The sequence below is a fragment of the Enoplosus armatus genome, chromosome 17 (genome assembly GCF_043641665.1).
Source record: "Enoplosus armatus isolate fEnoArm2 chromosome 17, fEnoArm2.hap1, whole genome shotgun sequence".
Lineage (NCBI taxonomy): Eukaryota > Metazoa > Chordata > Actinopteri > Centrarchiformes > Enoplosidae > Enoplosus > Enoplosus armatus.
Genome location: NC_092196.1, coordinates 11672995 through 11733942, shown reverse-complemented (window position 1 = coordinate 11733942; position 60948 = coordinate 11672995). Strand labels below are relative to the sequence as shown.

At 42.6% G+C, this 60948-nt stretch overlaps 1 protein-coding gene across 1 annotated transcript; it reads left to right on the top strand.

Moving 5' to 3' along the window:
- Window positions 1–339: 339 nt before the first annotated feature.
- Window positions 340–59328, top strand: prkar1b (protein kinase, cAMP-dependent, regulatory, type I, beta). Its single transcript, XM_070923639.1, has 10 exons — window positions 340–513; window positions 13494–13664; window positions 17228–17319; window positions 35187–35248; window positions 39140–39186; window positions 42736–42894; window positions 47483–47543; window positions 49959–50080; window positions 57832–57913; window positions 59156–59328. The coding sequence occupies exons 1-10, from the start codon at window positions 340–342 to the stop codon at window positions 59326–59328; spliced, it is 1143 nt and encodes a 380-aa protein (XP_070779740.1).
- Window positions 59329–60948: the final 1620 nt, after the last annotated feature.

The window sequence follows — 60948 nt, the reverse complement described above, 5'->3', positions numbered from 1 at the left end:
TGATCTAAGAAAGGTATCATACACTTGCAACACTCACCTCACCTCATCATACACTGTCATGTCTCGCTAAAGGCATCACCACCTGGCAACAGTTCAGCAACAGGGTGTGCAATGTTCACTCACCTCCTTCCCACGATCCATTGCTCCTCCATTCTTGATCTTTTGTTCCTCTTATCATACAGTATGCACTGCATTTTGCCTCTCCTTCTATTTTGTGTTCTCCTCAACCCTCCTCAACCCCTGCTATCCCTATTCTACCCCCTTCTCTATTCTGCTTTCCCTCCCCTCCTCTCATGGCCCACCCTGTTTTCTCCCACTGCCACAGAGATAAAAGATAAGATGGCCACCTCCTCCTCCACTCTGGAAGAAGACGAGAGTTTGAAGGGCTGTGAAATTTTTGTGCAGAAGCACAACATCCAGCAGATCCTCAAAGAGTGCATTGTGAACCTCTGCATCGCTAAGCCTGAGCGTCCTATGAAGTTCCTGCGGGAGCATTTTGAAAAGCTGGAGAAGGTTGGTGATAACAAAGTTTTGTGTTCGCATGACTTAGGTTTCTCAGTCTGAGTCTCTCTGTTTGTAATGTGGGGCTCTGTGTTGCCTGAAATCTTTTGTGGTTGTTGTTGTTGATTATAATGTACTTTTAACCTGAATACAATATGTGACATGAATGTTCATTGCGGTGTGTGCCAGTTAGAAGGGATTTCTTGTCATATTTGTCTGATATTAATATTTTCTCACCATGTATCATAATACAGCCAATGCAAATGAAATTGTCTATAAATCATATGAGTGGTTATTACAGGCTCAGTTACAAGGTGGAATGCCATTTTAATGTTGTTTGTACTTGTGTGTGTAAAAATACACATCTCATCGAATGTGCCGGTATTTCATGTGTACTGTGCACAAACGCTGTTTTATTTGTTTGTTACATTCTATCTGCTCAACTGACTACGACTACAACTACGAGCAGGCTTAAAAAAACATCCCGGCTAGCTGCTATAACAGAGCTTTCATTTTTCATCCTATAATAGGAGAATCCATTAGGGAATGTGAGAGGAGCACCCATAAAAGGCCAGTGTCCTGTGTGCAGGCTCGGGGGAACAGACTGTGTGTATCTGTCTGTCTGTCTGTCTGTCTGTCTGTCTGTAAGCAGAGAGAGGAAAGAGGTGACATATCACTCATTAAAAGATAACAGCTACAGAGAGGACAGCAGAGGGAAAAGAAAAAGAAAGATCATAACTAGAAAACAGGTTAAAACAGGGGCAACCTCTGTAGCACATTCCCGGTGGCCCACAAACAACGTGACTGCTCAAAGTGTGTGTGTCTCCTTTCAGCTAATGTGTTGGCTCCGGCTGGCACCCCTAGTGTGGCAAGATGCTTTTTACATGAAAGTTGCTTTGCTGACTCCAGCTGTATTTATCAGGTGCTTTTTGAGTTAAATAACTTGGAATCTACTAGGAGGCACGCCATATGTATAAGAAAAAACTCAGCTAAGATTGTCAGGTTTTTTTTCAGCCTTTTTAAGTATCACAGGATATACAGGGAAATTGTTATTGTGCCTAATATGTGAATTAAGTTAACAGAGTGTCCCAGAATTTAGCCTAAATGGATGTTCTCTCCCAACGTTTGGCTTTGATCAAGCAGAGACGCAGATAGTTTGCTCATGAGTGGATCATAAGATGTGTTTGTTTAAACAATGGGCTCTACTCTTATACTGCTGTTGCAAATAGGTCATGAAGGTGTATGAGGTGGAGCTGTAGGCTGTCGATGTTGGCATGAGGAGAGTTCAGGCCTTGGTTAGAAGTCTCCAACAAGAGAAGTGATTGTGGAGAGACATCAGATATAGCAGGGCTGAAGTTCACCATCCTGATGCCTGCAGGAGGGTCTCCATCCTTGCTGCAGTGATGTACGTGTGTGTGTGTGTGTGTGTGTGTGTGTTAGCATGTGAGAGTCATCTGATTTGATCCATTTCTTAACATGACAAGTGATATTTTCCTCAATTTTTGTTTTCCTCAAAAATCAAAGGCTTCACTAGTTACTAGTTTATTTAGCTTTATGTTCAAGTAAATTATACTTCATTTATTTATTTATTACCCTGGTATCATTTATCCAGACAGACCAATCAAACTCTCGTTGACAACAACAGTCTGCACCTACAACATTGCAGGTTTTAGGACAGAACATTCAATAAATTTAAGGTCAAGGCCAGGCTGTTCTCTTTGTGCTAGTATGTCTTACAAACTTGTTTATGTGTTTGCATCGTTTTACTATCAGAATCTGGAGCACAGAGCTCTGTGGTCAAGGAGACAGAGCGTTGAAATTGATAGTGATAGTGGAGTGACTGCTGCTGTTAGTGGGGACTGTAATGCTGCATAGTCAGAGAGGCAGCATGAATACTAATGGATGTGATAGATCTCAGCAGAAGCACACAATAACACGTTGCGAGTAATTCATCATCATTCTTTAAAATGACATACTGCACGCTTGCCCTTTGTTTATCTCATCTCAATAACAAATGAGCCTCAAATATCTTCTGTTGTGATCAAAACCCTTTATGTTAAGAAAATGCAGTGTCTTTTATGAAAGCTAGATTGTGTGTGCGATGTTCATGTGCTCCTGTTCTGTTGTTTACGAGTGACCTAATGTGCTAATGTTCTTATTGAGAAAGGAATATGAAAGGAATATGAAAGAAAATTCATATAGGAGGATTCATTGCCTAAATATTTATTATCCAAAAAGTTAGCGTGGATCAATAGGTTATAGTACACATGGGCCTCTATTTTCCTGAAACTGTGCTCTGGTGTCCAGAGGCACAAGTGGAACAAGTGGTTATTGGTGGAACACAAGTATCACACTGTCGTCACTGCTCCTGCTTACATATAGCATTAAATCAGCCCCATTTCCACCCATGAATCCTCCTGTAGGCTCTGATTAAAGTGTCCTCTGATGGGGGAGAAATAAAATGTTGACACTTGATTCACACCATGAGGCTGCTGTCTCACACTTACACTATGAATGTGTGTGCGCACATGCACATAATGCCAATATAATAATATGTCATCACTGATGCTTGTGTCACTGTGCGTAGGTCAAAGCTCAGGATCAAAACAGCATCTTCAGGTAGTAAAGAACTAATGTATTGCTTGAATAGCTTTGTTGTTGAGTGGGGGTCAGTGAAATCACCTGGTGTTTAGGCAGTTAGAAATAAAAAAAAACCCAGCAGGCTTTCAGCCCTCTAAGGTCTGTTGCTCAACACTATTCCAGTCAAGCCTCCCAAATCTGTGCTTGTGTTGTGAGGTCAGCCATTCGTGGAATTGAAACAGGCCGTGTATGTTTTTGTGGTGTCCCAGTTATTTAAGAGGCTTATTGTGCTCCTTCCCCCCTGCGCAGGGCAAGTTTGAGGACAATATTTGGTTCAACAAGCCATGTCCATTTAATCTGGATTTCATTTCCTATCTTATTTTCTCATTTTTGCATTGTTATTCTTAAGCTTTATCTGTATTCTATTGCTCAAAAAATAAAGCTTAATGCCTTTAAATCTTTTGTTTCTCAATGCAAAAAACTGCCAGTAGAGGAAGACAATTTTTAAATGCAAAACAACGCACTGAATTGTAAGAATTTGTTGAATCAAGGTGTCATGTCTTTCAGAGCTTTCTTTCTTGTTATGAACACAAAGAGATAACAGAAAATACACTTTTTGTCATCACATTTTCTCCCGTACTTCACCCTCCATGTTTGTCTGTGTTTCTCTTTCTTCTCTCTCAGCCATTTTCGTCAGCACTCGTCGCCCACTAGAGGCGGTTACCTAGGCAACAGTCAGGATAGCTAGACTGTAGTCTGTCCTGTGTTCAATGAGCCCCTTTATTCACAAAGTTTATTCCATCTCTCCTCTCATGTGTTCAGGTTTTTCTGTGTGCCAATTAGATCGCCGGGGTATTCTTTCTCCCCATTTGTCAGACCTAACCTCATTTCATATCTGCACAGGATCCGTTTCATACGACATTCACAAACTTATCTGGAAAATCTCTTTTCTCTGCATCGGTTTCTCCATCGTTCGCTCTCACAGTTGTGTTCTTTGACGTGTTTGTCCCACATACACGCTTCATTTTCTTTCTCGTTTTTTCTCTCTCTTATTCTATTTGGTTTATCTCTTCTACTCATACACTCTCACACAGACATACGCACACTTGAGAGAACACTAAATTGTCAGACTGACTAGTTTGTTTTTAACTTTTGTTTCGATATAATAACACGTCTTTGGTCCTCAGCTGACATTGTGAATGGGAAAATAACAGGCGTCGCACTCCCTTTCATCCTGCCTATTTATGCATGGTAATGATGCCTTTGATCTCCACAACATAGCTTCAGATGGGTGTCCTCATCTCCCCATCTCTGTCAGCTCAGCTTAGTGTGTAATTGTGAACCTTAATTTTTGGCACACTGCAGTGTAAAAAGAAAATTTCTGTGATGCCTCAGCAGAGTTTTTCAAGTATTCTGACATGACAGACATTTCCAATTTGTTAGTGTGTTTGTCACTATTATTTACTGTAAGTTTGTGGCATAGCTGTTCACTTTGCAGTGGAATATCTGGCATTAGGCTGAAAGTATTAATACAAATGCTTGTTGTAGGAGATTACATCTCATGAACAGCAGGGTTATTGAAACAGTGATGAACAAAGAATGTTATTTCTATTACACAGGGTTTATTGTTGTGGTCTTGTTTGCCCCGATCATGTGCTTTAATAAGTGAACATTCCCGCAGAAGTCTATTTTAGATGCGCTTACTCAGAAATAGTGACTTTTTCAGTCTGCATCATTACAGGCAGCACCAGCTAAAAGTGCCAGGACTGAATGTGTGAGTGTGGATATGTCACTCAGTATATCAAGTGGGCAGCTGCTATCGCAGATGTTTTATTGAATTGGGCACATTGCATCTTCACAAGGCTCAACAGTGTTTTCTGGCATCCCAGAACTGCTGTTGCTGGCTTTGTCTGGCCACATTTATGAAAATCAGCTTACAAAGACTTGAAATTTGCTTTGGATCCCTGGTTCCTTGTGTAGCACTATGTTTCCACAGAAGATCCTTTACCTTTTCTTCTCTCTCTTTCTTTTACTTTCTGTGAGAACATCTGACTTAATATGCGTCTCTCCTCCTCCTGCGATATTCACTGTAGCTATGTGGAAATCAACACTTTGATCTGTACATAACATACCACCTGCACTGGCAACCAAATGTTCAGTGCATGACAGCCGTCACTCCTCAACTCCATCTGTGTGTGTGTGTCTGTGTGTGTGCTGCTTGGACATGAGCCTATTTGGGTGACTACGTGCCTTGGCACTGATCTAAATCGAAACGTATGACGCACTGCAAATGCTGTTTGGCATCTTTTGGGGTGCTGTCCCCCATTAATTTCAACGAACAGGTTTAGCATCTTACAGTAAATCCCTTTCTATCTTGTCCTTTACAAGGCCCCGGGGGACATTTGCCATTTTACATTTTTAGAACAGGTGTGGAATGTTTTCTTCAGCAAAGTTATTTCTGCTGAAATGTTCTGCTGAAGGTTTAAAATACTAAAAACTGTTAATAGTGAGGTTTGTGGATTATCCTAAGCAACCTGAACAGTGCTATTGAGTTCTTTACATGTAATTGTTCAATGTTGTGAGCATCACTAAACAAAATTCCTATTGTTTTGGCGTAAGATTTTTCAGAAGAAAAGATCTCTTGCCAAATAAAACCAAAACTCAGAAATCTGCTTGCATTAGTTTTTTAGTGAGAAAATATGTTTTAAAACCCTGACCCTACAAAACAGTTTCTGCCTCTTCTATGTATGTGTTTATCTGTTTGTGGTTGTGTGTTGGTGTTATGATTAGCAGAATGCTCCCTGTGTTCTTTACACTCACAGGGTCTGTCATAAGTTTGGGTCTCATGCTTCACTCCTGGCGTTTTACAATTTCTCCCTAATCCCCCCCATTCCTCACCTTTTCTTTCCTCAGCAGCCATGTCCATGCACATTTGCTTCCCTTCATCTGTCTTTCTCACTAGTATCCTGTCTTTCATTGTTTACAAACTGGAACTAAAGAAAACATTCCCATTTCAGTATCCATTCATTGCCTTTAGAATACATTGAAACAAGATTTTATTGGCTTTAAATTACAACCTTATTTATGAACTCTCAAGCCCATATGTACAGGTGCTTACCTTTAGGTTATCAGAAAAAGCTCCAAGTGTAACATGCATTTGCTGTCAGGCCTGTTAAACTGCAGAATGACCTCCAGGTTAGGACTCCACACAGAGTGTAAAAACACCCCTTCTTAAATGGACATTTAGTTGACATGCATTACATCTAATAGGTTTGCAACCAATGATTTTCATTATCGATTCATCTTGTGTTTATTTTCTCACCTTTAGAATGCAAAGATTGCCATCACATCATTTCCTTAAACGATTCATCAATTATCAAAACATTTTTTTGTTAATTTTCTATTGGTTAACTAAATAGTTAATGATTTGTATTATAATTTCTTCAGCTCCAATTTCATATTTATTGTATTTTTTCTTTCTTTTCCTTTCATTTTTTGTTCACTGTTCATGGTATTTTTTATTACATGTCGTGATTGTAATTGTCTGAGCTCTTTGTGTGGTATTCAAATAAAATTATTATTACCATTTCTAAACCCCTGTAACCTTACTCTTTTCTCATGTTTTTTTGTTATATAAAAATAGCATAACAGCATTAGGGAAGACAGACCTCTGTCAGAAACAACAGCAGAATCAGGATACACAACTTTGATGTTTGTGTCTCTGTTTGTGTACATCTCTTTATCTGTACTGTATGTAGGCCAGTGTCGCATTGATTAGTTACTGGTACTTCCGTCAACATCATAAATCATGTCAAGTAAAACAAATGCAAACCCTGCTGCATTAGCTCTGTTTGTGAAAGATCCTTTCACGTTGCATTATGGGAGAGTTCCTCACTCTCTGTCTGTCAGTCTATCAGTCAATCAGCCACTGTCTCCCCGTCCCCTGTAAGATGAGAAGCCTTTCTGTGCTGCCAGCCATTCAGCTGTCACCAGGACCTATCATAACAAATCCGCCAGTCCCTTCAAAGGCACCTGACTGACAATTTGTCAGGAGGGTTTCGGTTGTTTGTTGAGTCTGCTGAGCGCATTAGAGGAGAATTGGGTGCAGTTTTGGATTGTTTCTTTTACTTTGTCCCTGCCTTCCTCTTGTTCTGCTCTATGACTGTTTAGATCAGTCTCTGTATGTAGAATTGATATGTGCGTGCCGGTGATGTGTGTGCATACAGCCTATTAGCAGCACAGGTCGAGAAAATTCAGTTCAGTACGTCCCATATACAAGGGTTTTCAAAGTTTTGTTGCACAGTGTAATTAGTGTCTCCAGTCTCTGTTTGTCATCACCATCATGCTGGGAGCAGGGTATTCTGTCACAGCAGCCTGGGTTGTATGCAGTGACCCAGGCTTAAACCTCCTCCCAGGCCCACCCTGGGGCCCCTACAGGTAAGTCAGACCCCCTCAGCCCCTGTTTCCGTGGTGGTCCTTCTTTGTCCTCTCCCATTTGCCCGTTGCATCACTCCTCCCTCCCCAACTAATCTGTGGTCGGTGTGAGAGAAAGAGAAAAGGTGTAAAGCATCAAGATGTAAAGCACCAGGACAGAGACAGTGAGAGAGATATCTTACAGAAACTACACAGGATTTAAGGATTAAAAGATGTTTGCCTGAGCAGTTAATCAATGATACATCCAGACACAGCATTGGTAAAGCAGGAAGCATCATTTGTTATTACTAGTAGATTGCATAAAAAGGGCTGCAACCAACTACTGATGAACCAGTTAATCGGTTTTCACGATTTTCTATGAATGTCAGAAAACAAATAAAGGAAACGTGTCCATTACAATTCCCCAAAACCCAAGCTTACATATTCAAATGGTTTGTTTTGTCTGACCAACAGTCCAAAATCCAAAGGTATTCTGTTTAATATTTCAGACCAAGGATACCAGCAAATATTCACGGTTGAGACGCTGGAACCAGAAGATTTTCATTTAGTCAGTTGACTAACACCAACATAGTTTCAGCTCTAAAGAATTCCCTTTTCAATATTGATGTACAGGCTACATGGTGCAGTCTTGTTAGATGTGCAACGTATCTTGTAGATTAACTGAAAATACTGAAAGAACTCCCACTTACATTCTGCAAGCATGATAAAAAACTGTACTTGTGTTTGGTGTTCATGCAGCTCCGAAAAAAGACAAGCTATGAGTCTTTGGCTGGAGTGCTGGAATTACTGTTCGTTAAAGATTAAGTTTTATCAGGTAGATTGAGGGTTATGGTCAGAGAATTAATGTAGCCAATGGACAGTTACCATTAGGAATGGACAAGTGTGTGAGTGTGTGTTGCAGCCATAAAGAGAGTGAACATCATTTCATAGCCAGGAGGTCAGCACTCCACATACACGCTGTCCTAATACAGCAGCGAACTTTCTGTTCATTGTGGTGCTGTAATGGTGTGGAACAAAGTGATGAGTAGACTGTTAGCTCCGCTGGTGGATCAGCTCTCCATGCTTCATTACCTGTGTGTGTGTGTGTGTGTGTGTGTGTGTGTGTGTGTGCGCGCGCAGCACCTTGTTGTTTTTGGTTCACTCGCATGCTTTCAGCCCTGGCAGTAGAGAGTGAAATTGTCTACGTCACTGGATTAGGGCCACCTAAGGTAACCACTTATGGATGTTTCATTTTTTCTGGTTTATTTCAGAAATTGACTTCATGGAAGAAAAGATATTTTGATGTATTTGCGCTGTGAGCCCACTGATTCCCTCTGATGGGTTGAATGAGTTTGCGCTGAGCATGATGGGTGGTGGGGCTGATTAATATTGGTTAGTCATAACTATTAAGATGAATTAGTCATAACTTTTGTTCCTATCTGCTTGGTGCAAATTGGTTCAGGGAATGAACAAAACAGGAAATGCTCATTTTAATATGACTCATCATCCATACATGAGGTGAAATTGGGATTGGTAATGGTTTAATAACAGTGACTCTAGATTGAGCGAGTGAGCAAGAGGATTGAATGTGTGTCATCTTTTGTCTCTGTCTCTAATGGAAAGCCCACTTTTTACAGAGCTTCTGTGTCCTGCCTGTGTCCTCTGTCTCCTCTCTCTTTGGCATCCAGCCGCCAATGATGACGCAGGGAGAGCAGAGGAGAAGGAGGGAGAGAGACTCTGACATAATAGCATTGATTACAGAGTAGAAAATATATTGGTAAATGAATAAAATAGATAGATAGGATAGCAAAGAGGTAAAACAGTCACAAAAAACAACTGCAGATGTGTTTTGTTTAGCTGCTATACTAGGAACAATAAATGGCACTAGCCTGTGTGTTAGTACAGAAAAGCTAAAGCAAGAAAAAGTTTGCTTCTGCTGCTGGTAAAGAGACATTTGCAGCTCTTCTCAGCTCACCTTGGACTAATGAAGCCTCCTCTTTACACTTGTGAGACATCAAAAGGCATACTGCATCCTGTGTCCCTGTGTCTGAGCACTGGGGCCAGAACAGTATGAGGACTTGTTGTAGCCAGACACAAAGTCCTCACTTAATGCCTGACCCTCTGACCCAAGAGGAAAGCGTGTGGGTGGGGCTGGAGATCAGTAGCGATTGAGAAAGACACTGCATGGTACAGACCAGTGTCTGGCACACACAAGGAATGTATGGGACGACAATGTATCCCTGTGGGAATGTTTGGAGCCATTCGCTGGTGCAAAGCACACAGACACGGCATTTGGTCAGAACAGAAGTCCGTATTGAGAGAGTGACGTTGTCCCTTCTGCAAACTGAATCAGTGTAGATGTGTGAGTGAGGGAGAAGGAGAGAGAGACAATCTGTCAACAGGCGTCAGAACTGGTGTGTGTGTGTGTGTGTGTGTGTGTGTGTGTGTGTGTGTGTGTGTGAATGTAGGTGTGTGAGCCACCGTTGCTTCCTGCTCAGACTCACCACCAACTATTCAGGATGCTCACAGTACCCAGTTGTCATAGTGATGGGGGGGGGCGAGAGGAGCCCGCTCATTGCGCCGCCTGATTGTGAGAGTGTGCGCGAGAGAGAGGGGGAGAGGGAGAGAGAGGCTGGAAAGCAGAGACAGAGAGTTGCGCAGGAGCGATGGAGAGACAGGCTTTTTGCTGTGATCAGTGTTTTCATCAGTAGTCTTGTTCTTCAGCTGCTGTGTTGTGGGGATTGCAGACATTTTGCTACTTGCGCTCTCTCACACACACACAAACTTGGATTCTGCGCTTACCCCGTCGGCTGCTGTGCTAGTATGGCAAGATGCTGCTGCTGCGGTGTGACGTGTGTGTCAGGTGTGTATGAGATGGGGATCCATGTGTGTTGATTCCCATGCACACTTTGACACACTCACACTTTGACTTGATGCCCGGTGCCTCTGACAGGCTGAGGGACACACAGCCGGCCTGGCCAGGGGCCCTCCATGCCATGGTAAATACCTCTGCTAACAAACTTAGCCTGTAGTTAGCCTCCTGCAGCTATATAGTCTCATAGAGGCAGGAGCACAAAGGATACAATGCTGTGTTTGTTATCAAAGGATGTGAAGTTTTGTTGCAAGTTAAAGATGCTAGGCACTACCTAGTTTGAGTGAGATCTAGACAGCAGCATGTCAACAGTGTTTGCTGGAGTGAGGAGAGAAAGATGTATTTTCAGTGGTTGTAAGAACGAGAAGCATTGTGTTTGTTTTGGCTCTTTAGAGTATGTAGTGTGTTACCTGATTGCAGACCTTTCTAGCTTGATTAAGCTGGAGCGTGTGAGCGCTCCTCTCCCCCTGCAGTCTGCCCGTGCATGTGTTTGAGAGATTGTGTGTGTTGATGCTGCTCTCTCGCTCTACCTCCCCTCCTCTGCTCCTGCTGGCTGTGTTCCCTCAGGCAGTGACTTTGCGTAAGCAAGAAGTGTGTGTGTGTGTGTGAGATCTGCATTTTCACGTTGTTTTATACAGACAGTGAGCAAAGCGTCACAGTAACGTCAGGATGTAGTCAGACAGAGAAGGGAGTGGAAAAAGAGAGACTGTGGCAAAAAGATCATTAGATTAGATAAGGATACCAACTCAAAGAATGAGTGAGAGTGCAAGCTGATGAATGCCTTCTAGACAACGGTCTAACTGGCCACTGTTTTCTAGCATTATGGCGTTGCTGTGTTACCGCTTCTGTACCCATTACATTATGTTGTCAACAATCAAAACAGATAGTTGAGAAAGAATGTGCAGAGAAGTGCTGAGTTGTGAAGTCTGGATTTGACAGCTCTGTTTGTCTCAGTTTGCAGGTCTCCTCTCTCTCTCTCTCTCTCTCTTCCTTTCTGTCTCATTCTGCCCCCCCCCCCGTCAGTATATATACATGTAATCACTCTGCTCCCTGCTCAAGGCATTCAGTAATCACTCTGCTCCCAGCTGCTCCAGCTCTGCTTCTTTTTCCTTCTCCAGTTTTGCAAAGAAAAAAAGTTGCCTCACGACATTTCATAGAAAATGGTGGGACTTGAATTGTACGATGCACTCCAAAATTTAGAGGTGGTATGATCTCAATGCTGGCATGATGGTGGGAACAAGCAATTTCCTTAATTGATTGCTCTCCTTGTTAATGATCAATAATTGATTAAATATTAAAATATTGTAGAATACAAAATGCTGTAAACTATTTACATAGGTTATTATCTTATCTTAGCATGACCTAAGTAAATCATTTGATTCATAAATTATTAGTTACATTATCGATTAATCTGATTAATCTGCTGATTGTTTTGGTCTATAAAATGTCAGAAGATAGTGAAGAAATGCCCGTCACAATTTGCTGAAGGCCAATGTTTTGTTCAACCGTCCGAAGACAAAGAAAAGCGAGAAATCTTCACAATTGAGAAGATTGAACCTGAGAATGTTTGGTCATTTCACTTGAAAAATGACTCTAACGATTAATGATGTAATAGTGGATGATGAGTTTTTCGTCAATCAACTCAGCAATTCATTGACTAATCGTGTCAGCTGTAGACTTAAGATAATAATATGCTTTTGTGGAGGACATAAAGCCTGACCAATATGAAAGTAAAGACCTGCTGCCTGCAAATTCCTACATTGAGCAGAAAAATTAAATAGGTTGTCCCGATCTCCTCACAACAGACACCAGTCTTATTATGGGAGCATATCTCCTTGGTCAGGAAATTGTTGAATATATTTTTGATTGATTGATTAAAGTCATCAATCGTCAATTAATCATGAACATTCTTAGTGCACACTGAAGCAAATATAGTAGATTTAAAAATCGTTCAACATTTGTCTCGTGGTTAAACCAAGACGAACATTTGCTTAGTATTGTTATAAACCCAGCTTGTTCACATAATGGAGCAGGAGAGACCGTGACACTCCGGACAAATCACCCAGCCGCCTGCCTTCCTCCACCTTTACATCATTTCTCTCTGTTTCTGTTTATTTGTGTCTGAGTGGTGTTTCTGTACCGCAGTGTCACATAGTGCCACCTCTTGCTACTTGCCTTGTCTCTTTGAGACACCTCTGTTTGTTTCTGACTCGATAGTACCAATGCAGTGAACCAGCGAACAGATAAAATTGTTGCTGTACCAAAATATGTGCTGTTGAATAATACTGCTGCCAACTCAATCCCCACTGTGCTATTAGACACACTAATGCACTCAAATAAAGGAATAAACACACAGTGCCAGCAGGTGCACACAGTCATTGTACACAGATCTGCACAGATAGAAATACACAAAGCAGTGGATGCTGGCCACCTTTGTACAAACTGTTATCACTTGGCCCTCATCTCACAATACAATCACATATTAACAAGCCTACAGAGGTTTTATTGTGTACTAATGGTAATATGTTAATCAATTGTGTAATCAATAATTCCTCACCTGCAGAGTGTTCAGCAGTTGAAACAGCCAGCCAGAGGCATCCCGTCTCCCCTTTGATGTCTTTATTCCTTGTTGTTCATCATCTGAGAGGAGGAGAGTACCTGGCTGAGCCTTCTTTTCTCTGCATGTTCAGGCCTGCTGATATTAATATTTGATGGCTTTCACTTCATACCACAGCAGCCAGATGTCCAGACAGCATGCACTCAGGACTAGGACACGTCCACTGTACTTTCTCTGAGGTTTATACAATGCCATTGCATTATCTGATTTGGTTAAGAATCCACATGATGCATGATGTTAGAAAGAGCGCTTGGAGAGGTTTGTCAGCCTGTCTTCATGTGATTGTTTGTGAGGTAAAATAATAACAGATGATGTTGTTTGTCTTGCCTGAAGCTGCAATAGTAGTTGCATTTGTTTTCCTACACATACATATTTTTTTACGCATTTAAAGAGGGGCACTATTTTGATACACCATCTGCTTATATTTTAACCACTAAAAACCTTTCTCTCCGTGTCCCTCTCCGTATGCTTGTCCCTCTAACGATCTTGTTTCTCCTCTTCTTTTTACAGGAAGAATGCAAGCAGATCATGGCACGCCAGAAATCTAACAGCCAGTCAGACTCACACGATGATGAGGTTTCCCCCCCACCACCCAACCCTGTTGTCAAGGCCCGACGCCGCAGGGGAGGGGTCAGCGCCGAGGTCTACACTGAAGAGGATGCTGTCAGCTACGTGCGCAAGGTCAGCCTCGGAAGATGGGTGCATATGTAACACATCTATGCACAGACACATACTGGCACACACAGCCAGTACATACCTGCACGCAAATGGTTGTGTGTACAAACTTATCAACATGTTTGCACAAAGATGCATGCAGTCAATGCTCACATATACGGTAACACAGATTCACTCTAAAACTAAATAGAAATGTGCATATGTGATGGAAATCAAGGGGGCTTATCCAAGGTCGAGTATGAGAAATTCAAAATACAGTCTAGTATAATCAAAAACATCAAGCAGACATTGAGGTTGATTATTGTTTATTTGTTGGACACAGAGCTGTTGTTCTGTTAACACCCACTTAAGAGCATGAATGTAAACACAATCATCGGAACATCGTGACAGTGGGAAGGGAGATAAGCTGTGTAAATTTATGACAGCAATTAACGAACAGGCTTGGACACTTCAGTGAATTTATTTACAGCAAAACACACAGTTTGTGAGTCAGCTGCTGAGCTGATGCTCGGCACAGATGCTGAGATCCGACTCTGTGATGCTAGCTTGACTGTGATAGACTCCCACGCAGGTTTTTCCAGATAGCTGACATCTTCATCATGAAATCTAAAGATGTGCCAAACAGAGAAACTGTTTTTATTCATGCCAGATTTATTTACTTTGCTTTAACTGAGCTAAACCACATACATTAGATTGACCCCCACATTTTCGGAGACCTTCAGTGCATTTGCACAAAAATCAGGTAATGTAGGAGATATTCTGTGGAAACTGACTTATTAAGACTTCTAGAGGTTACTTTGTTTCAATTTTAGTTTAAGTCTTTCCCTATCTTCATTCTTTGTCGTGCACATGTGTATATGTAAAAAGCTGATTAGAAACCTGCTTACATGTATGCATGGCCAAGAAATAAGCTTTCTCCATGAGAAATCAAGCTGAAAAAATAAATTAAAACCCTGGCAGAAACTGGATTTCTCTTGCTGTTTAAGAAATCAGGTTATTACAGAAAGCAGTGCATGTAAATACACCGCTTGACACAGAATCTGAGAGTAAATTAGATGTTGTAAGATGTTTTTTGGTTTTATTTATGCTTGGATTTACTTTGCATCTGTGGTTCTTAAGACAGTATGGCAGACGATGTGGTTAAGAGGTAAAGGAGACAGCCAGGTGGCTGTTAGAGTGATCTGTTAATGGAGGTAGGAAAGGGTGCTCCTTTGCCAGAAACTGTAACTCTCCTTTACACACACATAGAGCACACACACTCATATACATGCATACACACACACACACACACACACACACACACACACACACACACACACACACACACACACACACACCTTAGTCGTTATATCATTACCGTGCTTGTTCAATTGTAATTAGCTTGTCACGCCACTAATTGCTGGGTAACGACATAACTGTATGAACCCCCGTCACCACACTGTAATCGCATGGCCACTGGAGCATGCATTGTGTGTCAGGTGCACACACACACACACACACACACACACACACACACACACATACACACACACACACACGCATTTGTGTTTATGGCTCTGAGGTCTCTACCAGACGCTGCAGTCATGTGTCATGGCAACAAGCCTGCCCGCATCTCCAGCCTCATTTTCTTGACTGTCCCTCAGTATCTCACGGACTGACACACACACACACACACACACACACACACACACACACGCAGCAACTTACACATGCAGTGACTCACACAGCCACGTCAGCCTCACATGAAAAAGAAATTAATTCATGTGATTATCCAACACAACAAACCATCAGAGAAAAGTGAATTAAAATTGAATTAGAACATGAAAGCACATTATTGCTTCAGTATGAGAGAGGATTTCTTCTGGCCTTTGAAATATACTAAAGTAACACACACACACACACACACACACACACAAGCATATTCACTCAGAGCTGTGCCGACATCTTCCTATATCATCAATTCCATTAATGACTCCACTGTGAAAATCAGCAGCTGTTAAACAGAACACAATCAATTAGCCAACCCTGCTCATTGGATTAAAAAGAGCTTTGCTGTAAAGCGCTATGAGTCTTAACAAATCGTGAGGCCTGTCGGTCAGGCCTGGAGATGACATTAACTGAATGAGTTGCAGGGCTGGCATCAGATTGATGGGAACTAGTGCGGACACCCTCTTGACGAGGTGGGAAACAAAATGGGCATCAAGTCAGATATTTCCTCCAATTTTAAGGGGGTTTTGTGGCATTAAATGAGGAACTTTAAGATTTCCGAGCATGTATCACAGCTAAAATCATACTGCATATAATGCTGTTGAAGAAAAACAACGTGGATATTGCAGATTGAGGCAAATACTTAGCTTGTCACTAAACTAACTTCACTTTTTACTTTTCTCACTTTACTATTGAGTAAGTAATTTACAGACAGAAGTTGATTAGCTTCCTCTCATAATTGCTTGTAGGCGTAGCTGTTAAATCATTAGACATCCATCTTTTCCCATTTGGCTTTACCCCAACTTTTCTTTTTCCAATTGGCTTGAACAGAATATCATGACATTACCCTGACAAGTTACTGTTGAAAGGACAGATTCTGAGTCATGATTTTGAGTGATTCAAAAGCTGGTAACAAGCAGAGTGACCTGACATTTAATGCTCCCCTGGGTGACAGTACTGGAGCTGGATCTTGTGGAGGATGATTAGGTGGCTGGCCTAAAACCTGAGTCTAAGAATTACTTCTGTCACTGAGCCTCTCTGGGTGGCTATGTCCTCCTCCAACTCAGTTCCCAGGCCAGACCAGACTCTTTCTCTTTCTGTCCACTGAGTAGCCAGACCCGAACACTGCAGATAGATGAAATTGTGGTACTTTTTTATTTTACATGTGATGTGGTTGTGTGTGTATTTGTGTGCATGTTGTGCACAGTGCTGTATGGTCGTCTTCATGTGGAGACATCTGTTGCTTTAGCGTAATTACAGCCTACCCCCTCCTCTCCACCACCACCAGAGACAAAACACATTCACACACATACACACTCCTCTCCCTCTTCAACTTATTCTGTATTAAGAAGGGTTTAGTTTAGTCTTTCTCCTTCTCTCTTTCTCTTACTTTTTGCCTTTCTCAACCCATGGTAAAAGGAGCTTAAGTTCTCTTCGAGGATGCCTCTTTATAAATACAGACTTCTGTGGCTTTGTTGTGGCTACAGACTTTGCCATTCCCTTTCCATGTACACACACACACACACACACACACACACACACACACACACACACACCACAGAGTCTGGGACATGAAAATGCATGTTTTATGAATGAGTTCAGACCTCTTCTGAATTTTTAAGGGTTGTGCGACATTTTGAGTGTAATCCCTGAACAGATGGGCTTTCCCAAAAATACACAGACACACGTGTGGGATATTCCTTTCAGAGTTTGCCAATACGCTGCTCTTTAATTACTCAATTTAGTCTGCTTTTGAAGTCAGGCCTATTATGTGTTTGTGCTGGTTTGTTTCATGTGTCCACCTGCATAGTGTTGTTGCAGTCTGCTTTGCTGTAATGGATATTATTGCTTTGTCTACACAGGTGATCCCAAAGGACTACAAGACCATGACCGCCTTGGCCAAGGCCATCTCCAAGAATGTGCTGTTTGCTCACCTGGACGACAATGAGAGAAGGTACAAAACGTTTGTGACCCAACTGACTGCTTTAATAGATTTGCACAGTATCACCAGTGTGATGCCAGCAATCCAAATGTGTGTGTGGTCTATGAGTGCATGTTTGTAAGCTGATAAAATCATGAACTGGCCATTGTTCCAGTTGAGTGTATTGCCCTTGTGGCCACAGTGTGCCAGTGTTGCCTGCTTCGGGAGCATCTCAATTCTGCGGAGACAGGAGGGGTGAACATGGACAGATGTGGAAGAAGAGGAGGGGTATGCAGCGAAGGGTGTGTAAGGGGGCAACTGGATGTGTCTGTGCTGCATTACGTTGTGTTGTTGGTTGTTATGGTAACCTGCGTGTATGTCGATGTCATGTTGTGTATTCAGATATGGGCGGTGATGCTCAGATACATTGCTCAGAAATCAACGATTCTCCATAGTCGTCTTAGATAGAGAGGGATGCCAATTTCCCTCTATCCCTCCCTTTTTGCTTACCATCTGCTCCTATCCATTGTTCTTTCACATTCCTCCTCTCTTCAACCATCCTCTCTCCATCCTTCCATCTGTCCCAGATCTCCAGTGATGGCTGGGTCTGGCTCTGACAGAGGAGGGGGGTGTTGTGGGAAAGGCTCTCAGGTGGCTGGCTGTCCCGCCCGCCAGCCGGAATAGTGTTTCATTGGCGGGGAGAATCCATTATGCCCCATGGAGAGGAAAACACCGGAGCTTTCCTGTTGGCTAAAGCCTCCACGGACCAAACCCAAAACACACTCTTTCCAGTCTTTCGTCAGCTGACAATTTACCGTGCTCCCTTGGCACAGGCATGCAGGCCTCTGATTGCATGTCAGTGCCTCTGAAGCAGCCCCGAGCAGAGTGCAACATGTGATAGATCCGGACAGTCTGAAAAACCATGTATTTGGGTGGCTGATGTGGCAGATTAGAGTTACACCACAAACATATATGGCAGTAGACCATAAACCATCAGGTTTTAATGTACTCAAGGCCTCTTGGCATGCCAAGCTATGTAACGGCGTCATCGTCAGCCCTCGAAACCATGCATGATGTAGAATTTAGTCGACTGGCTGTCATGTTTGCTGTCTCGCTACACACAGCTAGCATCAACCATTAATGCTGTGCACACAGGAATTCGTTGTTGTGGGATTTGTGGGTGAACATGCGGCTAGCAGCACTGAAGGCTCTAAGCTAGTGAAAACCTTGTCTGATTATGTAGGGACATGGCAGTTAGTTGGCTATACCTTCTTCTAACTCTCCATTCGTCTCTCTCTCTGTTGCTCTTACAGTCTCCCTCACTCTCCTCTGTTCTTCCTCACTCTTCACTTCCAGCTGATGATGCTGGACGGCTGGTTGGTCGGCTGGCTGGTGGCTTGGTCGCATTGCGGTTATGTTGCGGTTGTCGTGCCTGGAGCCCCTACTGACAGAAGTGTATTGATGTATGGCCAATGTGGTCCTCCAGCATTACTGAAAAACTGCACACAGCAACCAGCAGGCCTTTGCACATGGCTTGGTTGCTGTAGAGTACACTACGTGCTCTCATTGGAAAGGTTCGGCACAAAACTTTGCCTGAGAGTGTGCATCTGTGATTTCTGCTCACCCTAAATGATGTACAATATTGGTGATCCTAGTAAAGTAGTGTATGTCCCTGTTATCTCTGCCACTACGTGCACCAAAACACAAAATGAAGCCAAACTCAGCTTTAGAGTAATAATTTTTGCTTGTTGATGCCTTCTGTCGTTGGCATTGATGAAGTCATGGTATGAAGTACATTGGCTTCTTTAGATGTGCCAGAACTGTCAAGGACTGACGCACATTAGCAGATGGAGTCTGACTGCACAGTCCTCTCTCTCTCTGTCTCTCACTCCCTCTCTGTTTCTCGCTTTGCAAACAGCTGGCCATTTGGGTTATCAGACGTTCTTGCACATGTGGTCTTATTGGGTGAGAGGGTAGTGACGGTTGACCATTGCTCCTCGTGTGGGCCTGCGCTTGACATCTGGGGGATGGGTCAGTGCATGCGTCATTGGATTACAGATGGTTACATGTAAAAACTGCTTCTGACTAGTTTCTCTTGACTGTTGACTTGTCATTGGCAAAATTTTGTTCAATAAAAGGCTTGAAACATTCACAAAATGGCTATTTTTGTTTGAGGACTGCGTGTGTGAGATAGAACGAGAAAAAATACGGTAGCTGTGTGTGTGTCAAGGAAACATCTTGTGTGACTAGTCACTCAGCAGTTATGTAAGCTGAACACCACACAATTTGTTCCCCCATTAGCACTATATTATGTTATCATCCCCTTCAGTAATGAGCAAGATCGAAAACAATGAAGCCCTCTTTGTTTCTCTGCTCTCTCCATTGCTCTCTTTTATCTCTCGTCACTTTTGTCTTTGTAGCCCTCTTTTTTTCCTTGCTGTCGTATCCTCTCTCACCCTCTCTAGTTCATACTCTATCTTATCTTCTTAAGTTACTTATCTACCTTTCTAGGAATCCAGGCGGACTGTACTGGCTCTGTAAGCAGTACATTTTTACCAAGCTTAATGACAGACAGTGATTGACAAGGCTGCTTTTTCTTTTACTTTCTAATTCTAATGTTCTTTTTCATTTTAAATTGTTTTTGCCTCTGTAGCAGTCGTATATTGTTCGGTGTTTTCCCATATATATACAGTATACATGTCTTTCCAGAGAAAGTCTTTCAGCAGTGAAGCTGCCCTATCAGTCTTCTGTTGAGGCTGAGACGACTATGTGTGTAATTACAGGAATGGGCCAGGCAGGAGAAAAATGATCCAGGAGGGCATCTTAGGACAAGCAGAATATTACTTAAACTAAAACAGAGCCAACTAGCTTTGATCATATCCTGTTTTGTAAATGTTTGCTTCCTCAGCTTCCATTGTCAGGAATGTAAAGATGTCAGGGTTTATGTGTGTGTTTGAGTTCTGGAGAGAGATTGAAAGCAGAGAATGTAGAGGGGCATTCAGTGGAAGAGGCAAGAGAAAAGGCGTTTGTTTTTCCTTACAAACTAAACATTTTACTAAACAACCTCTTTTTTTTAAAAACTCGGCTGAAGTGCTGTTCTACCTGAGCTCAGGTATAGGTGAGAGACAGAGAGGAAAAGAGACAAATAAAAATGGAAGCAAGAGAGATGTGGCACTGCCTCTCTTTGCTCTCCTTCATCCCTTTCAAAAGTAAACTTGATTAGGTAATCAAGCAAATACCATTTTTAGTAAATATTCATGAGCCTAAAATTTGGATATCCTTCCTATAAACTATATGAATGTAGAAGAATGTACTGAACCGCTGTACTGGTACAAGAGTGAAGCAAACATACTCTTTACATACATAACCAGACACACAAATACCACCATCACTACAAAGGATGACAGGGATTACATTATCATGAGAAACACACACACACAAGGATATTCTCAAGTATGCATGTCAGACTGTGTTCCCAGTGAGGCTGCTCCAGCTGGGAGCGTGGAGTCTTTGATTAACACACCATTCCATATGTCAAACTTTATGGTCTCAAAGTTTCTGAGCTCCACCAGCCGTGTGCGTGTCTATGTGTGTGTGTGAGTGTGTAGTCCATCTTTCTTCAGCTGCCTGGAAGTGAAACCTCAACACATTTTGCCTTCCAGATTTCAGCTAAACTCCGTTTTTGATATTAAAAGGCAGTTTGGCAAGCTGAGGAGGTTAAATGAATGAGGAGAACAAAGCACATACTTTTCTTGTACTGACAGTATTTAAGATGTATGTTATTCTGATTTATCCTTCAAGAGGCACTTAGGTATAGCTCTCATGCATTGCACCAGTGTAAATACAGTGCAAAGATATGAATGTTTTGTGTTGCTGTGCAAAAAGGTCTCGGTTTGTTTGGAATACAAACTATGAGAGACTGAACATGTACGGCACCATCAGAGGACACTATCTCTGTTTATCTCTTTGACCTTGGCTCATCTCTAAACTCACGTCTGAATGTCTGCCATGGTGTGGCTCCCAGCGGGCCACTGGGTGGAGCCCTCCATTTGCCGCCCATTAGCTTTTATAATGACCTCATTATGATATGCCCACACAAACAGACACACAAGCACACAAGATAAGCTGGGAACAGGTGTTTGATGTCACATTGTGCTGAGCCTACTTTGCTAACACCCAAATCAGCCTGCAACCACCTGTCTCAATACAGTAACCATACAGTGGTTGTTATCATATCGCCTGAAACTTTTATCTTATCTTAGCATGTGGATGTCTGATTATTCTGTTTTGGTTTCAGCTAACTAACGGATGATAGTTTTCAGATTAAAGGTTTTGATAAGAAAATCTCGGGATTGATAAGAAAGGATCAAGTAGTGCTGTTTTGCACCAATTAGGATGTCTGGCCTCAGCCAAATTATCAAGTACAGGCTTATGTGCATATATGTAAGCACACATGTGCATGCACGTAGCGTGTTTGTCCAGGTGCACCCTCAGATTAGATTTGCCAGCCTATCTCCCCACCACTTCCCTCTTCCCTCCCTCTTTTAAATGCCCATTGAGAATCACTCTTTTAATATGATTAATAGAAGCACTATCGCCTGTTTAAACACACATTCTTTCAGTTCCTACTGTAATAGTGTTTCTTATCTAATTTCCTACTGAAGTGATATGAAATGAGACTTCTGATAGCAGCAGACCGTGCATGTGTTAATGTTGGCCTGTTTTTGTCTGTTTTTCTGCACACCTTGATAAATGACCTTGATGATCTCAAGGAGCAATTCATTGAGGTCACATTTAGAGAGGGATTAATTGCAGAAGAAGAGGCCTCTGGGAAATCTGTCAGAGGTGCATTTATTTTTCCCTTGACACGAACAAAACACACACAAATAGACACATATATATGCTCATCAAGTTCTCTTCTCCTGTCTGCCTGCATTAGTCTAAAGCCCTCATACCACAAAGCACTCTCATGGGGACAGTGCCGACAAGAGAAGCCCTGCTCTCTGTATAACCACATAAATAGTCTGGCAGGCACGAGGAAACCCTGTTTATCCCATTCCTTGAGCTGTCTTGGCAGAGTTTGCAATATTCTAAAATAACATTGCCATCTGGTAACAGGAGTTGTTAAATCTTTTCAGGTCAGGACCCAATTGTGAATCAAGCAAATACAGTACTTTATCTTTGATATGTAGAGAACCAGAAAATACTCCAGAAGTAAACCCATTTTATACCATTCCATAAGAAGCACAATCAATACAACCATCAAAAGTTGTGTGTTAAAATGTTATACAATGGGAGAAAGGATTGTAAAGAGGTGGTGCTTACCTCATCCTGCCTGCTTTAATCCTCTAATTAACAAGCAGAGTAATGAGTTGATGAAGTGACCGATTAGTTGACCTCTGACCCCTAAACCCTGACCTCTGCACCTTCCCCAATAGCCCCTGCCGATGGACAGGGAACATCTTTAGTGTACTGGCACTCTTTGTCTGTATGTGTGTGTGTGTGTGTGTGTGTGTGTGTGTGTGTGTGTGTGTGTGCGTGTGTGTGTGCCTGAAGAGGTGCAAAAACAATAATAAATAAATCACTGAGAGACAGAAAACTTAAATAAACAAACAATAGTGAAGTGAAAGACTCTAAAACTGCCCGAGAGTGATCCGTATCGTCTTGTGTTGCAACGGAAGTTTATTTAAGGCCTGTGTGAAGAGACAAAAAAACAAAGAGGATGCAATGTGAGATAGTGTGGTGTATAGCCATATCAGATGAATACAGCGCTCATCTTTTTATCTGATAGCTCACTCATTTGAATCAGGCTCCATATCAATAGTTATGGACTAAATATGAACAATGGGTTCATATTTGAAACAGAGGCACGCTGTTTCTAAACTTAACAGTACAGGCAAAATGTTTGTTTTGCTAAATTATGACAAAATGCCCAGTTATAGGCACACACTACCTAATTCTCCATCAACATCCACATGTACACAGTGACTCTCAAGTAGCAAGTGAAGTGTGTTGTTACCATACAGCAGCCCCTAGGGGGTGTTTTTGCCACGCACAGATAATACAGATATCAACTGATCTCTTGACTCATTGCTTCTGAACGTCAGACACACTAGTCCTTGAAACAAATATACACATACAAACAAGTTCACACGTCCAAGATTATTGTGTGCCTGTGGGCATACAGGCTTGGACACTTGTCTATGGTGACCCCCTGCAGAATGTTACTTCCTGGCAGTATATAGTGCAGGGGAAACAGGATGTAGTGGCACTGAATGGCAGTGGATGACTGTTTGTCTTCTCCCACCCAGATCTCTTTTTCTCATGATTTTGGAATGACTACTGAGGAAGTATCCTGTAGTCTCCATAGTGTGTGTGTGTGTGTGTGTGTGTGTGTGTGTGTGTGTGTGTGTGTTGGCTTTATGGTTATTTGTGTGTCTTTTCCCGCCATTGAGAGGGAAGGTGTTTCTCTGTGTGTTCAGGTGGAGTGGGGATGTTTGACCGCGTCTGTGATTTATATTTTATGGTTGGCTATGCAATAACAGCAGTCTGCAACATGACGAAATTAGCAGGTTTCTGTTGTGTGTTGTTTGGTCTATTTGTTTGCGTGTGTGTTTGTGTTTCCTGTCTTGCTGATTCCCTCATTGACTCTCTGTGTGTTCTCATCCCTGTTCTTCCTGAGAGCCTGGTGGTCCTCCTTTTTCCCCTTTTCAGAATTCACTAATTTCTCTCTCTTTTTCTCTTCCCGTCTTCCTCCCTCTCTCAGTCATGCAGGCTCATTCACATCTACATCCACACTCACATCCAGTCCCTCCCCCACATTCATGTGTCGTCGTCTCCCTCTGTGCCCTGCATGGCTTTGTGCTGCTGCCACAATGCCAGGGGCCAGGCGATGAGGTCACTCTCCACAGGAGAGCTGCAGGCCTGACTGAACCTCGACCATCCCCACCACCATCCAGCGCACAGAGGCCTAACAGGCCAGCAGTCTCACCTCCCCCAGCTCACTACATCTCTTCCTCAGCTCAGACAACTTCACCTTTACGCCCATGCAAACCACAGGGCACACACACACAAGCATATCATTTGTAGGAAGTCCATATCAGCTAGGCCGCATGCTTACAAGCTAGTGCAGATAAACACACTCATACATGCACATCAACGAGTGCACACATGTATGCACACACACACAGTTACACACACACAACTGCACAGATAGCTGGAAACGTTTGTCCTCTCTCATACCCTCTGCTGTGTTTCAACCTGTCCCCTGCTGCCTCTTCCGCCCCATCATCTTCCTCCATCCTTCACTCCATCCATTTCTGCATCCAATTCTTTGAAAAGTAGTGAGTCATGTAGTAGTGTTAGCGTCTGGAGTCCTTTTAGAAAGTTGTATTCCCTCCAAAATGTACCCTAGAGTCTGTGCAGGACAGTTTTCCAGCTAGCTGTGATTCATCCCTGCCTTTTCAGCTGCTTATACCATCAATGTGAGTGTGTGTGTGTGTGTGTGTGTGTGTGTGTGTGTGTGTGTGTGTGTGCGTGTGTGTTTGTGTCAGTGGGCACTTTGTCCATCTTTGTGCACATATGTGCAGACATGTTTTCCCATGTATGGGTACTTATGTGCAATACCATAAGAGTGGTTGAAAAAGTGGTGCGGGAATGTGTGTTTCTGTACCTGTATGCCTGTACAGTGCATGTGTGTCTTGCAATAAACAGGAAAAAGGGAGAGAAACTGGCCTCTGTTTTGGATCTGAGCAGCAGTTGGATAAAAATACTGAATCACCTCAATCTCTCCCTAACAAAATGGCCCTCACAACACCTCAACAGCTGAGCGAGTAAAAGTCAAGAGGAGCAAGTGCAGTAAAGGAGAGAAAGCATATTAAAAATCACTGTTAACACTTTTAAACTGAGACGTGTGTGCGTGCAGCATCACGTTTCATTTCATGTGAATGAATATGTAGGGTAAATGTGCGAGTGTGCATGACAGTGACTTTGCGCCTGCTGTGAGGACATGATGTTCCTGCAACCCTTCAGTGCCTTTATAGCTCAGCCAGGCCCAAAGTACAACCCACACACTGACCACCGCACATTAGCCGAGGACCGGGCAGCCCAGCGCCCTACAGAATAGCCTGGGTTGGCCCATGGCCTCCTATTGTATACATCCCGTCTGCTTTGTCTATGCTACTGTGATAGGTTCCAGTGCACAGGCACAGACAACAGTCTTGTTATAGCGTGTTAATTCTCCCATGACCTCCTCGATGGTTTGTGGGTGTCACTCTGGTTGAGTTTCATTTAGATTAGAGGTGCCCACCCCGTTTCCATGCTTGATAAGTTTGAATGTGTGATGTCTCAGGGAGCTTGTGTTATAGAATTTAGGCCATCATGGAGCAATTTGGCTTTCTCATAGACTCTGGTTATCTACAGTAGATACAGTGACTCAGCTGTCAAGTGGGCTCTCAGTTTTACGTGTTCAAAGCCAAAGGAAGGAGCTTTGTTCCTTGTTTGTGGTATTCTGTTTTGTCTTCTGTGCTGTGGCAGTGTGATGGCATGCCACAGAGGTCTAATTTCTTGCTTCACAAGATCATCTATCAGTAAGGAAACACTCTCATTTGGATGTCAATGTATCCAGCAACTTTCTATACATTGTTGTTACAATTAAACTAAGTTTCCTGGTAGCAAGTTGCTAGCATTAGCACATTCCATGGTGTTAGCACATTATACACAGGGTGCTAGTTGGTTGCTCAACACTGTCCAGGTCTGCAGGCTGTGTGTCCGATGAAGCAGTCTGTTTACAGCAGGGAAGGCCTTACGTCAGTCAGATGTCAGCTATTGAATGTCAACTATTTCTCTCCCCTCAATGCACCCAGTGCACCTCTTACCTCACTGCCCAGAGCGCTGGCTGTTCAAGTTTTTACACACACACACACACACACACACACACACACACACACACACACACACACACACACACACACACACACACAGACGACTACAGTGTACAGTTTTAGCCTTAAGCAATTCTACAGTGGATACCTCGTCCTTCACTTTTCTCCATCTAGTCATCCACTCAACCTGCCCTTCCTGTTCCTCAGGCCCGGGGGCATTTTCAGAGTTTTCTCTCTGTCTCAATTTCAGCGTATATATATCTATGTGTTGTGTGCAAGTATAATGTGCTGTGTTTTGTAAACACCTCTCAAGTTTAAACCCCAACAAAGGACAATTCGTGTCCCTATCTGCTTCTCAAATGCTTATCTTGTTCTAGTGCTTGTCTTCTGCGAGGAGGGATTTAGGGAGGGAGGGGAGGGCGGTGGAGAGAGGAGAGGAAAAGACATGCCCGCAGGACAGCGGCATGTCTTGTGATGTTTAGCGACGTGTCAGGATATGTGTGTGTGTGTGAGAGAGAGAGTGAGAGAAGGAGGGAGAAAGAGAAAGGCACAAGTCTTGGCACCTGTACAATGTATAGGGTTGTTTTGTCTGTGTATCACACTTGTGTGCTTTCAGTGGAATCACTCCTTTTCTATCTCTGCACACCAGGTGAGGAAGAGAATCTGTCTCCCTCTCTCTCTGTTCCCCTCATTCCAGTGACACGTCCCCTGTAGACACATCAGAGAGGCAGAGGCTTAGTCCTGTCAGCGCCTGATTCAGCCTGACCCTTTTTCCCTCTTAAGTGGAGGAAGAGCTCGCTTTTTCCTGCCCTGGGGCAACAAACAACGGAGACAGTGGGCATTAGGAAAGTGTGAAAATGCATGAGTAATGAAAATGTGATCTAGACGGACAGCATGAGGAAAACACGTTAAAGTAAGCAGAGGAAAAAAATAAGTTTCAGTAAAGTTAATCAACAGCACAGCAGCCTAATCTCTGTACTGAGCAATGCAAGAAGGGAAATGGAAAGAAAGGGAGAGGAAAGCAGGGGAGAGACTGCAGGGTTGGACATGTTTGTGATGTTTTGAGGCTGACATCATGGCTGGATCAGCAGGTGGTGTGCGTTGGATCATCAGGTAGGCCTGTAAAACAGCCTTGTCACGCTGAATACACACAGAAAAGAGGGGAGCAGGTTAGCATTGTATTCGGAGATTCAGCTGAATGTGTTAGTCCGTTTTTTTATCCCTTTCCTTAATCTAGCTCCAATCTTTAATGATAGGAGAGAAGGAGGAAATAATAATAGATATGGACCCACAACAGGTAATGTATTACCTGTACTTTGCCTTGAAAATGTATCAGCTATTCTCTGCAGTAACATGCAAATAATCCCATGGTTTTGAACATCAAAGATTCTGAAGCTGTACTGTTAAAGTTTGATGTTTGTTCTCCACCCTGTAACACATCCTCCTTTCTCCTCACATCTTCCTATCAACCGCTCCCTCTTTCTCACTCTTTTCCTCCTCAGACTGGTCCTTTCTTCTTCAGCCATGCAGCTCTGCCTCTCACCTCCATGATGCCAACCTGGATGAGTGTGTGTGTGTGTGTGTGTGTGTGTTGGATGGGTATGTTCCAAGCAGTAGTCACAGCAGAGGAATGAGATTGGCATCATTATCACTGCTGCTGTTAAAACTGATGGCAGACGTTGTAAATAAGCTTTTTTAAGCTTGTATGTGTGTATGTGTGTTGACTTGTTTATGTACAAGTGAGTGTGAACAAGGTGTTCATTAAGCTCGGCCTAGTAGAAGGCCTAAGCAGTCTGGTATTCACTGCATCAGCTGGCTGCTCTATGCTCTTTCTATTTCTCTATCTGCCAGCGACACGACGGCACTGGTGCTAGGTACTGGGCACGGTGAGAAGGTGATAAGGGCACATTGCCCTCTTGTGAAGTTGGCATTGGCAGGCTAGCAGGGTCCAAGGTGCCTCTGCCAGTTGTCTGATATTTTATCTGAGGAATACAGCTTCAATTAGGCTCAAAGGTTTCAGGAAAGCTACTGTGTCAGATAGCCTTTCCTCCACATTGGCCATCCCTCCCTGCAAGGTGTTGTTTGTTTGTTTGAGTCATTGACAGTGTTTGTTTTTGTTGCAAGCCCAGCTGTAAAGTGTATTTCACTAACTAGCGAGGCCATGGTTTGACAGCCCTCTCCTCCGCGTCATCCTGCTACATTTAATTGGACAACCACTTTCTCAGCTGGCAGTGACCTTCAAACTGGAAAAAGATGGCAGCTGACAGTTATTCACCAAAATTAGTGTCTGAACAAATTTGAGCTGAGAAACAGGCCATGCAGTTGCAGCATTATGCTTCATTTTATATCAACAACAGCTACTGTACTTTAAATAGGTGTTAATTAAAGGCTTGGGAGTTTATAGACGTGGGACATCACATCCTCATTTTAACACACCCCATAGTTTCCTGACTGGTACGGTATGTATTTGACCAGGCTGAATCAGTTCTCCAGACTTATCAACCGGGCGAGGTGTAGTCTGGCTTTTGCAAGGTTAAAAAATGTTTCATCTTATCACTGTATTAAAGCTTGAAAATACAAATTAGACCAAGTACATGCTGAACTTTTCTTTTAATTATCCATGTTACTGTATCTGTGTAACATGTCTGACAGAAATTGGACATAGGAAGAACTAAGAAAAGTGTGCACCTCACCACTGCACTTCATCACTTTCAAACTCACAGGAATTGGAAATTAGAGATGAGGAAAATCAAAATCTTAACTTTGTCTTTCCAGCTCTCTTTCTCTCAGGTGGTCTGATCATTGCAGTACATATAAATGACACTGTTTCCTTCAGCAGGTTTTAGCAGCAGTGTACAGGTCACACAGATCACCAGCATAAACGCACTGGCCCTCAGGTGCTTTGGTACTACAATCCACACATATTGAGGCACACGTCTACACTTTGAGGCCACAGGATGCATCCAGGTTTACACCCCTTATAAACCCACCAGGGCCAGGTGTGTGGGTTTAACACAGTGTGCTCTCTGCCCTCTGTTAGTTTTAAATATAACTTCCAACATTTAATCACACAGCTTAGTCTAACTAGACCTCTTCAGACCTCCACGTATGCGAACGTTAGCCCCTTTGAGACAGAAATATTGGTCCAAAGCACTTTTAAATTCTATTAAGGATTTAAAAAGTTGTAACAGACCATTGGAAAGTAAAAGAACACTAAGTGTGCTTTGGAGCTTATGATGTTTATCAGACCTGGCGTTTGAGAGTCCAGAGGACCAAAGCCAAGGGCAGATTGGGGAAAGGCCAGTTGAGCTTTAAAAAAGTGAGGTTTCTCTTTCTCCTGGCCTGGTCTTGGCCTCCTCTCTCCTCCCACATTGTTGACCATCTTTAAGTGGTCATTGCCACCAGCCATAAACTGTTATGTCCACCTGTAAACCTCCACCACCACCTCCGTGCTGCATGGTTGCCTGTACACTCAGTATAGGCCAGTTCACATCAGCCCAGGCAAATAGTAGGACCTTGTAAAATCATTCAAAAATAAGCTCAACCTAGCATATTTTAAAAGAGGAGCAGAGGGGAAATATTCAACAGTGCGTGCATAAAAATAACATTATGTAGCTTTGGTGTTTTCTAACGTCTGCAAAAAAAGTTGACAGCAAACTATAGTACAGCTACAAGCTACAGCCAGAAATGTGTGTACTAGATTAAAATTCTCTGCTTTTTGGAGTATGTTTACCCTACTCTGTTCCTCCTTTCTCAAGAGTTTTCTATCTTGTCCATCTGAATGAAGAATTTATGATGTGCAAGAAAACCTTAGTTAACCAGAAACAAATTATCACCAACTTGTCTTTTCGTCACAAGATATGTAAATGCATGTTAACAGGAATTATTTTCTCAATAGCTGATTGTATTATTCAAGTGGACTTTGGTGGTCGGAGTGGATCTTTGTGGTGTGTCTTGACCAAATAAGACACAACACCCACTGCTGGGGTTTTCTCTTGGAGTTTTGGAGGCCGATATAAAGAAATGGGCAGCAGCTGGCATGGCTCGGCCCCTCCATATTTTGCCAGGCCTCTAGGAAGAGACAGGGCGCGTGCCAAGAGCTTTCATGTCATAAATATCCTCCCTGAATGCTTCAGTGCTTTATAATTATACCTCCTTCATCTCCCCCATTTTTCTCTCTCTTACTCACTCTCTCATACTACCGCCTATTGTCAATTGCGCCTGTCTGCATGTGAGTGCATCCGTGTGTATGTGCTTATATGTGCATTCCGGTTTATATAATTAGATGGTTTTAAAAAACAAACGTCATTGTGTCCACACTTAGCAGAGATCTGTGGAGTGAGTTGGTTGTTCCATGTGAGTAACTTTGACTGGTCGTGCTCAACTTTACACTCTGGACATTAGAACTGTACACCACTTAGTCAGCCTCATAAAGCTGTTTTCCATCTTACTGTGATATACCCATAATGAGTCACACAACAGGCTAGTAAACAATTCTGTTAACCGCCATCCTCAGTGAAAGTCTAGTTTATGTTTTCAGGCTTTTTTTGTGAGTTTGCTTGTGCTTTACACATTATGCTGACTAATCACAACGCTTCACCTGGTATCCAAACAAAAAGCAGTACGTATTATTTATAGAAACCTGCCACTTTAGTTAAACTTGTTGAGAATGTGCACAGTACATGTTTGCAGTCCTCCAAGAGCTTTGAATTCTAGGTAGACTACACTAAGTACGCAGCATGATAGGACTCCTGAAAACATAATATCAACCATATTTCCATCTCACGGTCAAAATGATCATGTAAATAAGGGATGAAACCCTTTTTTACCTTTCACAGGTGTTTATTTGTATATGATTCCCACTCCTTAGGTTCTTCTGCCCTTTGACAGATCATTGTCACCTCTTCAGTTGATCCCTGTAGGGATTTTCTTTTATTGTTGAACTTTGGCTTTCCAGGTGAATCACCATGTCACCCCGCTGCCTTTGTCAGCCTGCAAATCTTACACATATAATACAAATCGAGTGTATATTTGGTGTCCTCAGGCCATTATTTTTATCAGGGAATTGTGTAGACTTGCAAAACAAAGACTATTGTTCTGATCTGCCAGAATCAGCAATCTGAATTACTATCAACTTTGGTAGTGAAAATTAATCCTTCAAGCACTTAAGGCATGAACACTGTGCCAGCCAAACTAGTGGCACATCGCTGCCAAGACACAACTTGGAGAGCTGGGAAGTTCCCATATGCGGTGCATTTGTTGATTGTTTTGGTTATTGCAAAACCTCTTCCACTCAGACGAGTGAGCATTCTGGACGGGTTCCCCGTTAACGGCTTGTGTAACTCAACATTCTGCGGCCCATTAAGAAACACAAAGACATGGCGGCACGCCGCTCTGTTAAAGAGCCCTTTGGTGTTAATGGCATAATGGCAATGCTGTGTTGAGGCAGTAATATAAGAGATAAGACGTCTACTGCTGAACAAATAAACAGCTGTGTTGTAGGAGAGATTAAGAAGAAGGAGGGAAGAGGTGAGCAAGAAAGGCCGTCAGCGCCAACTAGGAAGAACAATAAGCAATCCAGCTACAACAAGCAGGCCTGACTTTATTTCATTAATGACTGAAATCCCCTAAGCTAACCACGTTTTTATTAGTATTTGAGAACAATAGTAGGCTGTTCCTGTGTTGTTGTGTGCATGTGTGTAAGAGAGAGTGAAACCTTTCCTATCATTCCCATACAAACGCACCCATACATGCATGTATACAGAGTCTCAGATTCTGTTGCAACCTGAGGTGGCGGAGGCAGTGCAGCTTGTTTGATGATGCTCTCATGTTGTCTTGTGTTGTAAGTCCAGTGCAGCCTTTTCCTGTACAGCGGTGGGCTCGTGCCCCTCCCTAAAAGCCCAAACTCACTCTCAGCCAGGCTGTGGCATGTTTAGTTAGTTGTTAAATCGTCAGAAATTCAGTTAATAAATGCATTATGTTTCCAGAGTCAATGAGCAATTGTGTTAAATAATCCTAATCTCAATATGGATCAAAATAATTGTGATTATGATTTTTGCCACAATGGAGCAGCCCTACCCATGACTGCATCTTTTGGCATCATCGGATTCTCACTTAAACTTAAAACTACTGCTTCACTACCTTGATAGCCACTCAGATTATTTCACAAGTGCCATTATCTCGAGCTTCTCCATCCTGTGCTACAAACAAACACATATTTGATGTCATCTGGACTGTGTGTGCACAGGGGGATGTGTGAATTTCAAATAAGATCAGAATGATGTCAGAATGATTACATGGATTCATTTGTTTTGTATGTGTTCTTGCGTGTGTGTGAAGGCACACGCACGTGTTGCAGGGAAGTATCTCCACATATCTCAACCATGACAGAAGCTTTATCTCCTCCCTTGGGTGGAGGTGAACTTCCCAGCCCCTTCAGAGTCTGCTGGGTCTCTCTGTCTTTCTGTCTGTCTCTGTCAGAACAGCACATCCATTGTTAGGGGAGGGGGGTTGCTCTTGCCTTTTCATAAGGTCAGAGGGGCTACAGGTAGCGGAAAGGACAAGATTAATCACTTCATCTGGGACAGGCAGGGAGGGGGCGATAGACCGAGAGATGAGAGAAATAGGTGGGGCAGTGAGGAGAATTAGAGGGAAGAAAGGGGTAATTGAGGGGGGAAAGGAAGAGAAGAGTTATCGAACATACAGGGAGGAAGTTGGGGCTGAAGAAAGGGAAAGAGAGACAGGTAGAGACGAGGGGAAGTAATTACCTACATAAGTGTCTTTGGTGTGCTCACTGATGCATTCAGTGAGAGGCAGGGCATGGAAAGAGAGAGGTGGTCAAGGGTAATTACCTAAACGCAGGTTTGCTTGCCTTTGATCCTCTTGCTATGACTATGTGTCTCAGTCTTGAGCATCCTACTTAGCTGCGTAATGCATCATCATCATCATCATCATCATCAACACCATCATCATCACTATGAGAGGGCTCAAATCAAAGTACAACCTATCTTGAGTTCGATAGCATTGTATATTATGTATATTTGGATATATTTCAAGATATGACTTGGATGGGCTGATTTTCTCTTGGTATTTTTACTCTGTTCTTCTGTTGAAGTTCTTCTTTTGCTAAGGTAATCATTTTCATACACTACACATTATTAGTTCTACGTGACCTGAAACCGACTGCTCCGAAGGCTCCCTGAATAAACAGACTCCATGCCGAGCGCAGGTGGCCACAGATGTGAGGAGAGTTGAGGGCACTCCTGCAGATGTTGGTCTGACTAATCACCATCAAAGCGTTTTAGTTTGCGTGTCATATGAGAGTGCCAGTATGCGTGTTTTCATCATGAATGCCTGTGCTTAAATATGTTGCTGTACTTAGAAGTGTGTGTGTGAGTGTGTTGACATGCGCAACTGAGTGTACTGGTTGCATGCATAGTACCATGCGTATATATATATATACATGGATTGTGTTGCATATGAGAGTGTGTCCATGCATCTTTTAACCTACACTTCAAAGAGTGTTTTTTACACATGTGTGTGTGTGTGTGTGTGCACTGTGTGTGTGCACTGTGTGTCCTGGAGTATGTGTGAGTCAGTGGCCAGCTGCATCGCACAGGGCCTACCTGTGGGTGTAGTTGGCCCAAGTCCACCTTCTTAAGTCTGCTTTTTATTCAGTGTCACATAAACAAATACCAGCAGGGTCCGTTCACTTCCAAACCACTCAGTAATATCCTCAGATCTCTCCCCAACATCTGTTGACCTGCAGTTTTGTTTTGTTTTTTACCGGGGAGGTTCATGTAAAGCAACACTTTTATGTCTGTAGTGTGCAGCAAGGTGTGTTTGGTTGTGTAAACCTTTTCATTTCTAAGTGCTGCATAGTCTAGTCTACTTTCATGAGCACAGACATATTCAACACCCACACATTATTTTGTACAAACCTGTGTGTTTTCATAGGCAATATATACTCAAGCGCAGACAGACTGGTGCAAACGCATATATTCAGTGACACACACACACACACACACACACACACACACACACACACACACACATATCGGAGAACAGGCTCAAACTTGCCCCACATTCACTCAGCAGGTCTTGTAAATCTTTGATATGCCTGACCCTCTTTTATTGTTTTTTTCTATGTTTCCCTGTAAGACGGGTGGTATGTAACTGATTAGATAGATAAATATACCCTGAAGGTGAGAGAGGAGGAGAGGAAGGATACTGAGTTTTCTCTTCCCAACACATCTCAGCCATGGAACTTTAATCTGTTGAGGCTTCATGCATTTAAATGGCCCGATTAGGAACAGTCTCACAGGCGCTTTCCCTGCCGGGCTGAAACAGAAATTAAGTGCTTAGACATAGCCATCATTTTGTTTGTTTTCTCAGCGCCTCTTTCAAAAGATACACTCTAGAGATGAAGGCTTTGATCGTGTGCTGAAACAACACTGAGTCATGTTAAAGCCTATGTGCAGTACTAATGCGATGTAAAGATGCAGAGAAAGTGGCTGACGCTTTGCAATTCTGACTTATCAGATGATAATATTCTCTTATGTATATTTATTTGCATTTCACAAAGTTCAGTCCAAACACCAGTAGTAATAACTGTGATGGATTTGTTGGGCTAAATCGTATATGTTCTCATCGGCATATGTTAGTTTATTATGATGGTTTTAACTACAGTGGGTGTTTGTTTGGACATGGATGATAATGAAGATATCGGTTGTGTACACATTCAAGTGGGTGTGTTTTTTTCTGAAAGTTTGTGTGTGTGTTGGGGTCATCCAGAATTCCCAGGCCTGTCCCTTTGGCTGTGGTACCTGCTGACAGAGTTTACGCGGTGATGATGGCTACTCTGTCTTTTCCATCACGTTGCTCTTCCGTGGAACAAAGTCTGAGTAAACTATTCGGAAGAACTGTGGGGTAATGCACCATAATAGCAGGTACTGTATGTTGAAATTAACTGTGTCCTCCCTCCCTCTTTCCTTCTTCCTCTGTCTCTTTCTCCTTCAGTGACATATTTGATGCCATGTTTCCAGTCACCCACATTGCAGGGGAAACAGTCATCCAGCAAGGTATGTATAAATGTTTAGTTTAAGTATGTATTTCAAGAATAAAACATGAACTGCATTTCTTTTTTTTTTTAATGAACTCCGGTTCTCTCGCATAAACAGGTAGAATAGCGAGTTATAGCTGGCCAGTCTGATGTGTGTAGAGGTTATTCTGGGGTTATTCTCTCTCGGTGTCATTTGCATGTAAACATAGTAGACGGCCGTGCGTAATGGCACTGCACTCTGGCGCAGCACTTTTCAAAACGGATGCTGCAGATTTATCAACATATCTGTCCTGCTGCCTTCATATGGCTGCAGGAATTTAATGAACTGAAGAAGAAGCTTTTCATGTAGTATAAAGCAGCTGTGGAAAAGAGACACTGTAAGAATCACTCATATTAATTTGTAGATAAATGCAGACTGACAGACGTTTCTGCTTTAATCACATTAAACATACTTTTTTGATGCCTATTTAAATGCATCTACAGGCTGGAGAGTGTTTAAAATGGTTTATTTACATTTTAAGCATTTTGCTTAAAATATTGCCTCATTTCTGTGCATTTGCTCCAAGTATTTAGTTTGTTTTTGTTGACAAAATCACCAAAGTGGAAGCAGATTGGTGGTGGTTCTGAGACGTCTATTCTCAGCACGTCTAAGACACATTTCCCACCAAAATACCAACAACTCACTTAACTCTCTTCCCACCTGTACACTGTACACTGTGCACTCTGCGCTGGGCATTACAATGCCACACAGACAGGCAAGTGAATTTCAAGATCAGGAAAATACCAAACGGTTGGACCACTACCTGCGCTGGTCGTTCTGCTGCCTTCGAAAATAGCCGCCCTTTATCTCAAAGAATGCATCTACTGCATTGCCACTTCTCACATTTTTGTCCTCCCACTCCCTGGTTCCCTCCCTTTTCCTCTCTTTGCCTCACTCATACATTCCCCCAGTCTGCACCAGATGTCAGGTCCTTCTCCTCTGCCTAACCACAGTCGTCAAAGCCTTCACTTTAGACAACCCTGGACTTTGAAGGAACACAGAGCTTAGCAGGGCCAGACTGTATTTTTCCAGTACCCCCCACTCAAACTCCTATCAAACACAGACACAGACACGTTTAATCACATATTTAAAACACTGAAAACACACATTCTCACAGACAAATGCCTACTTTCAGATAATACTGTGTTCACACCTGCATAAAATCACACATGTTACACTTGCGGAGCATGCAGTACAAACACACACTCTCTTAGACAATGAGTGAAGTGAGTCGGCTTTTGGACACACACTGGATCACACATTCGCTCAGTCACTCCCACCTTCTCAAAGACAGCATCCAGGAGTATATCAGTCCTAATTTGGTGATAATAAGTATCGCTAACTTTGCAGGGCCCCCAGTCCCAGGCAGCCCATTGTTATATACACTATAGAGTGTGGTATACAGTGTATACAGTGCTGATGTCATTGCTAATGTCTGGACTACTGTGCAGCTTAAAAAAAAAACCCAACCCTGCTACCGGCCCATCACACACTATTTAGACACAGCTAGGAGTTATCGACTCTGTGGCTCGAGTGATATTTAAACAAAGGGAGAATTTACTCTATCATAGCATGCAAAATGGAATAAAGAGGTATTTTCATTGTAATCAATTGTCTAATGTAATATATCAAGTTAATTTAATCTGCTGTTTCTGACATATTTGCAGTTATAAATTACTATACTTATGAAATATCAAATTCCAACATGAAATCAGTTTTGAAAGGTGGTTTCGCTTAATGATGCGCCAGCATTGTGGGTACAAAACACCTTCGAGGCGGAGGATGTAACCCATGTTTTCCTTTTGAGCAAAGCCAAAGAACCTTAACAGTGCGAACGTCAATTAGCTTGTGGTGAAACGAGGCCCCATTGAGTACACCAGCCTCCCTGTGTCTGTGTGTGTGTGTGTGTGTGTGTGTGTGTGTGTGTGTGTGTGTGTGTGCATGTGCACATTCTGGTCAAATATTTGCCTGCGCTCTCAGGCACAGGGGGATTGGAAGGGTGCAAAACAAAGACTTGAGCACCAAAGTGATAAAAGACAGGAAGAGCAGAAGAAAAGGAAGACAGAGCGAGAGGGAATTGAAAGAGAGATAGATGAGATGAAAGAGAGAGAGAGGCAGAGACAGAGAGGGAGATAGGAGAGGGCCAGGTTGCAGCAGGTTGTGTGTGTGTGTGTGTGTGTGTGTGTGTGTGTGTGTGTGTGTGTGTGTCTCTGGGGTCTCCACTGGGACAGACCATCAGGTAGACAAGGAGCGTTTTGTGTGACAAATAGAGCTGTATGATTAACGAGCACTCTCAACTCACTATTAATTAGCCATGTGAACTCCTGTGAACTTTACACACAGGGCGCTCTCAGCCTTTCAACTCTTCAGGTGAACATACACACAAGAACACACACACATAGTCATACACACCCTCACTTGGTACCTACCAAATGCATACACATGCATACTTGTGTCATGTATACTCATGGATCATTACCCACTTGTACCTCTGAATGGAGTTTCATATATATATCTTATTGTAAGCGGTAGCTGCAGGGAGAGCTTCGCAGTGCTCATGTATGTGCTTGTCAGTCCTCTTAAATAATTTCCCTTGAGCCCTATGTAACAGATAGCATAATTAAAGGAACACTTCACCATTTTTCAGCCTTATCTCCAGACTGGATGCTTTTAACGGACATCAACCAACCAGATCCCATGGCTCGGTTCGGGGGTTAGGGTTTGCTTTGAAAACACAGCATGCCTCTGTCAAAGACACAATAGGGATCCAGTCAGCAAAACAGCATTTTGAGTTGACAGCCTTGCACATATAATAGCTACCCATCAATTAGTTGCAGCTGATATAAGAAACACAAAAGTGTAAATTATTTTGGTTAGAGCCAGTCTGAGATGTCCAAAAATGCCTACTGTCCACAGAATAAGCCCTCCTTATTTAGGCAACAACATGGCTTTTCTGCTGGTGCAACCCTCGGTTCAAACTTCAAGAAATAGTTTTACATTTTGCTAGCTGTTGCTAGCCAAGCAGCGGAGAGTCCAGTGACTGCTTCCGGTCAAGATATACTTCAGCACCCCACGAAAAATGGCAAATAGATTTTTTTGTGTGGATTAAACAACCTAGATATAATGTGTTATTGATTTAGAGGTGCTGGTAGGCAGATTGTGTTACCTTTGGACTTGGCAAGCTGTTTTCTACAGTTTTTATGCTAAGCTAAGCTAGCCAGCTGCTGGCTTTACTGTACAAATGTGAGAGTGTTATTGATTTTTTCATCTAACTCACAGCAAGAAACTGAAATTGCAAACTATTCCTTTTACATTTTTCTCAGATATTGGTAAGGATCTAAGAACACCAAGTTGTCTCTGTTTTTCATCGATTGATCATTACAGCCTCATGTGGCCGCTAGCATGGATGCACACATGTAGCCTTGTTTTTGTTCACATTCTCTGTTTCTGCTGAAAAAGAAACAAATATCTCAATAGGACTACTTCCTAATAAAAATGATAGCAAGTCAAGAAAGTCAACAGTTCTTTTAAGAAGTAGGGATGGTAGTTGACAGACATGAGGAGGGGAGTGTGAGAAAATGTGTGCCTGAGTGTGTTTATGTAGAAGTTTCAGGATAGATAATAATCCCAACAATTTCCTCAACTTATTTTTGTTCCCCAGCTCACAGAAAGTGGTATTCCAAGTGTTTGACAAATGATTTTAATCCCTTAATGCGCCCATTTTAGTTTAATGGTTTAAAAATCCACCTTTGAGAACTTAAGCAGGAGGTGGAAGCAGTAGGAAGAGTAAGCTTTCCTGTTGGCTCCAGGTCCTGATTTTTTTCTGCTCTCTCACAAACTCCTGTGTTTCTCCTCTTTTCTTCCCTCCAGGCGATGAAGGAGACAACTTCTATGTGATTGACCAAGGTGAAGTGGACGTAAGTGGCTGACATGGAAACACAAGCACATACACAAAAACACACTTTTTTTCTTTGGAGTAATTTATTTCATTGTAAGTTAAATTGAGTTTAGCAAACCATTACAAATAAAGGGGATTCCAGAGTGTCAATATTAGCATTTATTCACTTGTTTCCAAGGGTAGGCCATAAGAAGGACTGTGACTCAGTGGGAAAACCCTGCCTTCTCCACTCATGTTGAGACAATGTTTCCCTCCAACAATGGACAGGTTGTATTGGATTGCCCCCATGTTTTGTTCTCTTTAAAGTTCGGTTCCACTCCGATGACAATCTGAACATGGCGCTGTAGAGTCCAGCGCACTGTGAAGGCAGCCAAACCGAGAACGTCTTTTGTCTTAGCAAGCCTGACACAGAGTGATAGAGTTAAGTGGAGAGATAAAACAGGAGCTGACGGAAAGTTAAACAGGAAGTGACCTTATCGGCTTACAGCGGCAAGCACGGAGACGGTGGGTAAGAGGAGAGAAGCAGGTTGGCACGCTTGGCCGATATAGCCGGTCCACCTGTGAGACAGAGAGAAGGAAGGGCAGAAATACTGAGATGGTGCCTTGATAGAAAGACTGCGTAACAACTAACGCTTACCAAACGTTGTTGCATGGACATGCATTGTTTCAGGTGCTGTCTTGTCAAATTTGATTAGATGAGTGATGCGGCCTAGATTCTGCTGAAACAGTAATGGGCCATGATTGTTTTCTACAGAAGGGCAGAGAGTGTCCGCACACTGGATTATATCTCCCCAACTTTATTACTGAACTTTACTGAACAGGCCACGTCTTGTAGGTCTGATGGAGCTTTGCCTGTTTAATCTAATTAAGTCTTGTTGTTTGTTCACAAATTATTATATATTCTCTCATTATATATTGTCTTTCCTTCCATGATTGTGTTTTTGTTCTCTTTCCGCCAGCTATCGTCAGTGTCAGGTAGTCTTGTGTAAGATCTGATATCCAATGTATGATAGGGGTTACAATAGGCTTTTTTGTGGGTAACATTGTTTTTGTTTTCACCACTAATCTTACAGTCTGTGGCTTTTCTCTTTTCAACGAGTCAGTGTGTTGAAACCACTCGGTGTAGTTGGGTGTAAAGAACAGCCTGTCCTTTTACCTTGGTCCTTACAACTCTCTCTGGGTAACCTTAACTCAGACCATAAGTTTTGTTGCAGCAACATATCCTAGGCTGATTATTTTTCTTATATTTTCCATAATACTGTCTCTGGCCCAACTTTGTATTGGATTCACAGTTGCTCTGGTGCTCAGTCCAGCAGCTGTAGCATCACTTTGTGTCTTTATCGTGGCCTGCTCTGGGCTGGGACTTCAACCTCTCTCCATCTGCCACCGGTGAATCTTACGGCATCTGCTTCCACAGCCAGGATCCTATCATTCTGCACCCAAGTTGGGGGAAGACCCCTATCCTTGGCCTCACCCCAGTGCTCATCTGTGTCTCCTTCACCTCACCCTACAATCCACAACTCTGTTTCTACAGACAGCTGCTGCCTCCCAGCCACAGCTCAGGCACTAAACTACTTCAAGCTCAGTGCCGAGGTTATTAAAGTGTGGAGATGTCTCTCATTAGACAGGGGTGTAAATCTGCTGGCATCCCATAAACTGCCTGAAAGCTGACAACCGCTGCCACTGATGTAAACACCCCTCCATGTCTGCACACAAATGCATTCACTTACAGACACTGGCCTGTATTTATATGGGTGCACCACAAAGGAAATTAAAGCTTTCATTCCAAAATATGAGATGATCTTGTTGGAAAAAAAAAATATTTGTAATTAAATATTGAGTATCTGGTGACACTTTAAGCCCCCATATTTAGCATTAAGAAGCAGTATATAAACATTTAATAATGGTTTATAACACACTATAATGTAGTTGTAAGCAGATATAAGTGATTTATTTATGTTTGTCAACAACTATAACTCCTCCTTTGGGAACTCATAACTGTAGACTTGTGTGTAAACAGATAATAAATGACAATATAGTAAAAAACAGTTGTAACTATATAAACTATGTCTTCATAGGAGAAGTTATAATTGTCCTGATATCTGCATACATTATAGTATGGTCTAAACCTTTTATTAAATGTTGGCATAGTGCTTATAAATGCTAAATATGGGGACTTAAATTAAAGTGTTACAGAATTGAAGAAGGCAGAAGGCTTATTATTATTATTATTATTAGAGTAGCGCCATTTGGGAATGAAATTAAATAATTCTGCCAAATGGACAACAAATAGAGACAGGCCCTCTCTCTCACACACTTACACAGCCTGCACAGAGAAACACACTCCACGTAACTACAAACAGAAATACTCTGCCTCCTCATCCACCTTCCAGTCCTTTTGATTTGTTGCTTCTTAATTATCACCAGACACAAGCAGTCTGCTGTAGATATTCACATATTTAAAATTCAGACAGCTGTGAGACAGCATACATTTCAGTCTTTTTCATCATGAACTCCATTTTACCTCCTGCAAAGTGCTGACTCGATACAGTACAACTGTTTCCAGTCCTTATGTACCACATTCTCTGCAAATTTTTGCTCCAAATTTACTCTTGCGTACCTGATCCAGGTAGGATGTGATGCCGATTGAAGCATTTGAAACAGCTGTACCTGATCAGGAGCTGCATGAAAGTGTTTGTGGAAGACAAAACAAAGACTTCCAGCTCAGTAGATACTTGAGGACTCGAACAGGAGTGCAGTAAATAAATACTATTACCTGTATGCTCTGATGCAACACTTTTGCAACACTCATGTGACTGTTCTCCTAAGCTTCACGTAACCATAGCCAGCACTCTGAATCTCTTTGAAGCCACCCCAGTTTATAGTGAAGGATGAGTCCCCTGTGGTCTACTCTGAGCCTTGGATAATGGCTTGCAACAATTCTGGCAATTCACAGCCACCGGAGGGATAAACCCTCCCTCCCTCCCTCTCTCTCCTCCTTTCTCTCGCTGTTATTAAGTCAACAAGATAGTGGATACTGTGTCGACAGGTGAAACCGTAATGGCCCCAGAGACGGCCTGAATGACTCTCAATGAGGTTGTATTGTCTGTAGAGCTATAGTGGCTGGCCTAAATAGAACCATGCATGTGTGTGCGTGTTCATGGAGGTGAACAAGCAGGTGAGTGCATATATGTGTTTTAGATCTGAGAGTAGACCCACAAAGTCTGCCACAGCTTTCTGTCCTCCATCACTCCCAAATCAAAGGGAAGGTCCTAACAAGACAAGACAGAGGAAAATAAAAGGGATGGATGGAGAGATAGGAGGGATAGAGGGCCTTTTAGAGGGTCTCATTTAAGGGCTTAGTGGGGATCAAATGCTTAGGGACTAGCCCAGTGAGCATATCAATCAGCCCGGAAACTGAGGAGTGGGAGAGAGGGAGGAGAAGGGTCGGGGAAGGTGTCTCAGGATGGGTAGAGAAGTTGAAATGACAGAAAGAATGAAATTCTTCACAGTCTATCCAGCAATGATTGACTTTGAATAATCACTCTGTTTCTTGTTCTGTCTACAGGTGTATGTGAACGGGGAGTGGGTGACCAGTATCGGAGAAGGAGGTAGTTTTGGAGAGCTGGCCCTGATCTATGGGACTCCCAGAGCTGCCACCGTCAAGGCCAAGACTGATCTTAAACTGTGGGGCATCGACCGAGACAGCTACCGGCGCATCCTCATGGTACAAACTTCAACACTCTGACTTAAGTTACTTCAGTATACACTTTGACACACTTTCTTCGTGTGTGTGTTCTTGAGGATTTCACACTCTTCCCTACCTAAAAATGTAACACCATTGTGTCACATTAATCACCAGTGGATGTTGAATACTCAAACAGAAATCCAATTCATCTTCCTGCTCTAAAACGGCAAGTGTTTTGAAGAATATTTAGATGAATGAATTAACTATATTATATTATTAAATGGGTATAGCATTAAGCTTTTTGGGTACTTCAACATCAGACAAGTAAGCAAAAATGTCTGCAAAAGTAGTCACTTGTTCGATCCTAATTTTTCTTGCAGTACACTACAGATAAGGTAATTGTAAGTAATACCCAAGTTCGTAGTTCAAATAAACAAATATATTTTCTTAGAATATTTTGGCCTGTGCATCGCACAAACAAATCGGGTAGGACCCTCGTTCTCCTGTCTCCAAAGTAACCAGGAGGACACACGATGACACTCTGTCCTCTTCCTATTATTCTAGTTTACAAAGCTCTTACATTTTGCTTTTGCGCACACACTATGACACAACACAGAAATACTGTGATGTACACACAGTAAAAGTGTACTGTTGAAGACTTTCTGCACTCTTATCATTTGTGGTCCTTCACTTACAATATATTATCCCACTCAACCACTTGAGACTCCTTAAACACTTGCTTTCATTTTTATAGTCAAAATATACTCATACACACACACACACACACACACACACACACACGTGCATTCAAATACACACATAAAAACCACCTCCACCACCGGGCGTATCCTCCCCTTTTAATGTCTCCCCAGATCTGTAGATGAAGAAAGGGGAAGGATGAAAAAAAGGGAGGGCTGTGGAGGAGAGAGAGGGTCAACCCTAATGCCTCTACACACACTTCCAGCTCCAGGAGCTTATCTAGCAGGAATGTCTAAATGTTTAAACTGGAAACACAAGGTGCACTGCCCTAGCTGTCATACAGATTCACACACACACACACACACACACACACACACACACACGCATACACATTGTGGGTGCTGTTAGAAATACTAATTACTGTGTGTGTGTGTGTGTGTGTGTGTGTGTGTGTGTGTCTATGTGAGTCTCTATGCCCAACTAAATACTTCCTCAAATGTTCCTAGCACCTTACTCAGAATAGATTAGAAAGCCTCCAATTAACCTTCCAAACACCCATGTGAGCCTTCATCAGCGGTGAAAATTCTGCTGCGTCAAACAGTTTGAACCCGCAGAGATGGAAGAAGGTCTGTGTTTGGACCATTCAGCTCAGTGTAAAGTTGGCACTGCCCTGCCCAGCACTCATGTCACCTCTCAAGCACATAGTTTAACCGAGGGCACAGTCTGCCCTGGTAACCTTTCTTTGAGAGGATTCGCTCTCTCTCTCTCTCTCTCTCTCTCCGGCTCTCATTCCTTCATTCCTTCCAGCAGCAGCAGGAGGGGAGACGGGGTGAAGCAGAATTCAATTATGTGAACCTGTAGTTAATTATTGCTGTCAATGATTTGTAAAGCTGTTTTTATAAAGTGTGGTATTCTGGCAACATCGCAGGCCAACACAATGAGCATTCTCTGTGTGTCTAAGTATGTGTGTGTGTGTTTCCCAGTAAAATTATGCTGAGTGCCTGTGTCTGCAGCTAGTTAGTTAGGAGCTCGGGAAGGTGTGCTGCCGCTACCATCAGTTTCATTGTTTGCACATCTGCTTCTCTCCTGTTCTGCTCCTCTGCCTGATCTCCAGATAGACAAACGAATAACTTGACTGAATGGTTTCACTTTTATACATTTCCAGTCAAATACATACGTAAAATGTTGTTTTGATGTACGTCAATGACGAGTGTTCAGCTATAGATTAAGTTTTGCAGACTTAAGTGAAGTTCACACACCATTATGCCAATTTATTCATTGTAATATAAAACTCCAAGTCAAGGAGTAGAGCTGAATCAATTTGTACAATTATCCAATAGTTGAAAATTAATTGGCACCAAGTTTGTTAATAAATGTATCTTTTCAGTTATTTAATCAAGCAAAAATGGCAAATATTCAGCTTCTTAAATGCGAAGATTTTCTGCTTTTCTGTGTTTTATATAAGACATTTGAGACAATTAATCAATTAATCAAAAACATGTATGACCAGTTAATTGATAATGAAAATAATAGTTCACTCCAGCCCTATTTTAGAGCACCTACATGTTTGCATGTTCCCTTGAAGTCATCACCTGAAGTCACCCAATGTACCCAGACAAATAGTCAGCATCATCAAAACTGGTATTGAATCTGTTTTAACCGCTGAGCATGCTGGTGACAGAATTTGTGTAACAATATGAACTGTCAGTAATCTTGTCATGTAAAATCAGAGCCAAGGCGGCCCTTCAAAACCACCTTACAACCCCCCATCTCCTCCTCTCCTCCTTATCCAGGAGTGCATTTAGTAAACAATGTAACACCATTCCCTGTGATAAATACACTCTCTCCATTGTGTGGCCATCAGTCAAACAATACCCACCTTGTTGTGTCATCTTGGTATTTAAACACAGCTACAGACAAAGCCATTAACAAACTGACAGACCACTGTCAACAAACAGAACACAAGACGAAAGGAGACAAGGAGAAATTACACCAAGAAATGAGGAGGGATGGTGGTGGTGGTGGTGGTGGTTGTGGTGGGGGGTGTGTGTGTTTCACATTGGACAGAGATGAAGGTGATGGGGCGTAAGGTACGGTTGGTTTAGTCTGGCTTCGCTCCACACCTCAACTCTTTGATGATTTCACCTCAAAGACAGCAAGCAGACACAGAGGCTGGTTCATCTTCAACCGCGGGAGGAGCGAACACATTAGGACCAACGGGAGTAGGGGAGTTTTGTACATGAAACATGTGCTCAGGCCCTCCCAAGTAGACAGGAAGGATAAGGATGAGGATAGATGCAGATAAAAATGCAAAGAGAGAAAAAAAAAGATGTGCACCAAGAAAATAAGATGATAACTTGAAATTTTAGATTCAGAAATTTAGAGAAGTATCATTTTCTTTCCATCCACTCCAGTAAACCACTATGCTGCTGACATTACTCTGGCCCACCCAGCCCTTCTTACACCAGTCACATAAATCAGTCCTGCTGTGTAATGTAATGTTATGTACGCATGGTAAGCCTTTAAGCTCAGCAAGCCTGTCTGAGGAGCTCTATGGGGAGGCTATGAAATCAGAAGACCAACTCAACATCTCTGTGGAAGGTGGAGTGTGTGTGTGTGTGTGTGTGTGTGTGTGTGTGTGTGTTTGTGGGTGCGTGTGAGATTATGTTAGAGGTAGAGTATACATGTGTGAGTGTTTGTATTTGCTTGCTTAATGAGCATGAAGTTTCGTCTCTGCAGAGACAGCAACGAAACATAAGTGGCAGAACTAAAAACAGACTGCATGCTCTGCACACACACACTTACACCACACACACACACACACACACTCAAATCATTTATCCAGGAGGGAGGCGATGCAGGCTAGAATTCCTTTAATCAAGTTGTTTACGATTTTGAGTTTGACGTTGGCTCACTTGGGAACATTTTCTCCCCTTTTAAGACAAAATGTGAAATTATATGAAATTAGAGGCAGCAGCGGGACTCAGGCACTTATGCACTAAAGACACCCCAAGCCTCAATATATCATTTCCATATGCAGAGGCAGACACAGGGTGGACAAGATCGTCTCTCCTCACTCTCCCTGTTTTCTCTTTATGTTCCCGCTCTCTCTGAGTGGTTCTGTGCAATGAAGGAGGAGGAAAAAAAAGGAGAAGTGGAGTTAGGGAAGGGGTCCTCTGGGTCCAGACTTGTCAGGAAGCACCTGATGTTCATGGCAGAGGCAGAGAGGGGAAAGTCCCCTGCCTGGTGGGTGGGGTGGGCCACACACACTCTCACACACATGCGATGAACATTACCACGCAAGTCATACACACCTCCACAAGTATGACCCCATGAACTATGTACAGTGTCTACGCAATTAATCATAGATTATCCTGGACTGCAGATTATTTTGTCTTTTGTTTCCATATTTTATAATCTTGAAATTGGTCAGTACTGGTATTTGTTAACTTTTGAGCCTTAAAGACCAGTTGTGGCATACTAAGTGCTTCAATTACACGTGACCAGTGAATGGGCAATAAAAGTAAACGGACCACAGACCATATATATTACACTATAAGAAGAAAAGTGCAGTAAATCTTCTGAATATCTGTGTGAAAACAATGTTTCAGTTCCAAAAAAAAATGGATCATTGTCTGTCATTTGATGATACACTCAATTTAAACTCACTGACAACAAACAAGTGCAGCAACTTTTCAAAGTAGTTGAATTTGTTTAGATTAGAACCAGTGTTAGACAGTATGAACACGACCTTAAGTTGCTACTACTTTTACCATTTCCTTATTGATAGAAGTGAGAAGAGAGAATAATATATATAACTGTACCAAACTGCATTAAATCAGGTCTGCTTCTTGGAATCAAGACATTATGATCACAATATTTTGCAGTATGTCTGATGGAGAATGTCTCCCCTCTTTTTGACTTACAGGGCAGCACACTGAGGAAGAGAAAGATGTATGAAGAGTTCCTTAGCAAGGTCTCCATCCTCGGTAAGTCTGTGTACATTAATCAAAGTGTTTCACGTAATGAAAATGTTTGTGTTTTAGTGTTTATTTCTGCATTTATGAATTCAGTGTAGTGTAGAGTGTGTTTGCATGTGTGTTCCATGTTACGCATTAATTGTAAACACCAGGTCAGAGAGTCCAGAGTGCAGGCAGTTAAATCTGCAGAGTGCAACATATACTGTAGATTAGCCCACATAAACACAGGCGCACGTTGTCACACAAGGCCCACAGCTGAGTAAGGTCTGTGTGTACAGTCCTAATCTTCTCGCACTGTTCATACTAAAGCCAGTCACACTCTGCAATGTCGCTATGTGGACAATTAAAGAATAGGGAGTTAAGCTAAGCCTCTCTTTTCCTACTGGAATTTGGATAACACCAGCCTACACAGGCCATTGAGTTTGGAGAAATGGCGAATGAGATTCATTCAGACTCCCAAAACGAGTTGCAATTGGAACTGACATCTCATCCCCTTCCACTTGATCGTGTGTGTGGTGTATAGCGTAAGGCCATGCCCTCTGTACAGAGTTATTAGCTGGCTGAGTAAACACATACACTCAATTCAGGTCTTAGGAGAACGTCTCTGCGAGATCCACTCTCTTTTCATTCACCTCCTTTCTTCTGGGTCTCCCTTTTCGAGGGCCTTGTCGAGGCCTGTATTCAAACGCCCGCCTCCCTCTTCGAAGTGCTTTTCCTCTCTTTATTCCTCTTCCTGCCGCTCTGCTTCTCCGCTCTACCTCTTTGAATTGGAGGAGGGGCAGGAGGTGGGAGTGTTTTTGTTTGTCTTTGATTTTTGAGATAGCCACGAAATTGGGTACAAGCCCTTGATGTGGAGGAGTGAAGGGGGAAAAAACAACACGTTCTTTGTCACACACACACAGAGGCTTCTACATCCCAAAGGCCAATTCACTGTGTGCGTACTATGTATGTGTGTGGCAAGGTGATCCAAGTGGGTGCAGGCTCTGCGAAGCGTGAAATGTAGGTTCTTTAGTCTGCACATTTGTGTATCATGTTACGTGCCGAGCTGTTAAGGATCACTACTATAGGACCTGCTGCCTTTAGCTCGCAGCCAGACAGAGGACATCCATCTGGGGCCGGCAGACACCACGGCCCCACCGGAGGGGACACTGGACACCTCCAACCAACCAGACTTCACCTTAGTTAATCCTAAATACGTACACATTTACACACACAAATAGACACTCACTGGGATCAGTTACTGAGCACATCAGGAGACAATAGTCTCAGACAAAGAGATTCTGCTGTAGTTTTACGCCTCTAACTCACGTCTTAGTCAAATCAAAACACTGAGTCATCCTTTTATTTAGACAAAGCTAAAGATGAGGAGTGTTTTCACTGCAGATAAGTCACATTCCACATGTAGATATATAGACTGTTAAGATTAGGCAACGATAACCTGCTGAATTGTGAAAGAAGGATGAGCTCATTTGGTGGATCATCTGTGTGGAGGTATTTAGCCATTAGTGGGTCATCTTTCTATGAATATCAATAGTTCTGAGTTGCTCAAAACTCCTTGGATGGTTGGAACATTTTTCCCAGTGAGAATGTGTAACCGTCTGTGCTTTTGGTTTCTGTGTGAATACCAACAGTTTCTAGAAATATCCCGGGCTAACCACGTCACTGTACATGTGGTCGGACAGTCGGAAAGACAGCTGTCGCCACTGGCTCTCAGGATCAACAAAAACTCAAAAAGATAGATCCTATCACAGGTTTTGGCAGGACTCATTCACAAATGGTCAATTCTGTCCTGAATCACATTTTACAATAACAGAAGCGAAATATTCAGTTTGAATAAAGCACCATTAGATCCTCCTAACCCTTTAGATGAATCTCAGCCACTGAACGAACATTATTCTCACACTGGTTTGCACAACACTTTGTATTTATTTGATTACAGCTTATGCTGTAAGTACATCCTGTACATATTCACTTTTACAAGCACCAAACAGATGCTCTCATCTACACCAAATTACCCTGAGTGAACGTCTCTCTCAAGGATACCTGACTGTCTTTGGGATAAAACTTGAGCTCTTTCTCTTATTGTGAGACCTGAACTAACCTCAAAGAGGACAGCTCTCTGTCACCACGCCCCGGAATCAGTAGAGCAGAGGTCTTACAGATTTAGGGGTTAGTTTTAAGGTGTTTTAGGTCCATGAGGCTCCATGTGAGGAGGGAGATGTAATGGGCCCTGATGAAAGACTGGATTAGCCCGAGGTAGGAATTATCGTTCCCACCAGCTTACTGGACTTGTGCAAGAGACATCCTCTCAGACCATGCAGCACACACAAACACATAGAGCATGCATGTTTGTGTATCTACCGTTGCAATCATCGGTGTGAATAACACGTTGTTCTGACTGATCGGTGTGTGTTTTCCATTCAGAGTCTTTGGATAAGTGGGAGCGTCTGACTGTGGCCGATGCTCTGGAGCCCGTTCAGTTTGAGGATGGAGAGAAGATAGTGGTGCAAGGAGAACCTGGTGATGATTTCTTCATTATTACAGAGGTAAGATCTATGGGAGGGCCTATGTGTGTATCTTGTAGAAAAACATAGTAGCACTAGTAAGACAGGATGAATGGTAACTCTCTTTTACTGTCACATTTCCTGTAAGCTGTACGTGTTGACACATGGGGCCCATAACCGTGTATGTGTCATCAGGTGGGCACCCGGGTTGATGTACATGTCATTGTGCAGAGACGTTGGTGGGCTCTTTGCTGAGATCGGAACTGATCCCAGTTTATTGCCACCAGCAGACAGATTACCCGGTGGTGTCCCCCCCGCCCCGGCCCACAACCATGATTCCTGCCCCCCTCACACTGCAGGCTTTGTGGAACTGGGGCCCCTGGCGCAGCTTCATGAAGGGCCCCCTGCCTGTCATCCTAACACACTTTTGATTAACTCCATACTTATACAGCTTTCACCAGGGTCAAGTCAAGAGGGCCCTGTCTAGAGGGGGTGGGGCACAATCTGCTGTAGTTTTGTCCTTGCCTCCTACTTTACCCCTCTCATTCTCAGACTTACTTGAAGGTTAGTCTCTCTGTCAGTTGCATCTAATTCAAAGTCCAACAATAGTGCTAGTGAGCAGTGATGTGGTTACAGTGCATGGGAGTGGTTAGTTGCGGTTAAGCCAGAGGAGGATTTTATCAAAGGTGCTGAGGGATGTATCGCTCCTTATCCCTCTTTTGGTTCGCTCTTGTACTCTCTCTCCACCTGTGGCCCTCCAACACAACACTCCTCCTCTGCATCCTTCTTACATCCATCCTTTCACTCCCTGAGTTATGCCTCTCTTCAAAGATATACATTGCAGTCTGTAAGTATGTGGACAGTGATATGTTTTCTGTTGTTTTGGCGCTGATCCAGCACATTCAATTTGAAATGCAACAATTATCATAAGGTTGAAGTTTTCAGCTGTAAAAATTTGATGATGGTCACATACATGCTGGGTGAACGGTATAGCATTTGTGGCGCTTTTTATACATAACACCCAATAAATGCAATTTAGCATATGATTTACATGCTGAAAACCAAACTGAAGGTAAAACAGCTGCAGTACAGCCCTGAAAAAGCATAACCAGGGAAGAAATGTCGATTCATTGATTAAAGAATTTGCAAATAAATGTATCTATAAAAATGACTAAACTGTCAAACATTATTCATCTGATGTGAAAACTGTTTAGACTCAAATTACAGCAGTGTAACTTTTGCTGAATATCGTTCATTGTGGCCACAAGTGACATTTACAAGAAAATGGTAAATGCTAAAACATAATCACATAACAGTGGTGCGAGTCGACATGAGCCATAAATCCAGCAAATTAAATTTAGCTAACATTAGCCACCATTGGTCATACCAGACCAAGTAAGGCTGTAGCAGCTAACGCAGTGTATTGAATTGAGCAAGGGTGCATTTTTCCCCCCTCACAAATTCAACTTTTCTGTATATAAGAAGAAGAATGTTTTATTTCTTATTTCAAAGTAACAAGGTCTCGCTTCAAGAGCTGAAAGGTGGCACTTTAACCTCATAGACCGTTGTTTCATATCAAATCTAATATGCTAAAGCCAAGCAACAAAAAATGCATCCCTGTCCAAATATTTATAGACTCTGTATACATCCCACACACACCTCACATTATCCGACCAGTGTTGGTCAAGTTTGAAGCCTCCAATTGAAGCCTCCTGAAGCTGCAGAAATCCTTTAAAAGCCAGTTTGATTCTGCAGAGAATGAACCCAATTGGGGTTTTTGGACACAAATATAGCAGTTTAGCAATGCATGACTCATCAATTTGAGACTTGTACATCCCGCAGAGGAGAGAGGCAAAATACGCAGAGGAATCTGGGGGGATTGTAGGATGGAGAGATAGAGCAGGAAGAGAGGAAGGATGAGAGGGATGGAGTCTTAGTAGGCAGGCAGCTCGTTCCAGTTTGTCATCTAGGTCTATGTGAGCAGACACTGTGAGCCTCATCATTTTTTAAAATAGGCAGGGTGCATCCACACTCATCAGTGAGGAAGAGGGACAGCTGCCCACCTTTCTAACTCTTTTCCTGAACAAGCATAACTTTTTTTTTTTTTTTACCTCACAGCTACTTCCTCTTTAATTCCATCACCCTTCAGTAGTTTTTATCTCTTTCTTTAATCCCCTTTCCCTTTCTCCTGTCTATCTTCCATTTTCCTCTAAGCTCTCTCTCTCTCTCAGTCCCTCCCTTCCTCGCTCTCTTTCTCTCTCCATCTCTCATGCAGCAGGGCCTGACTTTCCCAGAGCAGGGTGGACTGTGGTGGAATGTGTGTTGCTGACTTTCACACGGGGTCAGCAGACCCAGCCTCCCGGGAGGGAGATGAGCGAGAGAGAGAGAGAGAGAGAGAGAGAGAAGGATGAGTCTAAGAGGGCAGGGAGGGATATATAGGGAGAGAGAGGTCGATTCAAAAAGGACCACAAGAAAGGCGGGAGAGAAGGATTTCGTGTGAGATTGTCCTACAGTAAGATCTGTCTCGCCACAACTTTCCTCCCTCGCCATCCTCGCCTGTTGTTTTTCTTCATGTGCACACCTTTATTTCTTTTGATTAAACCAGGTTGAGATGTCAGTGCTTTGTTCAGTCAAAAAACTTTCTCTCACTCTCTCGCTCCCCCGCCTCCCTCTTCCTCTGTCTCTTCTCACTCTTTTGTTGTTTCTGCGGTTTTGGAGCATCAGGCAAAGACAAACCCCACAATCACTAATTACATGCTGCTGATGGGGAGGATTAACAAAAGGGAGGTACAGTATGGAGACATCACTTTCTTTGCCTGCCGGGAGGAATGGGTCCCTAATCAAAAGTGACATGTTTACATTTTTTTCTCACACTGTACAAACAAGCCTTTACAGAACTCCGGGGGCCGTGAGGACTCGCCCTCACCTTCCCTCGCATCCCCTCCCTCCTTTCTTTCCTCCATTTCCTCCCTTCTTCAGGGCTTATTCCCCTACTCACCCAACACGCACACTCAAACACTCAAGCCCGGCACCCTGTCATCTGTGGTCTCACCGCTGCCACCTAAAATGGTGCATATGTAAAGAGGGAGAAGGAAACATCAGAGTGGCAGACGTCAGTGAGAGTTTTGAAACAGTTTTGAAACTGCAAATGAATCAATTTTACATTGTTAAGAAGATTTCTCTCATGTCACATCAGTCTATGAGCTTTTTTTCACCCTGAACACAGTAATAATCAGACCTGTAACTGTCTCTTGCCTTATATTTCAACTTTCATGTATCAATGAATATATGGATATTCAGCAAAACCTTTCACATACAGCATGTGAGTAAAAAGGAACTAAATGAGAGTCCCAACTTGGAACGTCTTGTCACTTTTTTTCGTCTTGTCACTTTTTTTGGGAATTGATTTGTTGCGCACTTTTTCATAACGTGATTTTTTTTAATCTTATTTTTAATCTTTTAGTCTTTTTTGATTTTGAAGTCAAGACAGTCAGACTTATGACTCAAGTCTTACTTAAGTCCAAATCATGTCACTTGAGTTGACTCCTGCCTGTTAGCCTCTGGATGAAAATGCAGTAAAATCAGGCGAGGGTTGTTCATCCTCTCTGCTAATGCATTCACTCTCATCATCAATCTAAACAACAACTCAGTGTGTTATATTATATTTGTCCTTTGACACAAAAGTAATCACACTGAGGGGATCTAAAGGGTCCCTGTGGGTCACACAGAAGAGAAATCCTCTGTGGGTTGTCTACAATATATCACTTGTTACTGTAACCTTGATGCAATTTAGCTAATGGCGCTTAAACCTGCTTTTATAGACTGAAGATCAATGCAGGTAATGAATGAAGTCATTTTTCTCTGAGTGCAAACATACAGTCACAAGAAAAAAGGTAAAGATTAACAGGTCTTAATGGGTTGAAACCATTTTCAGAGTTTCTCTTTGAAAAGCATGTGTGTGTGTGTGTGTGCGTATGTGTGTGTGTGTGTGTGTGTGGGGGGGTATTTTAGTGAGAAGATATAGACGCTGCTGGTGCTGGGTGGCCTCGTGAACAGGCTACTCAGGATATCACCTTTCTTCCTCCATCTCTGCTTGTGCCTCTCTTTCTCTGTGCATGTTGTTGAGCCAGCGGTTGTTACTTCCTACATGTAAGACGCTATATTTTGACATGTCACCACGAGCCAACTCGCTACGATCTGCGTGTGGTGTGTTACATGTGTGTTTAAGTATGAGTGGGTGTAAGTGTGCATTTTGGTGTGTCATGTGACCAGCAATACTTCTGCTCTTTAAGTTTCCTCACACTCTTAACTTTTCCTTTCTCCTCACTTTATTTTGTGACTTGTTTACTATTAATTCATTCATACTTTCTGTTTGCTTTCCCCTTTCTCTTGTTGTTGCCTGTCCTTGGCACCCTGTGTCAGCCAGCGTGGTGAGGAGGACCTTCGATGTTTATAGAAGAAATATCTGTTGAGCAGAGCGCTGCCCCTGGGGTGGTACAGTATGCGATGGTTATCTGGACCACACTGGGTGAGGTTCACGAATGAACTACTGTACGTGATGGTGCTGCACTGTCTCACTTTCTTTGTTTGGACATGAACGGAAAGGAGAGGAATCAGCTGGTTGTAAACACAAGAGCTTCGATGCCCCATCCCCCTCATCCTCTCCCTATTCACATCTCTCTCTGTTTTATACCACCTTTGCACTCAAACCGCTTGTTTGGTGCGGTGTAATGAAGTTCAGCAAAAGTGGTCGCTGCAGTGCTTACACTTGAGATTAAACATGGGAGATGGCGCAGACGTAGTGGTATAATTTCCTTTCTTTGGTCAGTCAACAATCATGGTTAACTATCTGTAATCAGGGCCGGCTCTGGGCATAGGCGAACTAGGCGGTCGCCTAGGGCGCCACCTGCCGGAGGGGGCGCCGCTCGGCTGTTGTTATTAATGTTATAATGTTTGCCGTGTATGCATATGTATCATAATCTCGCCTAGGGCACCAAAATGGCTAGGGCCGGCACTGTCTGTAATTGTGTTTCCATCCTCCTTTTTTTGCACATAAAAAAATGAGAGTGGAAATGCTAGAAATTGCAAATATCAAAAAAGGTTCGACACTTGGCTGAGGTGAAAAAGTTGATGTATCGATAAAAGCAAAAGCCTCTGCTCCACTGGAGAGACGAAAAATGTCGACAGATGAAAACATTAGATGTGTGTGGACTGGAGAATTAGCGCCACCAGCTGTTCATCTCGATGCACTCATCTTCTAATATTTGTGTGCAAGTTGATGGAAACGCATATTATTTTCCATTTTCTTTTGCCAATTTTCTTTAAATTATGTTAAAATTTGCGCTACATTTGGATGGACAGCTGACTTGATAGATTAAGAAGAGTAAAATGTTTTTTATGCTTACTTTTTGAAGCATTTCCTTATTGGATAGCCGACAGCAGAGAGATTACAGTGAAATGAGAGAGATGGGGTGTGACATGAGAATGAAACCTGGGACATTGCAGCACAGTCAGCCCCTTAACCCTTAGGCCACCAAGGTGCCCTAACAAGAGTACAATTTGGAACGAAAGAGATAGAGATCAATGCTAATTGATGTCTTTGACTCAGTCCAATGGAGGTGTGAGTTTCTTTATTTTCCTCCATGTGATGTAGACTGTGTTTGCTGCAATCTAGTGACCCTCTTCTTCTTCATGCTGTGTTCACATTGTGGCTTACATGCCATACCGTGTGCAATGAAAAGCCTCGCTGGTCAGCATAGCAGCATTTTAGTCAACCACAAAAGCAAACTGTGAAACACCAGCCTTTTCTCTGCTGCTGCTGCTCAGAAGGAGTTAGGCAGCAGTCTAGAGCAGCATTAGGACCCAGAGCAGCAGACACAGGAAGTTACCTGCCTTCAGCCTTCAGCCTCGTGCTCAGGGCAGTTCAGATAACTGTCCTGGGTGATCAGTTCCGCTACTGAGACCGGCTTATCTTTAATCAGTAGTCCTAATCAGACAAATTTCATGCAGTAGCCAAGTGATTGTGAATTTTGGCTGCAAACCTCATCATCTGTCGAGCGTGTCAAATCAAGCTAAAACACAGACACACATGTTTGTATGTAGATGGTTAAAAAAAAGTTAAGGACGTCATCTACTCTCAACAGTCGCTAGATAGTCGCAGCAGTTGTCTCTAAGCTGAAATGAAGTTTTGCAGGGAATAAATGCCACTTTTACAGAAGCATACATGTTTTGCAGTGTGATGGTCAACATTAAGGACCGCTCTGATAATACCCCCGATAATACTCACCGTACTCTTCAACACAGAAGCATGTGGTGGTCATGGCATTACAGCTGAGTATTACTTGGAGGTCATCTCGCATCTCGCACATACTTACTTAAGCAGCATCCCCCACTTCTAAACAGTTCATTTCATGCACAAACACACTAAGTCACACACGTATCCCTTTCACTGAAAATACAGTCTCACCTTTGTATGCCTGCGGTAAAGAGCTGGCAGTTTTGGGGTTCTCATTAAAGCTCATTATATTCATATTTAGCATTATTGGCCTGGTCAGCAGAAGGAGCAGAGAGAGCAGAGAAGGATTAGAGACAGTGAGAGAGTGCTGGAACGGTCAAGTCTGTTTTATGACACGGTCCAAGACAAGCTGGGAAGTTCCCCCCACTGATTTTTTACCTGCTACCAATTACAGCTGAACTTGAGTCCATGTAAATGTCTAGACATTAAAAACTATATTCTACCTCTGTCTACACATGTGCACGCCAAACGTATGCTCCATCACACACAAACAGCCGTGCTTTTGAGAAATGTTTTGTCGAGTGTTTGGTGTGTTAATGTAGGCATATAGGACATCAAGTCCAAATCCAAACGCGTATGGCTCAAATGCAAAGATAAATATTCAAACACATGCTCATTCACACGCACAAAGTTTGTCGACAGCTGCAAGATACAACACAAACTGTTATCATCTGTTGGGCAGAGTGAACGGAAATCAGATTTCCTCTGTTATACTTTTTAGATGACTCACACACACACACACACACAACCACCAGCGGGTGATGGTAATATGCGTGGCGTGGTTGGAGAGAGAGAGAGAGTCCAGTCCAGCAGACATCAGCTGTTGATTTTCTCACTGTATGTGTGTATGTGCATTTGCGTGCGAGTCTGCGTCTGTGCTCCTTGTTATCGTTGCCTGGCTATGTGTGTGTTTGCAAATGCACAATAGACTACGTGCTATTGGGGCATGCTTAGTGTTGGGGTGTGTACATGAAAGTGTGTTGGTGTTTTTGGGTCGTTTAGGGACACTTTATTGGAGCTGGAGTCTTGGACAATACGGTTGTTTCCATTTTGTGGGTGAGTGCTGATAAAGGGGATTATATGATGGAGACACTGAGAAATCAGTTCAGCCTCTAATGGGCTTAGATGTTTGTATTTATTACACTCTGGAGGACATAAAGCAGAACCAATCAGAATCTGTATCACGTACCCTGTTGGAATATCTGAGTATGTGTCGTTGGTGTTTCTGCTCACACGCGTCCCACAGAACAGGTGTCCATCCCACAGAAAAGGGGGCTAAATCCTGTGCACCTGTGTTCTTATGAAGCAAAGGAATTTCTCCTCTGCTTAATCCTCCTGACGGTTTTCAGCCCCTTGTTAAATAACTCCTCCTTTTCTCTCACTTTCCCTTCTTCCCCAACACCCCCCCCCCCCCCCCCCCCCCCCGTTTTATTTCTCTCCCTCTCATCCTGTTCTCTCTCTTTCCTTCCTTTCTCCCTCCTTTCTTTTCTGTCTCCAGGGAATAGCCTCTGTTCTGCAGCGCAGGTCCGACAATGAGGAGTATGTGGAGGTCGGACGCCTTGGACCGTCTGACTACTTTGGTGAGTGGCTGTGGGCCAAAGAGGCCTTTTCCATTCCCAGTTTGGCACCACACACAAAAAGCTATTGGTGAAAACAATAACTGGTTTATATTATGGCTGTTATTTAACATTAGAATGATAAATTGTGCAAGGAGAAACACAAAAATAGTAACTCTGGCATGTCACATATCTGATGAAGGTCAAAAGTTGGTTAAATTGCTCTGAGGTGTAGCATGAATATTATGTCTTAAAAGTGCATTCATTTTTCATTTCCAGCCAGTGAATGTTAAGCAAAAAAAGAGGTTGAATCAACTGGATTCTAGAAGATGTTGTAAATAATATTGCTATGGGAAAGATGGAACCTTAAATATGCTACAAACCTATGTAACATAATGTCTTCACCAACAAAATACCAAAACATAAATAAATAACAAAAGAAACATACCAAAAACAATTATGGTTTAATCATATTAAAGTGTCAGAAATCAAATGTCTTGTTTTGTCTTTCTGACTCTACAAAACCTAAAGAAATTCTGTTGTACAATCATATAACAAAGAAAAGCAGCAAATATTAACACTGAAGCTAAAACCAGCGTGTTTTTTTTGCCATTTTGCCTGAAAAATGATGTAAATGATTGTAAATTGATTATCACAATTAATTAATTGATTTATTTTCTGTTGTTTGATTGATCGATTAATTTACTAATCATTTCAGCTATAAACAAAATATAGTGTTCTTCTGAACATGTGACTCACGTGATTTCAATTTATTTTTCAATGTCAGAGATCAAAATTTGAGTAAAAGGTTTGTGATGAAAGCAAACTATCATCAAATGAACTGTCTTAGCATCAGTCATTTAGCCCTTTTCTCCAGTGACTTGCTTTCTTTTGGCAATCGGGATTTCTTCACAACTTCTTCTTTGCTGTTTTGTGTCAGTCTGCTGTGTCGCCAAATAATGATTAGCTGGATGGAACAAAATGAAAACGAGAAACAGACAAGCAGAGCTGCTGTTCACAACAACAACGCAGTTTTATTAATAGTATTAGAATGCGTCAGAGGTATTTATTATCCAGCGATACATGTCTGATGCTGAAATTTAATTAATTTCAATTGCTTAGACAGCATTAATTGTCATTTATACACAAATCATACACATGAAGAAGTTTTTTACAAATGCTCCAAGCTATGCAGATTTGGAACACATGTACTTCTCAGCTGATTGTCCTCTCTCCCTCTTCCTCCTCCACCTCCTCCTCTTCCAGGTGAAATCGCCCTGCTGCTGAACCGTCCCAGGGCAGCCACCGTAGTCGCCCGTGGTCCTCTCAAGTGTGTGAAGCTGGACAGGCCCCGCTTTGAGCGCGTGCTGGGGCCGTGCTCAGAGATCCTCAAGAGGAACATCCAGAGATACAACAGCTTCATCTCCCTCACCGTGTGACAGGTCGGCCCCTCCGGGCCCCACCAGCAGGGGTGGGCTGCATCAGCATCAGAGTTTTGGTCCGTGGGTGGGAAGAGGTGAGGATGCGGGGTAAAGGACATGGGTTTTACATCCACAATGACAGGGCGCTCATTTCCTGCCTTTTAGGGTTTTTTTCCATTTTGCGCGTTTTCTTTTTCTTTGATCTTTGTGCACTTTGACTTGACCTGTGCTGTCACGTAGCTTTATGTCAAAAACAACATGCAGGAGTGTAAAAATGAGAGCGAGGACAGAGATCAACTGTAAATGACTCATATATACAGTGGCTCAACTGTATATGATGCATGCTTCTAGACTGACAAAGAATGGCGTTTGCACTTGAATTTATGAAGGGTACAGATGAATTCAGGAAATAAGAAGGAAGGAAGTCATGTTTAGGTACAGCGGGAGGAAGTGAGTACACATTTCTTTTCTCGCTGGCTGTGGTTTGCCTTTTTATCACTTCTCGGTATGCGTGGTGCCATTCCTAAGTCAAATCACACCCGCACTACACAGACCTCTGTTCCCTAAAGCGTAGATGTAGAGGTATGAAGAAAACTAAATTCTTGCCAATTCATTTTGAGTGCTTCTTAAGTGTGCTTTTACTACTGTTATCAGTTCGTATCAGTTTGTTAGAGGCAGTGATATGTTGAGTTATGATTTTATGTGGCGTGTGCCAGCCAAAATATCTGACGAGTAGCTTTTTTTCCTCAAGAAATCATCTCTATCCCAATATTCCCTGAAGCGGTTCAGTCTGATCTGTGAGGTGTGGTATTCCAAAGGCGCAGTAGTGTTATCAGTCCACTCCACATACACGCTGAGTCTGAAACACACTGACATGAAACACACAACCATACTGTATACGCTTACACTGTCTCAGGACTATCTTCAACACACACACACACACACACAGACACACACACGTCTTACCTGATGCTTTTTTAAGCTGATTTTGCTCTATGTTAAATTGCTAGATGAAAGCTTTTGCACCACTTTAGAGTTTGTAATGTTTGGGTCAATACAGAAGTTTGATCTAGTTGTTTTTAAGATATGACTTATATGTTATAAATATATATAAAAGAAAGAGGTAGAAAATATACTTGTGTTGCTTTCCTTTGATCTACTGTATTCTGTTGAAGTTGCACAACTGACCCAGCGACTGATGTTGTACAAAATGGGAACTTAAAGAAAAGAATCTTTCTGTATTCTGTCTCTCTGTATCTCTTTCAACTATCAAACCATCTTGAGCAAATAAAGATAAGCTTCTGAAATCCTCTTCATTTGAGTCGTTATTTTCTCTTGATCAGACCCTTCTTGAGTGTGAGAATGTGACTCTTTTTCACATTTTTTCCCCTTCGTTTATCCCAACTTCTGGCATCCTCCTCTCTGACTATCTCACCTCGTGTCCACACCCTACCGCCTCTAAATGTTACATCTCTATTAATCTCCCTATTCTTGTCTTCTTCAATCACGCTTTTCACATGTTTTCCTGCAGGTACCTCCTCTCCATCCGGCCTCTGCTCTCCATCCTTCTCACATTAAGCCAAGTGTCAGTCATCCGTCAGTCTGAGCTGTCAGAAAGCCTCAGAGCTCCTCCCAGCC

Bases quoted from the DNA above. Each gene is read 5' to 3' on its own strand.
- prkar1b (XM_070923639.1), top strand. From the start codon at position 340: ATGGCCACCTCCTCCTCCACTCTGGAAGAAGACGAGAGTTTGAAGGGC. The intron at 514-13,493 runs GTTGGTGATAAC...TTCTTTTTACAG, and splicing joins ATTTTGAAAAGCTGGAGAAG to GAAGAATGCAAGCAGATCAT. The intron at 39,187-42,735 runs GTAAGTGGCTGA...TTCTGTCTACAG, and splicing joins TTGACCAAGGTGAAGTGGAC to GTGTATGTGAACGGGGAGTG.